Below are 60,948 nucleotides of genomic sequence, written 5' to 3'. Positions count from 1 at the left end.
TATTTATTTATTTGGCTGTCGTGGGTCTCTGCTCCTGCAGGCAGGCTTTCTCTAGTTGTGGAGAGCAGGTGCTACTCTTTGTTGCGTGTCCAGGCTTTTCAGTGTGGTGGCTTCTTTTATTGCCAAGGATGGGCTCTAGGGTACTCAGGTTCAGTAGTTGTGGGACAAGGGCTTAGCTGCTCCCAGGCATGTGGGTTCTTCTTGGACCAGGGATGGAACCTGCCTCTCCTGCATTGGCAGGTGGATATTTATTCACTGGGTCACCAGGGAAGTCCTGGGAAATTCTGATGAAATATTTCTTCCACTACGTACAGATAATAGCGAGCATCCCGGAGGGCGTTTATGACCAGCCGATCCCTGTTGTAAGTTTTCCTTCATTTCCTCTTCACGACTCCCCCGTGGGGTGGGTACTCTTCCCATCCCTGCATTACTGAGGAGACCCCAAAGAGGCTAAGCCCTAGAGAGCCAGAACCAAACCAGGAGCGCGGGCCACACACGGAACCAGCAGAGCGGACCCCCCGGGCGGGGCCGGGGTGGGGGCGGTTCATGCTCCTGGGGGTCACTAGCTCCTCCCTTTCACGGTGCTCCTTATCACTTAGGCGCTGACCCTTCCGGAAAACCTGCTCATCATCACCTTGACTCTGGCCGACCGCCGCCGGGCCATCCGCCAGGGACTCCTTCCTGCGGCCCTCCTCGCTGCTGGAGGCGGGCTTCACCTCGGCCGTGACCCCGCAGCTGCCGGCCCACCTCCTCACGGGACGCGGGACTGTCCCCCGAGCCGGATGCTTCGCCCAGACGGGGCTCGACTTCACCCTGGGCCCCGCGGAGCCCCTGCTGCGGCGGGGATGTCCGCGGACCGCTGCCTGGCCACGCCGCCCGGGTGGTACCCAGCGCCCCATGCGCATGCGCGTCTGCCCGGTCCTCGGACCCAGCGGCTGGGCGGGCGGCCTCCTCTTCCTCACTAGGCCCCTCACCTGGAAGTCCTCTCCCCGTCTGTGGCCCCAGCATCCTGGACCACTCCCTCGGCCACAGCACGCCCTTGCTGGAGCGGGCGTGCGCAGCCACCCGGCCCCTGCCGCTGGCGTCCTTCCTGGTGGCCGTGTGCACCCTGGCAGGCCCCGCGGCAGGGCCCGGCCTGTCCTACAGCGCTGCATCATTGGCACAGGCCTGCACCTGCCTTCCTCGAGGAGCCGCCTTCTCCACCCACTCGTCCCAAGTCCTGGTGGTCTCCCTCACCTCCGCGAGCTGCTCAGCCTCCCCGCCCTCACCCCTTCTCTGTGTACCTGAGCCCCAGGCAGACCATGCGGCTTGAGCTATAACAAGGAGGGACTTCCTGCCGCGCGATCAGGTCGACCCTGGTGAACCCCGTCATCTGCTGCCTGAGGAATGAGCTGGTCCAGAAAGTTAGCAGGAATTTGCTGATCAAGGAGGCTGAGGTTTTCTCCCAAGAAACTCAGAGCCTAAGGCTTCCAGAGGGGCTGCTCGATATTTAATCCATTTCTTTTTCTTTTCCGTGAAGGCCTTGGAGAAAAAGCTTGCTCGTGGGAAAGCTGGCGGTGGTTATTTCTGCATTCTAGTAGAATAGGAGGTGAAATGGACTGCTCCTCTGCTCAGAAAGCACAGTTATTTGGCAGTGACCACGGAGACTGGACATGAGTTTGAGTAAGCTGCAGAAGTTGGTGATGGACAGGGAAGCCTGGCGTGCTGCAGTCCGTGGGGTCTCAAAGATTTGGCCACGACTGAGCCACTGAACTGAACTGATGGAGACCGCTACTCATTCTGCTTATCCAGTCTCCAGGTTAGTAACAGAACTCTTTGAATTTTATCCGGACACATAATGTCCAGTTAGGGACAACATTTCCCATCCTTCCTGCAGCTCCTTTGCTCTCGTGACTGAGTCTTAGAGGATGGGATGTACGTGGAATGATCTGTGTGTTTCATGGACTGTAATTTCATAAGAAAATTGCCTTCTCTCCATGTTTTCCCCCCTCCCATCTTCCTGCTGCCTGGGGAATGTGACCTCTGTGGAAGGACAAGAGGTGGAAGCAACTGTTGAGAGCAGAGACCCCACCGAGCTTCCCAGATGGCTCGATGGTAAAGAATCCAGCTGCCAAAGCAGGAGACATGGGTTCGATGCCTAGGTCGGGAAGATGCCATGGAGGAGAAAATGGCTACCCCCTCCAGTATTCTTACCTGGGAAATCCCACGGACAGAGGAGCCTGGTGGGCCACAGCCCAGAGGATTGCAGAGACGGAAACTATTTAGCCACCGAACACCACACACCGCATCACTCTAGGTCCCTGGATGAGCGTTCGGAACAGCGCCGCCTGCTGGCCTTGCATCAACCTCAGACATCCTCTGTAAGAGAAAAGGAAAGTCTATCTTATCTCAGCACTAGGATTCTTGGTTACATCAGCTTACTATAAACTTCCCTGGTATTATAGCTATAAAAGAAAATTCTCAGAGTAAAACGTGGGCTGGAGAAGCCAAGATAAAGGGGCAGAACCTGGAATTCCCTGGCCGTCCGGTGGTTAGGACTCTGCTTTCACCGCTGGTGGGTGCGGGTTCAACCCCTGGGCGGGGGACTAAGATCCCACAGGCTGCACAGCCAAGGGGGAAAAAAAAAGAAAGGAAGGAAGAAAAAGGTGGGAGAGAGAACTGCTGTGGAAGTAAAAAGGTGTGCACTCTGGGGTGGAGAGGGTGTTCCAGTACAAATCAGTCTGGGCTCCAGGGACCCCACTTGTTCAGGAATCCAGAAACCAGAAAGGAGGTGAGAGTTCTCCTTTGCCTCCCTCCCTGTCCCCTCTCAGGTCTCACCTGTTTCCTCTGCAATAAACTCAGCTTTGTCAGTCTTACAGGTCTGTTCCTGGTGGTCATAGGCTAATTGGGCAAGAGCAATACATATCAGTAGCTGCAAAGCACTCTGTGTGCCCTGAAGGATAAGTCTGAGATCCTAGGAGGGCTTCTAAAGAGAGACATGAGCTGGTCTGTGATATTAAGAACCTGACAAGTTTTCTTTAAGCACCACCCATTTTTGCTCTATGCTAATTTTTCAGATACATTTTATTTTAAAATCTGTTTTTGGCTGTGCTGGGTCTTCATTGCTTTGGGGGCTACCCTCTAGTTGTGGCACGTGGGCTTCTCATTGCAGTAGCTTCTCCTGTTGCAGAGCACGGGCTCTAGGGAGTGCGGGCTTCAGTAGCAACAGGCTGTGGGCTCAGTAGTTGCAACTCCCGGGCTCTCAAGCACAGACTCAGTAGGTGTGGCCCACAGGCGTATGTACTTCTCCACATGTGGGCTCTTCCCAGACCAGGGGTTGAACCCATGTCTCCAACACTGGCAGGCAGATTCCTTACCACTGAGCCACTAGGGAAGCCCCCTCAATGTTCATTTTCAATATCATCTGCAGGCAGTGGTCCTGGGCAGGAACAGCGGGAGCCTCTGGGGCAATGATCTGTTAATATCCGACTGTTCCTCAAACCCAGTGGGGGAGGGCCAGTCAGGCTGGGAGCTTCCTGCCGGGGCCTGCGGTCAGAGAGTGAGGACAAGACTGAGGAAGTCGCACAACCTCGCGGGGCACAGGGGGCGTGACGGGGACCTGTCGACAGCGGGGCCCTGAGCAGTGGGAGCACCGACCCCGTGACAGCTTGGGGAGCCGTGTGATGGTCTGCAGGTCACTTCACTGTTTGGCCTCTTTCAAACTGGAGCAGCAGTCTGCTGGGTTGATAAGTGCCCTTCCAGCTGCTAAGCATTTAAAAGCTTGAACTTTGGAGCCAGACTGACTGAAATTTGGAGGTCCTCTATCTTCTATCCCTGGTGTACGGGTCACACTCTCTGGGCCTCCCTCGGAGCCTCAGTTTCCCCATCTGTAAGCTGGGAGTGATGGTCTCTCTTTTGGGTCAGTTGGTTACGAGCTGGGGATGCTGGTGGTGATGAGCATGTTTGAGGGGGGGTAAAGCTTGATGTTTTCTTTATGTGACAACAAAGGGGGTGACAGAGGGTGATATGGCTGGATGGCATCATTGACTCAATGGACATGAGTTTGAGCAAACTCTGGGAGACAGTGAAGGACAGGGAAGCCTGGCTTGCCACAGTCCACGGGCTCAAAAAGAGTCGGATGTGACTTAGCAACTGAACAAAAAGGGTGTATGTAAGCCACCACTGTGATAGCCCATGGAACAGCCGGGAGTCTCATTCAGTTGCTAAAAACTCAGCATTTTGTCACCTCATGTAAAAGCAAGTCCAGCTTACAACGCATTAGTGAGTAACAGAGATTATACCAATGATGGAGCTGAATGGGGGCAGAGTTTTCATCATACCGCATAGAGTAAGACAATTAAAAATTCCTTTTAATCACTGGGACTTACCTGGTGGTCCAGTGGTTAAGAATCTGCCTTACAATGCAGGGGACATGGGTTCAATCCCTGGGAATTGAAGATCCCACATGCCGAAGAGCAACTAAACCCTCACGCCAAAAATAGCCTGAGTACCACAGATAGTGAGTCCATACATCACAATGAAATGAAGATCCTATGTGCCCCAACTAACTAAGACCCAACACAGCCAAATTAAAAAAAAAAAAAAAAAACTTCTTAAAGAAAAAGCAAGGCTATGTCTTAAAAAACTAGGATATGTCTCCCCTACATGAGGTAATTTAGATTTACAGTCAACATGAAAATCGTGTCTCAGACTTCTGCCAGAGATTCTTCAGCATATTTTATCCTAAGCTGAGCTCAGAAGCTCAGTCCTATCTGACTCTGCAAACCTGTGGACTGTCACTCACCAGGCTCCTCTGCCCGTGGGCTTCTCCAGGCAAGAATACTCGAGTGGGTTGCCATTTCCTCCTCCAGGGGATCTTCCTGACTCCAGGATCAAACCTGTGTCTCCAGCATTGTCAGGCAGATTCTTTACTGCTGAGCCACCTGGGAAGCCCCCAAATTTCTTAACCTCCTTACATTTCTTTCCACTTATTAACACACTAGAATATTTGTAAATAAAGATATGGCATTGCTGTGACTTCCCTGGAGGTTCAGAGGTTAAGACTGAGCTGCTTGGAACACAGGTTCCATGCCTGGACAGGGAACTAAAATCTCACACACCAAAAGAGAGAGAGAGAGACAGAGATGTCATTGTCTACAATCAGAAAATCACATCTTCTTGGTGAGAGGGAAAATTCTCAGGAAGCATTTTATGTGTTTCCTGAATTGGCTTTAAAAAAAAAAAATTGTCCCTCCTTATGTATAGAAGCAGAAGTTTAAGTCATGCATTGGAACGGCTCCTTTCCTGTGTTTCCAGAAACAAGTGCTGAGCCCCAGAAGGCCCCCAAATTGCCAAGTCTCTTCCTTCCCATGAGAAAGAAGTGTTTTCTTGAAAGAGTATTGGGAAACAGGTTAGCGATTCAGCTTCCCTCCCCTCTGAATTCCTAGAACTATGTTTTTCCCTCCTGGGAAGGAAGGGGAAGAGGTAAGGTAGTGAGAGCGTCATCGGGGAAGCCAAGGTCTAACCCTCAGAGGGTGCAGGCTACCACCACCTTCTTTCTCACCCACTGCCTGAGAACTCGTGTGACTCACCCCTGAACTGAACGCATTCCCTGTCCCAGGTCAGAGCCTGCACCACGGCTCCAGGCTGCTCCTTTGGTTCATTGTCCATTATCACCCTGAGATATCTTCCCTGGTGCAGGTCTGACTCCATCCCTCCCATACTCAAAACCATTCCATATCATACGAAGGAATATTGTTGCTGTTTAGTCAACAACTCATATCCGACTCCTTTGCAACCCCATGGACCGCAGTCCACCAGGCTCCTCTGTCCATGGGATTTTTCACCACTGAGTCCCCAGGGAAGTCCCACAAAAGAACATTATTCAGCCATAAAAAGGAATGAAGTGTTAGTCGCTCAGTCATGTCCAACTCTTTGCAATCCCATGGAATGTAGCCCACCAGGTTCCTCTGTCCATGGGATTCTCCAGGCAGGAATACTGGAGTGAGTCGGCATTTCCTTCTCCAAGGGCTCTTCCTGACCCAGGGATCGAAAAGTAAGTAAGTAAGTAATTAAAGTCACTCAGTCGTGTCCGACTCTTTGTGACCCCGTGGACTGCAGCCCACCAGGCTCCTCAGTCCATGGGATTCAAGGTCTCCCACATTGTGGGCAGATTCTTTGCCATCTGAGCCACCAGGGAAGCCCCTCCCCCAAAAAAGGAATGAAGTACTGATATAGACTATTACATGCTGAGCCTTGCGACCCATGGACTGTAGCCCACCAAGCTCTTCCATTCATGGGATTCTCCAGGCAAGAATACTGGAGTGGGTTGCCATTTCCTTCTCCTGAACCTTGAAAACAAATATATAATATTGCCCACGTGTGGAATTTAGGAAAATGGTACAGATGAACTTATTTGCAAAGCAGAAACAGATGCAGAGAACAAACGTACTAATACCAAGGGGAAAGCAGGGATGAACTGGGAAACTGGGACAGACATACATGCACAGTGGAGAACAGTGAGAACCTGCTGTACAGCACGGGGCATGCCGCTCAGTGCTCCGCGGTGATCTACACGGGAAGGGGATCCCAGAAAAGAGGCGATCTGTGTACACGTATGGCTGATTCATTTTGCTGTATAGCAAAAGCTAACACAACACTGAAAAGAAGCTATACTCCAATAAAATTAATAAAAAGACAGAAAGAAATGTAGACCCTCACACCCACTAAAATAGAATTTTTATTTCAATAAGGTCTCCTGGTGATGCACATTAGGGTTTGAGAATCCCTGCCTGGAGACATGATTTTGCAATTGTACCCAGAAATGTTCACTAACCCCAGTTCCATTCCTTAACCGCTAAAAAAATTTTCTGAAGCATTGTTGGTTTACAGTATTGTGTTACTTTCAGGTATACAGCAATGTGATTCAGTCATATCATATATGTATGTACATTATTCTTTTCACTATAGTTTGTTACATGAAAAGCCATATTGTTTGTATATGAATCCAGCTCTATTCTGAGTCCAGAAAACTTGACTGGCCCTCACGAATCCCTCCCCTTTCCGCTAAGCACAGGGGTCCTGTCTTTCCTTCTAGAAGCTCCAGCAGTTGAAGAGGCAGACTTCCAGTGTGGATGGTGGTTGAGGAAAGAGGGAACTGAGAACAGGACGATTAAAGCATGTCACAAGTTAAGTGTCAGAGCCAAACACCTCGTCTCTCATATTCCCAGTTTACATAGACTATGGAAGGACTTACGCTGTGTCCTACTTCTTCATTTCCTCACCAAGCCTATAAAAGTTTAGGGTGAAGCTTAGAAAGCGTTTCCAGGCTCTCACTTGACCAGAAGAGGCCCAGGGCAAGGGGTCGGGGGAGAGGAATGTGAAGGCCGCAGAGGGTATCCACATTGCATCACTGTCCCTAGAAAGACCTAGAAACCAAAGCATTTCCCCCAAACCCCTTCTTCACCTCGTTGCCATGTTCATAACCATTCACTGGCTCCCTGGACATCCTTGGTGGAACAGTGGATAAGGGGCTTCCCAAGTGGTTCTAGTGGTAAAGAACCTGCCTTCTGATGCTGGAGATATAAGAGACATGGGTTCGATCCCCTGGGTTGGGATGATTCCTTGGAAGAGGGCATGGTAAACCCCTCCAGCATCCTTGCCTGGAGAATCCCACGGACAGAGGAGTCTGACGGGCTACAGTCCATAGGGTCACAAAGACTTGACTGAAGTGACTTAGCATGCAGGCATGCACAGTGGATAGGAATCTGCTTGCCAATGCAGGAGACATGGGTTTGATCCCTGGTCAGTGAAGGTTCCTTGTACCATGGAACAGCTAAGCCCATGTGCCACAACTACTGACCATCTCCCTAGAGCCTCTGCTCCACAACGAGAAGCCACCACAATGACAAGCCCGAGAACCACAAGGAAGAATAGTCCCCACTCGCCGCAACTAGAGAAAACCCACATAGAGCAATGAAAAATCAGCACAGCCAAAAATAAATAAATAAATCTTTAAGGAAAAAAAGAATATCCAATTATAAGATCCCTCCTTTCTCCCCATCCAACCTAAATCTTTGCCAGCATAAATACCTGATAGCTATTTGAGCTACATCCTTCTCAGACTGTATCTTCTTCGGGGTGGGGGGTGCACTGCGTGGGGTCTTAATTATGGCAGGCTGGCCCCAGAGTCTGTGGGCTTAGTTCCCCCAGCAGGGATCATACCCACACCCCCAGCCCTGGAAGAGGGATTCTGAACCCCAGGATCACCAGGGAAGTCTTGACTATACCTTTTCATTCATCCGAGGGCAGCTTCCTGGTCTGAAGGAGATGAGATGGCTATCTCTGCCCTTGTTTAGCTGTGTGATGGTGGAGAATCCATGTACCCCTCTAAGCTTCTGTCTCCCTCATCAATACCTGGAAGAAAAATCTGCTCACCTTCACCCACATTTCATGTTCACATTTGCTCCCATGACATTGGTTAATGCAAGCGACACATCCAAGTCCGATATCATCGGAAAGGAGGTCTCATTCTCCCATGAGGAAGCATGCGTTGCTCGGCTGCCTCAGTCCTGTCTGACTCTGTGCAATCCCATGGACTGTAGCCCACCAGGCTCCTCTGTCCATGGGATTCTCCAGACAAGAATACTGGGGCGGGTTGCCATGCCCTCCTCCAGGGGATCTTCCCGACCCAGGGACCGAACCCACCTCTCTTATGTCTCCTGCCCTGGCAGGCAGGCTCTTTACCACTAGCACCACCAGGAAAACATCCCCTCAGCCCAAGGGCAAGAACTATTTTGATAATGATCTACCTCGGACCCAGTGAGGCAAAGACAGTAGTCAGGACAAAGAATGTTTGGTCCAGGGAGCGGGGAAGAAGGAGAGAAGTGAAAGCTTTTTTTCACTACCACTCAAGGCCTCCTGCGATTTCCCAATCTGTCTCCACTTCCTCCTCTTCAAAGTGGACCTGTTGGTGAGGTGAGGGTGTGCTGGGGAGGAGGCACTATTTCAACAGAAGGACTGTCTGGGCGTTCACATCTCTGCCTGTGGTGATCAGAGCTGGGCATGTGTACTCGCTCCTCCCGGGTATAGAAACACCCCTCCAGCCTCTCTCCTGGAGGGCTCACGGAGCCCCCATGTCCCCAGCCCCGCTCAGGAGTGAGCTGGGTCGCCTCTGCACCTACTTGGAGGAACTGGAGGCTGTGGAGCTGAAGAAGTTCAAGTTATACCTGGGGACTGCGACAGAAATGGGGGAGGCCAAGATCCCCTGGGGGCGGATGGAGCCAGCGGGTCCCCTGGAAATGGCCCAGCTGCTGGCGGCTCACTTCGGGCCACGGGAGGCCTGGCTGCTGGCCCTTGGCGTCTTTCAGCGTATCAACAGGAAGGACCTGTGGGAGAGAGGCCACAGAGAGGACCAAGGGAGGGGTAAGGAGGTGGTGACGGTCCGGGCTGAGGCTGCTACCCACCAATTCCCTTCTTTTGTGTTTTTGTTTTGCTGTGTTTTTTGCAAGATTTTTCTGCTGCTTCCTGTTTTAAAAATTAATTAATTAATTTGGCCGCACCTGGTCTTCCTTGTGACATGTGGGGTCCTCATTGTAGCATGCTGGTTTCTCTCTCCAGTTGCCTGGAGGCATGTGAAATCTTAGTTCCCCCAGTGGGGATTGAACTTGTGCCTCTTGCATTGGAAGGCCGGTTCTTAATCACTGGACCACTGGGGAAGATCGCGCCTTCTCCTTCCTGATGATCGCTGGGCTCCCAGGAGCCACCTCTAACCCATCCCCCTGGCCTTTGTTTGAGCTGCCTGGAGTACCTCCCTCTTCTTCACCTGGAAAACTCCTATTCATCTGTCAGAACCCTGAAGGCACTACTTTCTCTGTGATTCCTTTACTCATTTTCTCCCTCTCCCTGTTCAATCACCCTGGCTGGCTTGGAAACCCCACTTTTCATACTAAGTACTTAATAAATATATATTTTGCAGTCCATAAAAGAATAGAAGATGTTCAATAAGTAAGTATCAAATTAAAAAATATGCCAGGTACACATGTATAAAAGACATTTCAAAAATGCTAGTTTCTGGTGTGGGGTTGAAGGGGAGGAGGAATCCAAGCCGACTCAGAACACTCTGGCTGAGGGATTAATCAGATGGATGGAGGTGCCAATCACTATGATCGATACCCGTGGGCAGTGAGTTATTACCATGTAGACAGTTTGATGTAATGGAAGTTACTGTCGTGCAAGGCTAGTCAGATACGTGCCAGCTGATCTGGCAAAATTCCTCTTCCAGACGCTCCACCTGGTGGTCCACCCTCACTGGGCAGCGAGTCAGCATGTTCTCTGGACGTCTTGCCTGCCGCTCCAAGAAAAGGTGAGCCACGAGCCATGTAAGCTGGTGCAGCCAGTATGGAAAACAGCATGGAGGTTCCTCAGAAAACTGAAACTAGAATTACCATACGACCCAGCAATCCCACTCTTGGGCATATACCCGAACAAAACTCGAATTCGAAAAGATACATGCACCCCTTTGCTCACAGCAGCGTTAGTCACAGTAGCCGAGACATGGGAATGACCTAAATGTTCATCGGCAGTTGAATGGATAAAGATAAATATATATATCACATCTTCTTTATCCATTCCAGCCTGAAGAAGCTGGAATGCTATCCAGCCACAAGAAAGAATGAAATCATGCCATTTGCAGCAACACAGATGCAACTAGAGATTGTCGTACTAGGTGAAGTCAGAAAGACAAACACCATATGATATCACTTACGGGTAGAATCTAAAATATGGCGGAAATGAACCTATCCACAAAACAGACTCACAGACCTAGAAAACAGACTGCTAATTGCCAAGGGGGAGGTGGGTGGAGGAGGGAAGGACTAGTTTTGGATTAGCGGATCCAAACTATTCTATATAGGATGGATAAACAACAAGGTCTTACAGTACCACAGTGAAGTATATTCGATATCCTGTGATAAATCATAATGGAAAAGAACAGTCAGAAAAAGAATGTCTATATGTGTATAAGTGAGTCAGTTTGCTGTACAGCAGAGATTGGTACCACATTGTAAAATAAATCAACAATCCCTGCGGGTGTGCTCAGTCATGTGTGATTCTTTTGAGACCCCATGGACTGTAGCCCATCCGGCTCCTCTGTCCATAGTATTTCCCAGGCAAGAATACTGGAGTGGGTTGCCACTTCCTTCTCCAGGGAATCTTCCCAAGCCAGAGACTGAACCTGCATCTCCTGCACTGGCATGCAGATTCTTTATCACTGGGCCACCTATTAACATGAACTGTGAAAATCACTCAGTTGTGTCTGACTCTTCGTGACCCTGTGAACTGTAGCCCACCAGGTTCCTCTGTCCATGGAATTCTCCAGGCCAGAATACTGGAGTGGGTAGCTGTCCCCTTCTCCAGGGGATCTCCCCAACCCAGGGATTGAACCCAGGTCTCTCGAATTGCAGGAATTCACCATCTGAGCCACCTGGGAAGTTAAAAGAAAAACAACAAAAACAGAATAGTTCCCATGTTGATGCTTCTGCTTCCCACAAGGAGGCAAGATCTGTGGTGGTGTACCGAAGCACCAAAGTTCCCAGGCTCCATCTAGAAAAGACTTTCAAGGTCATTGCAAAGCAGATAGTTCACTAGACCACAGTTTGCATTAATGCATGCATTCATTAAAAGCTGCTGACCAATCTATCTTTCACGGTCCTTCATTCCTCTCGGTTAGATTCTCGGGAAACCTACAGAGACTACGTCCGCAGGAAATTCCGGCTAATGGAAGACCGCAACGCGCGCCTGGGGGAGTTCGTCAACCTCAGCCACCGGTACACGCGGCTCCTCCTGGAGAAGGAACACTCCAGCCCCAGATGGGCCCAGCAGAAGCTCTTGGACACGGGCCAGGGAAACTCGGGGACCGCCGGCCAGCCGGCCAGCCTCATCCAGATCGAGGCCCTCTTCGAGCCAGATGAAGAGCGCCCGGAGCCCCCGCGCACCGTCGTCCTGCAGGGCGCGGCGGGCATGGGCAAATCCATGCTGGCCCACAAAGTGATGCTCGACTGGGCCGATGGGAAGCTCTTCCAAGACAGGTTCGACTACGTCTGCTACATCAACTGTCGGGAGATGAACCGGGGCACCGCGGAGCGCAGCGCGCGGGACCTCCTGGCCGGCTGCTGGCCGGAGCCCTGCGCTCCTCTCCAGGAGCTCGTCCGCGTGCCTGAGCGTCTCCTCGTCATCATGGATGGCTTTGACGAACTCAGACCCTCCTTCCACGACCCGCAGGGCCCCTGGTGCCTCTGCTGGGAGAAGAAAGCGCCCGCGGAGGTCCTCCTGGGCAGCCTGATTCGTAAAAAGCTCCTGCCCGAGCTGTCCCTCCTCATCACCACGCGGCCCACTGCTCTGGCCAAGCTCCAGCGCTCGCTGGAGCATCCCAGGCACGTGGCGATCCTGGGCTTCTCCGAGGCAGAGCGCAAGGAGTATTTCCACAGGTATTTCCAAGACAGGGAGCAGGCAAGCCAGGTCTTCAGCTTCGTGAGGGACGACGAGCCCCTCTTCACTCTCTGTTTTGTCCCCATGGTGTGCTGGGTGGTCTGCACCTGCCTCAAGCAGCAGCTGGAGGGCGGGGGGCTCTTAAGACGGAGGTCGAGGACCACGACGGCCGTGTACCTGCTCTACCTCCTGAGTCTGATGCAACCCAAGCCAGGGACCCCCACCCTGCCGTCCCCGCCCAACCGGAGGGGGCTGTGCGCCCTGGCGGCCCACGGCCTCTGGGAACAGAAGATCCTCTTTGCGGAGCGCGACCTCCGGGAGCACGGCCTGGACGCGGCCGACGTCTCTTCCTTCCTCAACATGAACATCTTCCAGAAGGACATCAACTGCGAGACGCTCTACAGTTTCATCCACCTGAGTTTCCAGGAGTTTTTCGCGGCCATGCACTACGTCTTGGATGATGGAGCGAGCGGGTCCGGCCCCGAGCGGGACCTCAGCAGGTTGCTGACCGAGTACGCCTTCTCCGAGAGGAGCTTCTTAGCCCTCACGGTCCGTTTCCTGTTTGGACTCCTGAACGAGGAGACTAGGAGCTACCTGGAGAAGACGCTGGGCTGGAAGGTCTCGCCTGGCGTCAAGACCGAGCTGCTCGAGTGGATCCGCCACAAGGCTCGGAGCGAGGGGTCCACCCTGAAGCAGGGTGCCCTGGAGGTCTTCGGCTGCCTGTACGAGCTCCAGGAGGAGGAATTCATCCAACAAGCCCTCAGCCACTTCCAGGTGGTCGTGGTCAACAACATCACCACCAAGATGGAATACATGGTGTCCTCCTTTTGTGTGAAGAGCTGCAGGAACGCCGAGGTGCTGCAGCTGTTCGGGGCTGCCTACCAAGCCGATGGAGAAGACGGGCTGAGATGGCCCCTGGCAACGTCGTAAGTATTTGCTGGGGCTCGCTCCCCGAGTTCATGCCCTTAGCCAGGTTCATGTTCTCAAAGCGGGTGACTTTTCCCTCCATCCTAGGAGATATTTGGCAATATGTGGAGAAGGATTTCGCTGTCACAGTTAGGGGAGATCAGACAGATGATAGGGGTCTAGTGGGTGGAGGTCAGGGATGCTGCAAAAATATCCTACAGTGCACAGGACAGCCTCCATCCCTAAGAACTATTTGGCTCCAAAGTGTCAACAGTGCCCAGGTCATTTTCTAGTTCTTAAACAAGAACAAAAACACTAATGGTTGCTCAGTTGTGTCCAACTCTTTGAGACCCCATGAACTGTAGCCTGCCAGGCTTCTCTGTCCATGGGATTCTCCAGGCAAGAATACTGGAGTGGGTTGCCATGCCCTGCCCCAGGGGATCCTCCTGACCCAGGGATGGAACCCAGGTCTCATGCATTGGCAGGTGGATTCTTTACCACTGAGCCACCAGGGAAGCTCTAAGCAATACTTATCAGGACTAAATAGTGGCCCATGTCAAGGAGAATGTATCCAGTCAACATATATTATCCAGGGCCTTATATCTGTGGTCTGGGCTATCCCTTTTTCTTCAGGTTGTTTTTTTCCCTTGTCCTTGCCCTGCTGGGCTTAGGAGATCTTAGCTCCCTGACCAGGGATGGAACCTGGGCCCCTGGCAGTGATAGCACACAGTCCTAAGCACTAGACCTCCAGGGAATTCCCAGTGATTTTTCTAAACTTACTATATGGTCTTTTTTTTTTTTTTCCTTAAAAGTTTTTTCACATTGAGGTGTAGTTGACTGACAATGCTGTGTTAGTTTCAGGTGTACAGCAAAGTGACTCAGATATATAATACATATATATAGTTTTTTCAGATTATTTTCCATTATAAGTTATTACAAGATACTGAGTATAGTCCCCTGTGCTATACAGTAAGTAGGTCCTTGTTGCTGGGCAATTTTTTTTTATAGGTTGAAGACAGTATGAATAAGCCACCCAGTAGCCCTAACAGAGCAAACATTCAATGGAGAAAGAAGATAGACAAAGAATAGTAAATAAATCAATAGGCAAATGAAATGAAATTGATTAAGGTAGTTGCAAACAGAGTTATCTATTAGGAAGAAAGTAAAACCGGGTAATATTATATAACAGACTTGGACAGAGACTTGGAGGAGGAAGGGCAACATGAAAGGAGGTGGTCAGTGAAGGAAACTCTGAGCAAGTGACATTCTTTGTGTGTGTGTTTGGCTAGGACTTTGTTTTGGTTTGGGTTCCCTGAGGAATCACCTTAGAAGCAAGGATTTCAACATAAGTGGAGTGGAAAGGAAACATTCTTGTTTCTTCTCTTTTAGGTTGTGAAATTGGGGGCTTATAAATTAGACTTAAAAAGACAGATTCATAAGCTAAAAAAAAAATAGAAGTTTCGTGGCATGTTCGTTCCCACTTACACGTGGATGGACCCAGAAATGAGTACCCCAAAGGGATCCGTAGAATTTGGGGTTATGCATATATATATATGTGGAACCTGGAGAGATGGCACCGATGAACCTATCTGCAGGGCAGCAATGGAGACACAGGCAGACAAAGGGCACAGACTCGTGGGCACAGTGGGGGAAGGAGAGGGCGGGAGGAATTGAGAGAGGAGCGTGGAAACATACATTGCCATATGTAAATTAGACAGCCGGCGGGGAATTTGCTGTCTGACTTGGGGAGCTCAACCTGGTGCTCCGTGACAACCTAGAGGGGTGGGATGGGGCGGGAGATGGGAGGGAGGTTCAAGAGGAAGGGGACATGTGTATACCTGTGGCTGACTCACGTTGGTGTATGGCAGAAAGTAACATAAGGTTGTAAGCAATTATCCTCCAATTAAAAATTTTAAACAAAAAATATTTGGGCTTAGGGACAGTCTTAACAAAAACAATACGTTTTTAGGGCTGTGACAAGACAAAAGAAAAGGGTTTTGAGTTTCCGGGGCAGCACGCTGTGGAAAGGCAAATTTGTGGGGAAACGGATGGAATAATCGTTTGTGCAGCCTCACAATGATTTCATCAGCTTTGGAACTGCGGGGGAAGAAAAATCCTCTTCCTTCTTAGGGTCTCTGGCTGGGCCTAAGAATTAAACTGACATAAGACAGCAAAACGGGGGAAACACCCAAACTTTACTGAGAGAGAATGAAGACCGGAAGAGCAGGTGATGCTGCTGGCCTGGGGACCACACTTGGGAACCACAAGTACAGATGACAGGCTTTAAAGAGCTCTCTGGGGCTTTCCCTGGTGGGCCAGGGGTTAAGACTCCATGCTTCTGCTGCAGGGGGTGCGGGTTTAATCCTTGTTTGGAACTTAGATCCCCCATGCTGCATGCACTGCCAAAATAAATAAATCAATAAATTTAAAGAGCTCCCTGACAGTTACTCAATCAAGGAGCGGAGCTATATAGTTTTCTGCCCTCTCTGAGTTGCTTGCTAATGCTTTTGGGAAAAAAAAAAAGTTACAATGGAATATTTCAAATATACGCAGAGTATATATATAGAGATAGATAGATGAATATATATATTCATCATTTATTTAACCAGTTGCAACATTTTGCCAAATGTCCTTCATCTATTGTTCCCTGTCTTGCTTTTTTTTTTTTTCCTCAAAAAAAATTTTGGGGGGGATTGTTCCTGCTAGGCTTGTGGGATCCTATTTCCCCAACCAGGGATTGAACCTGTGCCCCTTTCCCTCACCATGGCATCATCATTCCTAATAAAATTAACAATTCCTGGGAATTTCCTGGTGGTCCAGTGGTTAGGGGACTTCCCTGGTGGCTCAGACAGTAAAGCGTCTGCCTACAATGCGGGAGACCCAGGTTCAATCCCTGGGTTGTGAAGATCCCCTGGAGAAGGAAACGGCAACCCACTCCAGTACTCTTGCCTGGAAAATCCCATGGATGGAGGAACTTGGTAGGCTACAGTGCATGGGGTCGCAAAGAGTTGGACATGACTGAGCAATTTCATTTTCACTTTCCAGTGGTTAGGGCTTCCCGCTGTCACTGCGAAGGGCCTGGATTCAATACCAGATTGAACCCAGGAATTGATCAGCATAGCAAAAAACAAAAGCAACAACCAAAAGACACAATTCCTTAATATCTTCTAATACTCAGTCCATATTCAAATATAGAGCTTCCCTGGTGTGCGCGTGTGTGCTAGGTTGCTTCAGTTGTGTCCGACTCTTGGCGGCCCCATGGACTGTAACCCACCAGGCTCCTCTGTCCATGGGATTCTCCAGGCAAGAGTACTGGAGTGGGTAGCCATTCCCTCTCCAGGGGATCTTCCTGACCCAGGGATTGAACCTCTGTCTCTTACGTCTCCTGTATTGACAAGCGGGTTCTTTACCACTAGCGCTGCTTGGGACGCCCTCAGGCTCCGTGGCAAGGAACCCACCTGCCAATGCAGGAGACACAGGAGACGTGGGTTCGATCCCTGGGTTGGGAAAATGCCCAGGAGAAGGAAATGCTAACCCACTCCAGTCTTCTTACTGGGAAATTCCACGGACGGAGGAGCCTGGCGGCCAAAGAGTGGGAGACGGCTGAGGGGCTGAGCACACGTGCCAGGGCCAAACATCTCTAAACCGACCATCCTGTGTCCTTCCCGCAGCCCCGAAAGGCACGTTTTACCTGATGTCTACAGCGAACAGCTGGCTGCTGCCCTCAGCACCAACCCCAGCCTGGTGGAGCTGGCTTTGCACAGCAACGCCCTGGGAAGCCGGGGGGTGAAGCTGCTGTGTCAAGGACTCAGGCACCCCAGCTGCAGACTGCAGAACCTGAGGTGAGTCCAGGCTGGTCTGTGAGCTTCTGGGGGACCTACCGTTCCATCCTAAGGGGTTCCATCAGAAAGAGCAGAGGGTGGGACTTCCCTGGTGGTCCAGTGGTTAAGACATCCAGCTTCTACTGCCAGGGGCACAGGTTTAATCCCTGGTTGGGATGCTAAAATCCTGCAAGCCGTGTGGTGTAGCCAAAAAAAAAAAAAAAAAAAAATTCATAGGATGATATTTGCTTGGGCTCCCATAAGAAAGCACCACAGGCCTGATGACTTAAGTGATAGACTTTGATTTTCTCAAAGCTGTGGAGGCTGGGAGTTCTGGCTCAGCGCGTCGGCAGGCTTGGTTTCCTCCGGGGCCCCTCTCCCTGCCTTGCAGATGGCCACCTTCTCCATGTCCTCACGGGTCTTTCCTCTGTGTGTGTCTCTGTGCTAATCTCCTCTCCGCATAAGGACACCAGTCATATGGGACCAGGGTCCACCCTAATGACCTCACTTTAACTTAATTACCTTCTTGTAGTGATGGAGAAAAGAAGAGAGAATGGGGAGAGGAGGAATTAGGGGGTGGAGATTAAAATATACACACTTTGTTGTTGTCCTTTAGTTGCTGAGTCGGGCCCCACTCTTTGTGAGCCCATGGACTGTAGTCTTGGCAAGAATACTACAGGGGGTTGCCATTGCCTTCTCCAGGGGATCTTCCCAACCCAGGGATTGAACCTGCATTTCCTGCATTGGCAGGTGGGTTCTTTACCTCTGAGCCACCAGGAAAGCTCATATAGAAAATAGATAACCAACAAGGATCTACTGTAGAGAACCAGGAACTCTACTCAATATCTTATAATAACCTATAAAGGAAAAGAATCTGATATGTATATTCATATATGTATTCATATAATTTTTATATTTGTATATATTCAGTAAAGCTGAATCACCTTGCCTTGCTATATACCTGAAACTAACACAAGATTGTAAACCAACTATGCATGCTTAATCACTCAGTTGTGTCTGACTCTTTGTGACCCCGTGGACTGCAGCCCACCAGGCTCCTCTGTCCGTGGGATTCTCCAGGCAAGAATACTGGAGTGGTGGCCGTGCCCTCCTCCAGGGGATCTTCCCCACCCAGGGATCGAACCTGGGTCTCTTACATCTCCTGCGTTGGCAGGCGGGTTCTTTACCACTAGTACCCGCCGCCTGGGAAGCCCCTTTACAAAACAACCCCAAACGAAATCACCTGGCTCTTTTCTTCTTTGCGTCCCAGGCTGAAGAGATGCCGAGTTTCCAGCTCCGTCTGCCAGGACCTGATGACCGCACTGATTGCCAATAAGCACTTACTGAGGATGGACCTCAGTGGCAATGCCCTGGGGCTGCTGGGCGTGCAGCTGCTTTGCCAGGGGCTCCGGCACCCCAAGTGCAGGCTGCAGGTGGTGCAGTGAGTGTCCCCCCTCCCCCGCCCAGGAACATGTCCTTCACCTCTGTGACCTCCTGGGACAAGCTGCTTGTGTCCTGGGACTTGAAGCATCTCCCCAGATGCCAATCCCCAAACCCCTACCTCTCATCACAGCGGCCCTTAGACCCGTGACCTGAGATGCCACCCCTCCCAGACTCTGCACTTTGTGTGAATGTGCTGAGTCACTTCAGTCGTGTCTGACTCTTTTGCCACCCCTTGGACTGTAGCCCACCAGGTTCCTCTGTCCATGGGATGCTCCAGGCAAGAATACTGGAGTAGGCTGCCATTTCCTCCTCCAGGGGATCTTCCCGACCCAGGGTTTGAACCCAAATCTCCTGCTTGGCAGGCATATTCTTTACCACTGAGCTCAAATTAGAGCTGCCCTTAGACCCTTGCCCTGAGACTCCCGCTCTGGACTCTTTGCACTTTGGAGAACCTGTTTCTGGCCTCTTCTGACCCCAGTCATTTCCACATGATGAGGAGTCTCTGGGGCCCCTGCCCACCCAGAACCCACACCCTATTTATTGACCACATCCTGAGTACTCAGAACCCCAAAGGTCTCCATGCAAAGATCCTTTTCTTGTGCAACTTCCTGTTTCTTCCGTGCCACTGTTTTCAAAAAATCACCCTGCCTTCCCCCTCTATGTCTTTGTTACTACTACTCATAAGAATGCTCCATTTTTTTCCCATTTTTAAAGACTTTTTTTTGATGTGGACCACTTTTAAACTCTTTATTGAATTAGTTACAATATTGCTTCTGTTTTGTATTTTTGGTTTTTTGGCCACAAGGCATGTGGGATCTTAGTTCCCCGATCAGGGATCAAACCCAGACTGCACCCCCCCACCCCAGTGGGAAGGTAAACTCTTAACCGTTGGACCTCCAGGGAAGGCCCCCAACACTCTACTTCTGATACTTTATGTGTGGAGTTATCCTCACACTAAGGCATGTGATGCCAACTGGGTGTTCTGGAATTTAAATTGGTTCTAACACTATCTGGAGATGGCGTCAGAGTAAGGCTTCATTGCCTGGAACCTGTGTCCCCTGCATTGCAAGGCAGATTTTAACCACTGGACCACCAGGGAAGTCCCATGTTTTTGCTTTTGTTTTATCCCTTAGGAAATTAGAGATTTAGGAACTCTGTGCCGCCAGCAGCCAGAGCAGAGACTTTGTGTGTGTGTGTGTGTGTGTGTGTGTGTGTGTGTATTTTTTTTTTGCTATTATCTCACTGCTCCTCATCTTATTCCTCCAAGTCAACTTCTACTTACCCTTTGAGAACCAGCTCAAGTCCTCCCAGAGAGCCTTCCCTCACCGCACACCATGTGCCAAAGCTGGGTGAGGAGGCGCCTCCTCCAGGATGTTCACAAACAGTGAGTCCCGCTGGTGGAGCGCTGACCATGTGTCAGGCTGGCTCGACCCCACTGCTTCTAATAAATTACGTAATCCTCACAACCACCCTGAGCCGGCGTACTTAGCATCCTTATTGTAGTCAGTGACTTGAGACATGGTGGCACATGTAGCAGAAAGCTGAGACCGGAGGAAAGCTCGCTTGAGGGAATCCCCTGGTGCTTCAGTGGTTAGGACTCTGTCCTCTCGCTGCCAAGGGTCAGGGTTCAATCCCTGGTCTGAGAACTAAGGTCCCACAAGCCACTATGGGATGCAGCTAAACAAACAAACAAAAAAACCCCAAAAACAAAACAAAAATCTCCCTTGAGGTCAAAGTATGGGGGGTGGGGAACAGGTTGTTGAACCCTAGAGACCCTGCTCTGAACTATTACTGTGTACACTGCCTCCATGAGACCACCCGTGTGTGTGTGTGTGTGTGTGTGTGTGTGTGTGTGTTAGTTGCTTAGTTGTGTCCGACTCTGCAACCCCATAGACTGCAGCCGACCAGGCCCCTCCGTCCATGGGATTCTCCAGGCAAGAACAGTGGAGTGGGTTGCCATTTCCTTCTCCAAAAGGAACTATAGAAAGAAGAAAGTGAAGTCGCTTAGTCGTGTCTGATTCTTTGCGACTCCATGGACTATAGCCCGCCAGGTTTCTCTGTCCATGGGATGCTGCAGGCAAGAATACTGGAGTGGACTGCCATTTCCTCCTCCAGGGGTTCTTCCTGACCCAGGGATCGAACCCACGTCTCCTGTATTGGCAGGCAGGTTCTTTTCCATTGAGCCACCAGGGAAGCATGTCGGCTGATTCAATGGGCCAGAGCAGGAACCATCAGGACACGGAAAAGCAAGATGGCACCCTCTTCAACTCTTTTCTTTCCTCCCAAGGTTGAGGAAGTGTCAGCTGGAGGCCGAGGCCTGCCGGGAGCTCGCCTCTGCGCTCAGCACCAGTCGCCATCTGCTGGAGCTGGACCTGACAGGAAATGCGCTGGAAGACTCGGGCCTGAGGCTGCTGTGTCAAGGCTTGAGGCACCCAGTCTGTAGGCTGCGGATTTTGTGGTGAGTTCTACCGGTGTCTCTTTGAATCTGACTCCTCTAGGGACCTCATATGGGCTTCCCTGTGGCTCAGAGGGTAAAGAATCTGCCTGCAATGCACAAGACTTAGGTTCAAACCCTGGGTGGGGAATATCCTCAGAAGAAGGGAATGGCAAGCTACTCCAGTATTCTTGTCTGAGAAATCCCATGGACGAAGGAGCCTGGCAGGCTACAGTTCATGGGTTTGCAAAGAGTCAATCACAATTGAACACACACACACACACAGTTATTTTTAATTTTTTGAGGAAGCACTATTTTCCGTAGCCACTGCACCATTGTACATTTCTACCAACAGTGCAAAGAGGTTCCAGTTTCTCCACATCCTCACTAACACCTGTTGTTCTCTGTTTTTTGGATAATGTCTATCCGAATGGCTATGAGGTGATATCTCATTGTGCTTTTGACTTGCGTTTTCCTAATGATTAATAATGTTGAACACTTTTTTTCACATGATTTGTGGCCATTTATATGTCTTCTTTGGAGAAATGTCTATTTAGGCCTTTGGCCATATTTCAAACAAGTGGTTTATTTGAAAACATTACTTTTAAGATTAGGGGCAGGCATTTGCAGCAACATGGATGGACCTAGAGATGATCATACTAAGCAAAGTCACTCAGAAAGAGAAAGACAAATGATATATCACTTACACATGGAATCTAAAATGATATCACTTATACGTGGCATCTGAAATGTGACACAAATAAACTCATCCATGAAACAAACAGATTCACTATTGCAGAGAACAGACTCGTGGTTGCAAAGGGGAAGGCAGGGTGGAGGAGGGAAGGCCTGGGCGTTTGGGGTTGGCAGATGCTAACTATTGTAAACTGAATGGATAAACAAGGTCCTACTGTAGAGCACAGGGAACTATATCCAATATCCTGTGATAAACCCTAATGGAAAAGGATATGAGTAACCTGAGTCACTTTGCTATTAAAAGAACATTGTATTATATTAAAAGAACATGGTATTAAAAGAACATTGTAAATCAAGTCGACTGTAATAAAATTTTTTAAAAAGATTGGGGGCAGTGAGGATGGCATCAGCATTGTACAGGAAACCCTCCTGAGCACACGCCGAACTGGATTTTGCAGGTTGAAGATCTGCCTTCTCACTGGTGCTGCATGTGAAGACCTGGCGTCCACCCTCTGCGTGAACCAGAGCCTGGTGGAGCTGGACCTAAGCCTGAATGACCTGGGGGACCCCGGGGTGCTGCTGCTGTGTGAGGGCCTCAGGCACCCCCAGTGCAAACTCCAGACCCTCCGGTGAGTCCCGGCTTTCCTCACCATCCTAGGAGTCCAAAGTCATGCTTCCTGCCCTCCTGCCTGGGCTTAGGGGGGCTGTCTCCCTCCCCTCCTCTCCTAACCTCTAACTCCATCGGCCTCCTGTCAAAGGTTTTTCTGCCACAGAGCCTTTGCACAAGCAGTTCCTTCTTCCTGGAAGGCACTCCTTTTTTTTTTTCTTTTAATATTTATTTCATTTATTATTTATTTATTTAGCTGCCCCCAGGGTCTTACTTGCAGCATGCAGGATTTTTAGTTGTGGTATGCAAACTCTTAGTTGTAGTATGTGGGATCTAGTTTCCTGACTAGGGATCAGACCCAGGCCCCCTGCATTGGCAGCCTGGAGTCTTAGCCACTGGACCACCAGGGAAGTCTCCCTGAGATGCACTTCTGCTCTGATTTCTTCTTTTGTTCACCCTGATAATACCTGTTTCGTCTGTTAGGATCCAAAGCAAATGCTTCTTCTTCACGCACACCTTTTTCCAACTCCTAGATAAGACTACTTTTAGGATCCTATTTGACCTTATTTTTCTCCTCAGTGTCACTTATCAAAATGCGTGTGTGTGTTGTTGTTGTATTCCAGAAGTACAGGAACAACACATTGTGGCAACAGCGTGTGCCAGTGACTGGCATAAGATCTGGCTCAGAGATTATATTTTTAAATGGTGCAACAGATGAAAAAGCAAATTAAAAAAAAGAAAATGAATTCCCTGGCTGTCCAGTGGTTAGGACTCTACACTTTCATTGCTGGGGGCTGGGGTTCGATCCCTGGTTGGGGCAAAAAAAAAAAAAGCAGCAGGACTGTCAATTTCATCTTGCCCCTCCCCCATTCCCTCTCCCCACCCCTAAACACTAGTTTGTTCTTATATCTGTGAGTCTGCTCCTTTTGCATAATATTCACTAGTTAATACAGTAGCATTTTCGACCCCATTAAGCTGAAGACTTCTGGGAATTCCCTGTAGTCCAGTGGTTAGGACTCCCTGCTTTCACTGCTGAGGACCGGGGTTCAATCCCTGGTGGAGGAAGTAAGATCCAACCTCTCTTCCCCCAAAAAACTTCAGAAGGAATGAGCCGGCTCTCTCCTGTGCTTAATGTCTTCCCAGGCTCGGCATTTGCCGGCTCAGCTCTGCAGCCTGTGAGGGTCTCTCTGCTGTGCTTGGGGTCAGCTCCCACCTGTGGGAGCTGGACCTGAGCTTTAATGACCTGGGAGACCACGGCATGTCCTTGCTGTGTGAGGGGCTGCGACACCCCACCTGCAGACTCCGGAAACTGTGGTGAGTGGCTGGGAGGCAGGACTGCTGGCTGTGATGCTGGTCCCTGGCAGGGGTGGGAGGGGATCGGTCCTTATCTTTTTTTCTGTTGGACTTATCCTTCCATCCCTCCATCTCTCTGGAAGATACGAGATGCTCAGAGGTGGAAAGAAAAGCTGTGTGAATGAGTCGCTGAGTAATTCATCCTCTGGAATACAAACAGAAGAGGCTAAGTTTTTCCATCCAGTCATTGCCTCTAAACATGTTCTGTAAAACTCCCCTTTTCTCTGGGCATTTACTTGGGCAGATTTATAGCTTTCTGGTAACCTTTCTGTAATAAAAGTTCAATCTGGGACTTCCCAGGTGGTCCAGTGGCTAATAAGGCTCCTCGCTCCCAATGCAGGGGGCCTGAGTTCAATGCCTGGTCAGGGAACTAGATCCTACATGCCTCAACCAAGACCTGATGCAGTCAAATAAATAATAAATAGATAAATATTTTTTTAAAAATTCAGTCTGGTCCAGAATAAACTTCAGTCAAATGTTAATGAACCTTTCTTCCTTCCCCTTTCTCCCAATACCAGCCCATCCCTTCCTCCCAAAACACTTAGAATGAGAGGAGGCTGTGTCTATTTTTTTAATTAATTGTGTTAATTAGTTATTTTTGGCTGTGCTGGGTCTTCACTGCTTTTCTCTAATCACAAAGAGCAAGGGCAAGGGCTTTGTTGTGGGGCAAGGGCTTCTCACTGCCTTGGGTTCTGTTCTTGCAAGTCTATGCTGGTGGCTCAGATGGTCAAGAATCTCTTAGAGGCTCTAGGCAGGCAGGCTTCAGTACCTGTGACTCAGCGCCTCTAGAGCGCTGACTCAGTAGTTGTGGTTGTTCTCTGGCATGTGTGACCTTCCTGGACCAGGGATCGAACCCCTGCTCCCTCCATGGGCAAGCAGATTCTTAACCACAGGACCACCAGGGAAGCCCAGGCTTATCTATTTTTAATTTTCCTCCCTTCGTAAATCTCTAGCTTATCTGGGGCCCTGGGTAACTGGAAACGAAGCTGAGGGCTTAGGGACAGCGTGTCTCCCTTTTGTTATTTATTTTTGCCCACACTTGGGCCTTGGTTGCTGCGAGAGGGCTTTCTCTATCTGACGTACACAGGCTTCTCACTGCGGTGGCTTCTCTTTTTGCGGAGCACAGACTCTACAGCACGGACTCAGTGGTTGTGGCTCATGGGCTTAGCTGCTCCTCAGCATGTGGGGTCTTCCGGGACCAGGAGTCTAACCCACGTCTCTTGCACTGGCAGGTGGATTCTTAACCACTGGACCAAGGAAGCCCCACCCCTCCCTTCATTGGTGCGGCTAGGTTCCCTCTGGGATGTCAGTACCACCCCCTCCCAGTCTGGCAGGTGTCCAAATGATACCTGTCTTGTGGGGATCACTTGTGTGTTCTCATGGGGACCCCAGAGAAGGTGCTCCTGACATGGGATGATCTGGGTCAAGCTCTTTCCACAATCCCCTCCCCAGCTCTCACTGTATGTCCTGCTCCTTACCCTTCTGTGCCTGTGAGGTGGTGATTACACGTCACCCACCTGGGTCTTTCTCGTCCATTTCAAGTCCTGAACTGTTGCCTTATACCTTGTTTGGAGGCACATATTGCCTCGCAGCCTCAGCCAAAGATGAAAACATTTCCATCTAACATCCCAGCTACAACAACATTTCAATGCTACCTGTTTTTACTGTAACAGCATGGAATACAGGAAAGAAACCAATTGGACAGAATAGAAACCAGAGAAAATCAGATGGCATAGTGTTGGGTGGGGCAGGAAGCAGCCCAAATCATGCTGGCTTCTTGAAAAAAAAAAAGATGGGGGAGAGCATTGATCAAGTTGTGTAACTAAAACTGTAGGTTTCAGGTATGGCTTGATCTAGGCATTCAGATACTTGATCTCCATTATCTCCTCTACTTATTGCTGTATTGGCTCCATTATGAGTTAAAGTTAGCCTTGATCCAATACATGGTGGCAAAAAGCCTACAGCTCTATAGATGAGTTCTTTTCAGGTGCAAGTTCTGAAAAAATCTCTAGGGAAAGCATGATTCTGGTTCACTGTTTTGGATGGATCCTGTGCCCAGAGGGAACCACTCGTAGTGGCTGGGGACAAGGAAACCAACCAGCTTAGGCCTGGCCCCTATATCTACTGCTAGAGCTTATAGACATTAATCCCTGAGATGAGGGTTTCAATGAGAAATTGGGATAGAATTACCAGAAGGAGAAATTCTTGGCTGCAGAATCGGGATATCCATTACAGATGGAGCTATGATCTTTTTTCTTTCTTTCTTCTTTTGTTTAAAAAAATTAATTTTGGGGCTTCACTGATGGCTCAGTGATAAAGCGTCTGCTTGCCAATGCAAGAGACACGGGTTCGATCCCTGGTCCAGAAAGTCCTCACATGTCAGGGAGCAGCTAAGCCTGAGTGCCACAGCTACTGATCCTCAGCTCGAGAGCCCGTGAGCCACAACTATTGAGCCCATGAGCTGAACCAGCTGAAACCCAAGCTCTGCAACAAGAGAAGCAACTGGAATGAGAAGCCCGAGCACCACAGCTAAGGAGTGGCCCCGCTCACCACAACCAAAGCCCACACAGCAACGAAGACTCAGCACAACCAAAAATAAATAACAATTAAAATAAATAAAATGAAAAACTTGAATTTTTATCAGAGTATAGTTGCTTTACAACGTTGTGTTAGTTTCTACTGTACAGCAAAGGGGAATGTCTTTAAATGCCTTTATGAAATGCTTTCCCTCACCACATTGGCCTTAACCTGGACTGATCTGATTCTAGTCTACTTCTTTCTTAAACTGATCCCTAAAAACGTCACCCTGATTCCCTATGAAGCAGACACTTTCCAACACGAACTGCCGACGTTGCTTCAGCCACTTCTCACCTTCCACAGGCTCGACAGCTGCAGCCTCACAGGCAAAGCTTGTGAGGACATTTCTTCTGCCCTGGGCATCAACCAGAGCCTCACAGACCTTTATCTGACCAACAACGCCCTGGGGAACACAGGTGTCAGGCTGCTGTGTGAGAGGCTGAGCCACCCGGGCTGCAAACTCCGAGTCCTCTGGTGAGAGATGGTCCCTGCCTCTGGAGGAGACGAGCCCTGGGGCTTGGGGTCAGGAGTCAGTATGCTTAGGCACTCAGTCATGTCCGACTCTTTGTGACCTCATGGACTGCGGCCCGCCAGTCTCCTCTGTCCGTGGGCTTCTCCAGGCAAGAATGCTGGAGTGGGCTGCCATTTCCTCCTCCAGGTATCTTTTCCAGCCAGGGATCAAACCTGAGTCTCCTGCATTGCGGGCAGATTCTTTACTGTTTGAGCTACCAGGGGAAGCCCTTCCGTAAGATGATTACAAATTAAATTTGTTCACACAGGCTAGGGTCTTAAAAATGGGGTATAGCTTAGAGCAAGCTTATCTCCCAATAAGATTTGATTTACAAGGATGAACTACTTAATGGAATTAACATATTGTAACCAAGCAGGATGTATGAGAGATTTGCTGTATGGATGGAATGCCACCATAGTGGCCTGGAATATTTCCATCTTGTGTCCTCAGGTTGTTTGGAATGGACCTGAATAAAATGACCCACCGAAGTTTGGCGGCACTTCGAGTGACAAAACCTTACTTGGACATTGGCTGCTAAGTGGCTGGGCTGCTGATTCTTCTCTTGAAGTCAGGACAGAAGAGGACCACCCCAGGACCCATGAATCGATGATCTCTGTCTCTTTACTTCCTCAAGAGACAAGATCCTCTGCAGGATAATCTTTGCTGCTTGGGGTTTGTGCGATTGCTGGGCAAGAGGGTGGAATTTTAGTTTGGAGAGTTGGTGCCATGGAGAGAGTTCAGGGCAGGGTCCCAGATGATTTTGGAACAGAAGCTCTCAATAGAGGGTGATTTTTGTCAGCCCCCTCCAACCTCCCCCTTCCCAGGACACCCAGCATTGTCAGAGGACAATGGGCTGGGGAGAGTTGTTGGCATCTTGTGAAGTCCTGCTATAAATGTTGTAGAAAGTAAAAATACAGCGACAGTGCCCACGATAAAGTATCAGGGAACTGCTGACCATAACCACCCTCCTCGGCCAGGCCTGCTTGCCTGAGTTTGCTCACAACAGGAGGCCCCGATAAGGAACTTGGTGCTGCTTATTGGTTATCCATCTTAAATAGAGCAGTATATTATCCATCCCAAACTACCCCTTCCCCCATCCTTCCCCTCTGGCAGCCCTAAATTCAAGAGCAATTTGAACTAGGGGTAATCTGCCCCTCTTAAAGCAATCCCTAAACTGTCGTAAGAGCTTCCCAGGTGGCGCTAGTGGTAAACAATCCACCTGCCAATGGAGGAGATGTTAAAGACGCAGGTTTGATCCCTGCCTGGGTCAGGGAGATCCCCTGGATGAGGGCATGGCAACAGTATTCTTGCCCGGAGAATCCCATGGACAGAGGAGCTTGGCAGGTTCCAGCCCATAGGGTCACAAAGAGTGAGACTGAAGGGACTTAGCACATGCACCTGCTGTCATAAAGCTGAAGGCTAAGGAAACTTGCGGGCATAAAAGTTGAGAGTACACCTTAAGGTGAAGGTATGAGTTTTCTGGCTTTGTAGTCAGAACTCCGTCTCCAGCATTGCAGGCGGATTCTTTACTGATGAGCCGCCTTAGTTTAAAACTAGCAACACAGGACTCCAGGATTTAATTACTGGACACTCAAGGTTCCAGGGCTGGAGTGGTTTGGGGAGGACTGCATGGCACAACTGCTAAGAGATGGGATGTCCCGATTATAATGGCCAGGATTTCCCACTACAAATGAGGTATAATGTTTAGAAATTGTGACTCACCATTATTACACACCTGTAACCATTACAACTGAATTTTAGTAGATTTCAGAATTACCCAACTATTAATAAAATTTACATTAAGTTGTATCTCTAAATTCAATTCTAAGCACAAGAGTCCTGGCAATTGACTTTCCACATTTACCCATCCCCTGGAGAAGGAAATGGCAACCCACTCCAGTACTATTGCCTGGAAAATCCCATGGACAGAGGAGCCTGGTAGGCTACAGTCCATGGGGTCGCAGAGTCGGACACGACTGAGCGACTTCACTTTAAGCACCTTGGTAAACTGCTAGCCCATTGATTATAAGATCACAGTTCAGCCGCTTGAACTTCTGAACAAATTCTAAACTTAGCCGCTTTAACTTCTGAACAAATTCTAAACTTAATTAACACTGAGTGTTAAATAACCAGACTGTTTAGTTGCTAAGTCGTGTCTGGCTCTTTTGGGACCCCATGGACTGTAGCCAGCCAGATGCCTCTGTCCGTTTTCCAGGGAAGATTACTGGAGTGTTACCATTCCTTTCTCCAGGGGACCTTCTTGACCTCTAGGGACTAAGCTCAAATCTTTTATGTCTCCTGCATTAGCAGTCGGGTCCTTTTACCTGGGCCACCTGGGAAGCCACATCAGATACAAGCTGCTACTGTAGGCAAATTCTTTACCCCTCTGAGCACCAGTAAGTAAAGTCACTCAGTCGTGTCCGACTCTTTGTGACCCCGTGGACTGCAGCCCACCAGGCTCCTCAGTCCATGGGATTCTCCAGGCAATATTGGAGCGGGTTGCCATTTCGTTCTCCAGGGGATCTTCCCGACTCAGGTATCGAACGCGGGTCTCCCGCATTGGAGGCAGACGCTTTAACCTGAGCCACCAGGAAAGCCCTGCCTGAGGCCCACGGAAGCCCTAAATGAACAACACTTCTGCGCTTGTCTCGGGGAAGGCAATGGCAACCCACTCCAATACTCTTGCCTGGAAAATCCCATGGACGGAGGAGCCTGGTAGGCTGCAGTCCATGATGTCGCGAAGAGTCGGACACGACTGAACACGTTCACGCATTGGAGAAGGAAATAGCAACCCACCCCAGTGCTCTTGCCTGGGGAATCCCAGGGACGGGGCAGCCTGGTGGCCTTCCGTCTATTGCAGTCGAACACGACTGAAGCAGCCACAGCATGCACTTGCTTAACACTGCCAATCTGTGTGGAGCTTGTCAGAAAGCTCCCTTTTTAACCTTGACGGTTACTTTATATCCCAGGTGCTACTAGGCAAAACTTGGAAAAAATAAAATGTTGAGACCACGGCAGCCACCCCTAAAACACTATAGAGATGCTCCACCCCAGCTGCAGAGGGATGGAGGGTCACACAGGAGGTGAGAAGCAAATAACTTTATCCGCGGCTCACCATTTCTGATTCACATGAACCATGTCCCCATCCCCATGGTAACTGTCTCCCACATAACTAGCCCAAAGTTTCTGGCCAAGACTTGTGACTTTAGTCCCCAACCCAGGGAGTGAGATTGCTAGAACCCTAGAAACCCACCTCCAGGGCTTAATGCTGAGCAACATGCAGATCTTCGTTTTCCACACTAGGGATCGAAGCTACATAGAATGGCCTTAACCCAGTTCCTACAAGGCGCCCACGGAGATAGACCCACTTTCCAGCAAACCCCCAGAAACTCCCCATAGCGTTCCCAAGGACCAACTATGGAAATGACCAGAAAAATAAACAGCACACAATACAGGCATACTGTTTTTATTAATATTTAAACCAATTTTATAATTGAAATAGAATTTTAATAGGCAGAGCTTTTAAGATTAAAAGCAGATGATTGTTGACATACAATTATAATAGGCGGAGCTTTTAATGGAGCAACAGATTACAGATTAGCCGTGGAGCTGGAAGTAAAACCCACCATTGACTGCGTGGGAAGTCCTTGGTTACTGACAGAATCTCCGACTTGAGTCAGTAATGAAGTGCAGGATCGGTAAACGCGAGCAGACATCGCAGATTCCAACCGTTAGATGGCTTTCCCGAACAGGGACGCTCGAAATGGGAGCACTTTCCAGTCACAAATCGGCAAGCACCCCCATTTTGAGCATCCCGGTCTGGGTTTGGTGGAACCTGTTCTGACCCTGATCCTAGGAAAGAATTAAGTTTAGTGATCTCTGGAAAAGTCATTGGTGTAAGGAGACAACGTTAAGGAAACTTTATAGACAACTTCCCCACTCATACCAGGCGCCCAGTTAATGTTTTCACCAAGTGGAAGCTACTCTCTCAACCGGTAACACTCAAAACATGGCGGCACTTCCCTTCGTAAAACGGAAGTGCCCCCACAGTTTGAGTACCACAGGCTGAGAAGCTGCGGGCCAGGATCACCAAGTGAAGGATTTAGAAGACTGGACGCTTCAAAGGATTAGCACTAACCCCACCTTAACCCCAAACCGCAAGGCCAAGAGGGAAAAGCCAACAGGGAAGCCCGGTTATGAAGCTCGGGGTCGCCCCCGCCCCTCCACTATTGTAGGAGTAAAACTTCGGTTAAGGACAGTTAAATACATGCAGGTGAGAAGTCACTGCATGCTGAGGTTATTCGATTTCTGACTTTGCCTTGGACTTCCCAACCAAGTCCTCTGCATTTGAAGCACGGAGGCGGGAAAGATTTAGTCCCTGGTTGGGAAGTAGGACCCCTCTTGCCACGTCGTGCGGGTAGAAGGGAAAACCTCAAGACTGCCTCAGTTTACGCTGAAATGAAGCAAGAAAACTCCCGTCCCTACATGTCGCTGGCCAAACACTAGAGCAACTCTGGGGACACAAAAGCTCAGGCACCAGAGCAGTACACACTGGTTGGGCGAGTTGAGGGTGGGATTCTCGGTTATTACGCCTCAGTACTTTCGATGCAGGAAACGTGGGTTCGATCCCAAGTTGGGGAATATCCTGCATGCCTCCTGGCTGAAAAAGAATAATGAAAAAACCTATTAGAATTCACAAGGGCAGTTTAAATGAGAAAAGGTAGCTTCGGGTTAAGCCAAGAGGTAGCAACCCTGTGCAATTTCAGAAGGCAAAGCAATAAAACTTACTGAAAGCAGAGCAGCTGGAAAGAGAAAAGGATGAACAGTTTAAGGAAAAGAATGTGCAGGTGATACTCACAAGACACAGAATCTCATTGCTTCTCTCGCCAGGCAGTCAGGCTTCAGACCTGCCGACCTCTTATATAAGCCAAAGACCCAGCCTTTGCGGAGAAGACCACTCCCCTCCACAGGTCTCCACCCAGACCCACCCAGACGCACCCTGCCCCATCCTCCAATATATGTATTTTTTAAGCCGTCGACTCCTTCATTGTTTATACCATCAGAAAAAAAACAAATTATAAACAAACTAGGAAAATGCATAGAAGTGCTTTTAGCCACCGCCATTTTGGACTCCTTTTCCCCGTTCTAGCTACCTAACAGAAGTACCCCCAAAGAATATAACTGTACCTTCCGGGGACTCGGTTATTCATTCAACTACTATTTACTATTTAGCAATTATTTGTTGAGCACATAAGACACGCCAAGGCATGCTTGCTAGTGTCTGGGGGGGTTGGGGTGAATAAAACCATGGATTTTATAGTCTAGGATAGTGGTTTTCGATTGAGGGTGTTTTTTTTTCCCTCCCCAGGGGACATCTGGCAAATTTTGGAGACACATTTGGTTGTCACAACTGGGGAAGGCAATGGAGTACCTTGAACTTTTTGTGGATAATGCCAGGGGTCTTGGCAAACATTCTAAACTATGGACAGCGCTTTACAATGTGAATGGCGTGGAAGCTGAAAGACTGAAACCTAGAGGAAGGGTGATGGACGGAAAAAAAACAAGCAAGGACACATCTAATTCTGTTCATATTATCTCTGAATCTCTGCATATTCATACAAAGCATTGATGTAGGGATCACTTCTGAGTTCTTTAAATCCAAAACCCCATTAAAAGGTATTTTAAATGTTTCTTTTTAACAACTATATTACAATTTCTCAAAATAGTTTCAGGATCTTTTTAAAATGTGCTGTTTTACTAAATTTATGCATATTATTGAGATCTGAGTATTCTCCCTGTAAGAAATTCTGGACAAAGAGTAACAAGTCCATGGAATTTGCTAAAGATTGTTGGATGAAGTTCAGAAAATATATAAATAATATGGTAAAAACAATAAATAATGTGCCTTAATGATTAAGGGCAAATTTCATTAAGCCCCTGTTAGACATTGTCAATTTTTGCAAATTTAGGATAATTTATTAATAGTGCTATAATAATCATTTTTAATTAATATTTTTATTTAAAAATTTTATTGGCAAATAGTTGATTTGCAATGTTGTGTTAGAATGAGCATCTTTAAATATTTCCTTTTCTATTTTTTCTTTAAAGAAAAAAATTTTTTTTACAATGAGCTTTTTTTTTTTTTGGCCACCCTGAGAGGCTTGTGGGATCTTAGTTTCACAACTAGGTATCAAACCTGGGCCTGTGGCAATGAAAGCATTGAGCCCTAACCATTGGAACATCAGGGAATTCCCTAAAATGTGGATTTTTGAGAGCAGCTTTGGTAAAAATGGAGACATTGGTTTCCACCCAGATCTAACCTCGCCACTCCTCTCCACCTGGACCCTCTGCTCTGTCCCCAAACCCACATCACCTTATTTTCTCAGCGACTGACAGTTTTTTCTTCGTGCCCTTCACCCTCATGGAGCACGTTCAGGGCTGACCCCTATGTGTCTCTCACATTTCAAGGGCTTAGAATTTCTCTTTGTCTAATCACTAGCCGCCAGTTCAATTACTTGTCACAGTCGTCCTTTGAGCTCAGCTCCCTGGGGACAGTGGTTTGTCTTATTCACCCATATCCCCCCATCCCCAAATCAGCCCTCGGGCCCGCACTTAGTAAAAATGCAAAAAGCATTTGTTCTTAACGGTGAAAAACTCTATTAGCGCAATTGACTTTAAGAAAGGTGAAACAAAGACTTCCATTCAAAGTTGATTTTAGGTAAATCCCACGGAGAAGGAAATGGCAACCCACTCTTGTATTCTAGCCTGGGAAATGCCATGGACAGAGGAACCCGGTTACAAGAATCAGACATGACTTAAGCAATTAAACCACCACCAATGTGCCCATTAAAATCTCAAGTTAATATGTTCATTAGCTGGTTTTTTCCAATTTCCCCCCAGCTTTATTGATGTACAATTGATTTCTTAGCTATTAAAGTTTTATTGATGTATACTTGATTTATTAACTATTAATGAATCTTAAGTCTCAAGTTAATATCTTTCCTCTTTGAAGGTATTAGTCACTCAGTCCAGTCCAACACTGCAACCCCATGGAATGTAGCCTGCCAGACTTTGCTGTCCATGGGGATTCTCCAGGCAAGAATACTGGAGTGGATTCCCATTTCCTTTTCCAGGGATTCGTCCCAAACCAGGGGTTGAACCTGGGTCTCCTACATTGCAGGAACATTCTTTACCTTTCCTCTTCACTGAGCCACTTTTTTTTCTTTTTTTGGATTCAAAAATTCCAAAGATTTAAGAAATGAGATTTGATAGCCTGGGGTGGCTGGGGGAGAATAGGACTAAATGGGAAAAGTTTGCTAAATCAAACATTCTTCCTGCAGAATTGAAAGCTCTTCATTTGCAAATCACTAGACTTTGTTGTCATTACAATCACCTGGTCTCCCTACCGTCCCCGCCCAATTCGTACCTTTATCTGGCTGGTCTGCATACCAGTAAGAATAGCTTTTTTAAAAGAAAGAAAAAAAAAGATTCTCAACAGTTTTTGAAATCCTTTTGTGTACAGAGTTCTTTGCTCAACAATGAGGTACAGCCTGGAGGTGAATGGGTGATAATCGTGTTTATTAAAAGAATTCCTACAATTTAATGTAAAGTTACTGCTTAGTGCTGAAGTTGAGAAGAAAAAGTGGGGAAAGTGAGGACTATTTCCAGACTAGATGAAACACTTTAGAAGACCTTACCTGTGTGTTCGACAGCTGAGACTTATTAGACATCACTTAACATATCTGGGCTTCGCTGGTGGCTCAAAGGTAAAGAATCTGCCTGCCAGTGCAGGAGACCTGGATTTGATGCCTGAGTCAGGGAGATCCCCTAGAGAAGGAAAAGGCACCCCACTCCAGGATTCTTGCCTGGAGAATCCCATGGACAGAGAAGCTTGGTGGGTACACTGTGTCCAAAAGGTCACACAGAGAGTTGGACACCACTGAGTAAGGGGATACTCATTATGGCCTTCAAAAATCAATCAAGTAAGCAGTTATGTTAGAACATCTCGTGACTGCTAAATCCCTTCAGTCGTGTCCAACTCTGCGACACTTGGGACACAGGTAGCCCACCAGGCTTCTCTATGCATGTGATTCTCCATACAAGAATACTGGAGTGGGATGCCATGCCCTCCTCCAGGGGCTCTTCCTGACCCAGGGATTGAACCTGTGTCTTCTGCGACTCCCATGTTGCAGGCCACCAGGCCCCATGTTGGGCCACCAGGGAAGCCCTAGAATATCACAGGCTATGGGAAAGAAATAGAGCAAAGTTTTGAAAGTTGTAATGATACAGACACGAAACATAGTAGGTCTACTTGTCCAGAATTTTCCAGTTCTTTTAATTGCTTTCTTTCCTGATTTCATTGAATCATGCCTCCTCAAGGATACTTCCTCCAACCAGCTTTTCTAAAATAGCAATTCCATGGAACTTCCCTGATGGTCCAGTGGTTAAGACTCCACACTTCCAATGCAGGGGGCATGAGTTTTATCATTGGTCAGGAAACCAAGATCCCACATGCCATGTGATGAGGCCAAAAGAAATATATGGAATAAATAAAATGGTACAGTTATGACTGATTCACGTTGTTGTATGGCAGAAACCGATATAATGTTATAAAACAATTTTCATCCAATCAAAAAATAAATAAATAAATGAGCATGAACACATGAATATATTTCAGAAATTGTCAAAGTTAGTGCACATTTGAAAAAAAATTGTAATTTTTGACATTCACCTCCATGCTGTATCTGGATTACTTGGTATGCATAATTAGCTGATATTAAAAACTCATTTGCTTATTTCTTTGTTATCTGTTTCAAAAACGAGAATGCAAGCTTGATGAAGGAAGGATGTTTTCTATTTTGTTCAGAACTGTGTCCCCAGTGCTTGGTCCATCACAGACTTTTGAAAATATTCACTGAATAAATGAATCTGCCAACTGGAAAAAAAAAAAAGAGAGAGAGTCTGGGAGAACACTTTAGAAAATGTGAGAATCCCTGTGAATGTGAATCTGTGTAATGATAATTTTACTTTTAGTAACACCCACTGAGAACCAAGGGAGACGGCTATGGCACCCCACTCCAGTGCTCTTCCTGGACAATCCCATGGACGGAGGAGCCTGGAAGGCTGCAGTCCATGGGGTCTCTAAGAGTCTGACACGACTGAGCGTCTTCACTTTTACTTTTCACTTTCATGCATTGGAGAAGGAAATGGCAACCCACTCCAGTGTCCTTGCCTGGAGAATCCCAGGGATGGGGGAACCTCCTAGGCTGCCATCTATGGGGTCGCACAGAGTTGGACACAACTGAAGCGACTTAGCAGCAGCAGCAGAGAACCAAGAGGAAACCTTAGGGAGGTGTTTCAAATGTTGATCACAGTTACTTAGGATGGGATGTGCTTGGAGTCACATAGCCCTCATTGAGAATATTTGTCAGGCATCTTAAGAATTCTGTCCTGGTTTTCACCTTGATTATTTTGCATTTCCTTCAGGGTTCTCTACATTGTATGGAAAAGAAATTCATTTAAAGAGTATAGTTTGCCTATTTTAACCATCTATATTCAAGCTTTGTGAGGATGAAAGTGTTAGTCTCTCAGTCATGTCTGTCTCTTTGCAACCTCATGGACTGTAGCCCACCAGGCTCCTGTCCTTGGGATTCTCCAGGCAAGAATACTGGAGTGGGTTGCCATGCCCTTCTCCAGGGGATCTTCCTGACCTGGGGATTGAACCCGGGTCTGCCTCATTGCAGGCAGATTCTTTACCATCTTGAGCCACCAGGCAAGCCTGTGAGGACGGCCATTCTAACATTGGTGATGGAAACGCATGTAATGATAAAAGAGAGGAAGGTATGAGAGTCATGAGCTCTCGTGACTGTCAGAGGTGTTCGAATGTGTCTGATACTGTTGTTGATTAACACTGAGAAGACATGGGTTTGCCTCAGCTTTAGATGGAAGCAAAGTCACGAGTTTTAAGGTTTTTTTTCTTTTTTGGCCACCCATGTGGCATTCAGGATCTTAGTTCCTAACCAGGGATGGAACCCTTGCCCAGAGCAGTGGAAGTATGGAGTCTTAAACACTGGACCACCACCAGGGAAGTCCCAGGAGTTTTAATTCAGGGGATTCTGAAGGCAAATCTTGTGAGATCTTGCAAACCCCTTCACTAATCAATTTATCCAATAGACATGCAGCTACATAGTTTGGGGTGGCCTGTTCTGAACTCTTTCAGGGTAAAAATTTTCTCAACAGGGGAAATGGATTGACAGAATATCTGATTCCATGTTCAGTTTCTAAGTCGTGTTTTTGTGACCCCACGGACTGCAGCACCCCAGGCTTCCCTGTCCTTCACTATCTTCTGGAGTTTGCTCAAATTTATGTCCATTAAGTCGATGATGCTGTCTAACCCTCTCATCCTCAGTCGTCCCTTTCTCCTTTGGCCTTCAGTCTTTCCCAGCATCAGGGTCTTTCTCAAGGTGGAATGGGGATTTGCAGCCAGAATGTTGAGTGAGGGTGTCAGTGGATGCAAAATCCTTGAGAAGATATACCAAAGTGAGGAGGGGTCTTACTAAGTGAGTCTAATAGGATTCTCATTAAGGCAGGTCAAGGACTCAGAGGTTAAATGGAGGGAGAGGAACTTGATTTGGCATGAGAGGTGATTAGCTCTCAAGGGTCAGGGAAAAGATTTTGCAGGATTCTTTGCTAAGACCTGGAAGGCAGGCTCAGGGTCAAGGACAAGCTCATGATTCCCTCAATTACAAATTCTACCTGTGGGGCAGATGGACAGATTTTGTGGGGCCAGGCTGCGGAAACTGATGCAAAAGCTGATGGCAATGCATGGGGGTGGGAATCTGAAAGGGAAAAGGGGACTTGAGGGCAGAAATTCCTTCCTTCTCCTCAGGAAAGAGATTCAGACCCTCATTCAGCACAAAGAATGAGATTTGATAGCTGTTTCAGAGAGTATTTTGAATATCACCAGCACACAAAGAGTAGGCAAACATCTGTTTAATAATGGCAAATTTACTATGAAAGCCCCCTAGGGGTGGGGACTGGGTGGGACTTAACTCTCATTCTTTGGATTTCTAAGAAATGACTGAGCCAGAACAGTTTTTTAATTTATGGCTTTTTCTCCCCTTAAAAAAAAAAGAAACTTAAATAAAATAAAATAATGAAACTTTTCCTTTTGGAACAAGTTTAGATTTACAACGTGTAGAGTTTCCACTATGCCTACCCCTAGTTTCCCCTATACATGAATACGTTATTACTCCAACAAGGACTGAGAATCCCTTGCAGCCAAAGGCAGAAGTGGAGCCTAAGAAAACAGGACAACTATGTGTAATGCGATGTCCTGAGTGGGATGCTGGAACAGAAAATGACATTAGGTTAAGGTTAAAAAAAAAAAAATCCTAGGGAAAGCTGAATTAACCGTGGACTGCAGCTAATAATAATAATATTGGCTTTTTAAATGTAACAAACAGCACAGAGAACTAGGTACTCTATAATAACCTAAATGGTAAAAGAATTTGAAAAGTAATTGATACCTATAAAAATAAATTTTAAAATACATCATTAGTATATTGGTAGAACACATTTGTTACAGTGAATAAACCAATATTGTTACTGTTATTAGCTGCAGTCCATAGTTAATTTATATTTCCTTAGTTTTGCTATTAGAACATTAGTACAACAAACTTGTTATATTTAATAGGCCAATATTATTATTAGCTGCAATCCATGGTTAATTCAGTTTTCTTAGGTATTTTTTGGGGGGGTTATACTTGGCTGGGAGGGTTTCTCAAGCTTTTCTTATTTGGGGACAGTTTTGAGGCCTTCTGCTCAGGTCTTATAGAATGTGCTTCAACTGGGATTATGTGCTCAGTTGCCCAGTTGTGTCTGTCTCTTGGGGACCCCAGGGACCCTAATCTGCCAGCCTCCTCTGTTGGGATTGGTCATTTGTTTTTCTCATTAGATTAGGAGCCTGGTGGGCTGCAGTCCATGGGGTCCCAAAAGACAGACAATGCCTTAAGTGAACTGCCTTAAGAGTTTACATAGAGAGCCTGGGGACTCCCCTGGTAGTCCAGTGGTTAAGTGGAGAAGGAAATGGCAACCCACTCCAGTATTCTTGCCTAGAGAATCCCATGGACAGAGGAGCCTGGTGGGCTGGTGTCCATAGGGTCGCACAGAGCCGGACTGAACTGAAGCAACTTAGCGTGCACGCATGCTTTGGAGAAGGAAATGGCAACCCACTCCAGTATTCTTGCCTGGAGAATCCCAGGGACGGAGGAGCCTGGTGGGCCACCGTCTATGGGGTCGTACAGAGTCAGACACGACTGAAGTGACTTAGCAGCAGCAGCCAGTGGCTAAGACTCTGAGCTTCCAATGCAGGGGGGCACAGATTCGATCCCACATCCCACAAGGTGCTGCCAAAAATTTAAGAAATTTACACATTAAAAGAAAAGAGAGAGAGAACCTGTTCTCAGAATAAACCTACCACCAGTGATGTCTACAAAGACTACGTGGCAAGTGTGTGTGTCGAGATGGGGGAGAACCTGGAGGCCTGGAGATCAGACCCCCCTCTGAGTTCCATTGTCCCAGCCCGGCCCAAGCAAATGTTTGTTTACCAAACATTTGCTTTCATCTCCATGTGAATTGCCCTTCTCTCAAGTCCCATTCCACCAGCCTCAGCACCTTCTTTTGTCTTAGCTGAAGGTGGCTTGTAAGGCAAAGGTTTGGGCCACCCTGGCTATTTGCTCTGTTTTCCTCAGGCTCCCTCATGTATATTGCTATTCTGTTGCTCAGTCGCATCCCAGTCTTCCCCCTGCAGGGGCACCACGGGTCCCAGTCACTGGTCCACCAGGGAATACTTGGTCTCATGTCAATTTAGAACAAGAGAACCTAGAAGAGGAGAGGCACATTTCTTCCTTCTGGACAACACTGACCAAGACTCTGTCTTTGACTTAAGCCTGATTGAGTCAGGCTCCCCTGTAGCCTCTTAACTGAGGCACCTTGACCTTGACCTGCCCGTGGCCCTCCCAGTCCAATCTTCCCAAAAAAATCTGTCTCCACCCCACCCTTGATAACTGATAACTTCTGATCTCTGATCAAGTTCCTCATCCAACACCCCCTGATGTCTAAGCCCTTGGCTCGCTTTCAGCAAAAATCCTGTTAAGCGAATTAGTAAGTATACCCCCACCATGAGGTCTCCTGGTAATTTTCCAGCCACTCACTCACATTTGCTCTGCTGTTCAGGCTCTGACTCCCTGAATTTGAGCCCAATCTCAATCCCCCTGGGCTTCCTTAAGTTAAGTTAGTTAAGTTAAAGTCACTCAGTCGTGTCCGACTCTTTGTGACCCCGTGGACTGCAGCCCACCAGGCTCCTCAGTCCATGGGATTCTCCAGGCAAGAATACTGGAGTGGGTTGCCATTTCCTTCTGGCTCATATGGTAAAGAATCTGCCTGCAATACAGGAGACCCAGGTTCAATTCCTGGGTTGGGAAGAAACCCTTGGAGGAGGAAATGCCAACTCACTCCAGGATTCTCCTCATGGACAGAGGAGCTTGGTGGGCTCTAGTCTCTGGGCTCACAAAGTGTCAGACTCAACTGGTCACAGCACATATTCTTTTTCAAATTCTTTTCCAATTTAGATTATCATAGAATTTTGAGTAGAGGTCCTTGTGCCATACAGCAGGTCCTTGTTGGTTACCTGTTTTAGAATAGCAGTGTGTACGTGTCCATCCTAAACTCCCAGTCTGTCTTTCCCCCTTTCCCCCCTTGGAAATCGTAAGTTCCTTCTCTAAATCTGCTAGTCTGTTTCTGTTAAGTCTTGTCGACTTAAAAAAGAAAGAAAGAAAAAGCGCTATGTGAGAGCTGCGAGCTAAGTTTTCTTTGGGACAAAATGAGGACTGCAGTCTAGAGACAGACCTCAGATAGCTCTGACAAACGGCTCCAGAGAGGCAGGGGGAAGGTCAGTCTGTACATGATTTTGGGCAAGAGAAGTTATGCAATCAAGCACTTCTCTTTTCTTTCCTGCAGAAGGTTTCTGCTAATCACGAGGAGCAGATATCGCCAAGAAGGATTTTATTGCTTTCCTAGATATGAGGAGATACAAGAATGGGGCTCATAAAATCAGTTCCTGAAAATATCTAAATTTCTAAAGACCTGTCCTGCCAGTTTTTCCACTGAGCACAGCGTGCCTCCTTTCTGTGAGCTCCTTTCAGGCCGTGGTGAAGGGCAACAGCTGCCGCAGCTCATGATTTAACCCTCGGAGAGTCAAGTGCCAATCTGCAGTTGATAGTCTGTGCCCCTTTTTGGCTGCACGGTGCCACTTGTGGGGTCTTAGTTCCCTGACCAGGAATTGAACCTGGGCCCTCGGCACAAAGTGTTACCGAAAGCATGTGTGGGGTCTGGCTGCCTGCCACTCTAAAGCGAATAATCAGGCCAGTTTGGTGGAAAGGAAAGTTTGCTTTATTTCAGATGCTGGCAACTGGGGTGGGGGAGGGTGGTGGACACCGATCCAAAAGCCAACTCCACCCCACTCCAAGAAGGGGGTGAGAGTGTTTATAGACACGGGGAAGGGGGCTACAGGCAGAAACAGCACAGTCCTCTCCAACAGTCATCTTCAAATTGGTCATCAGTGGTCTGAGCAGCATCAACTTGATTGTGTTACGTACAGTTAATCTTCAGTTTCAGGGTCCATTTGTTCCCATTTCTTTCCAGTCAATTAATTCTCTGAATTGTGGCAGCTCATGTCCAGGGTGCAGTCCGGTCGCCCTGTAGTTAACTTCTCCACCTGCTGCTTTGTTATTTATAAGACAGCTCACAGATGTGGCTCGGAATATTGTCCATCGCTCTTGAGAGGAGACTAAAGGTCCTTGCCTATGTTGAATGACTACATTATTATTTAGTCTCCTTTGATTGTTTTCCTTTGTTTCAGCATTTCTCCCTTCTCTGATCAAACTTATTCTTTGACTAAAGTGTTCCACGGCAAAAGGCAGGCAGAAGATACGGTGTGGGGGGCAAGGACCAAAGCATGGAGTCCTAATCACTGGACCACCTGAGAATTCCCAAGTCTTCACCAAGTTTTAACAAGTGTCCAGTGGATTTTTTTCCTTTAATACTTGTTCCAGAACCTGCACTGTTAAACACTCAGAACCATACCATTTATTCTAGGATTCTACACTCAGATGGGTTTTACTGATGATGTACTTTAAGAAAAAAAGAGAGAGAGAGAACATGCTACAGTGATGAAGCTTTGGAGATAAGGGAGGGAAGGGATGGGCCATGAGGGACCTCTCTGCTCAGCCCTGGGAATCATCTCAATAATTAGGTCCTATTATCTGCCCTCTGGACTCATTTTTACCATCAACTCTGTGTTTCCAACACAATAACCATTAGCCATGTGTAGCTGTTTAAAATTTAATTAAGAATTCAGCTCGTCACAAGGTCCTACTGAATACCACAGGGAACTGTACTCAGTATCCTGAGATAAACCGTAATGGAAAATAATATTTTAAAATTATATATATATGTATAATTTAGTCATTTTTTTTTTTTTTTGTACAGCAGAAATTAACACAACATTGTAAATCAACTTTATTTCAATTAACAAAAACAAACAGGCGGGGAAAAAATTCAGCTCCTCAGTCTGGAGTTGCCAGGCAAAATACAGGATGAACAGTTAAATCTGAAGCTGAGGAAATTCCCCAGTGGTCCAATGGCTATGACTACACGCCCACTGCGAGGGGCATGGGTTTGATTCCTGGTCGGGGACTAAGATCCTGCAAGTCTTGCAAGCAAGGCAAACAAAACAACAAAAAAAGAGGATTCCTTCGAGATCTTGTAAGGGGTCACAGGAGCCACCAAGGTTAGTCTTGTACGTGTGTATGAGTTGCTTCTGTCGTGTCCAGCTCTTTGCCAGGCTCCTCTGTCCATGGGATCTCCCAGGCAAGAATACTGGAGTGGGTTCCTATTTCCTTCTCCAGGGGATCTTCCGAACCCAAGGATCAAAGTTGGGTCTCCTGCATTGCAGGGGCATTCTTTATTTTCTGAGCCCCGCTGATCCTCAAATTCAGCTGAAATAAAGTTTCCCATTTTTTCCTCTTGGATTGACTGATTTTTCATTGACAGGGTAGAGGTCTAGAAAATATTCCAAGGCATTACAGCTTCTGGAAAAGAGATTTCAGATGTCCAACTCACTTCAAAGAACTGAGTCTCCTGAGCTAGATGCAAAAATATATTTTTAACACAAAGAACAAAGATAGCTCACTTAGCAGGGAATTCCTCTTGGATGACTCTAGAATCCTGAAGAGCTCTGGGGGTGGGGCTTAATCTCATTTTCTTTTTCATCTGTTTAGGATTTACTAGGACACTTTTTTAGTTTCCAAATCCAATTTCACTGAATACTCCCGAAGATTTCTTTTGAGAAATTTCTTTGTTCATTAGGTATTAGTTGAAATCTATTTTCCGGGTCCTAATTCACTGGTAAGAAAGGGAGATATAATCCCTTAGTACTTGGGGTCCATGCTCAAGGGCTCAGAACCTGAGCTATGGCCACTGGGTGGGGGGACAGTATAGGGGTGACTCTGGTTTGAGATCTTATGAAAGACATTCTAAAGAAAGCTTTGGGAGGAAAAGCTTTTTCTCTTCCAAATCAGGTCTAGTAGCTGAAGGCCAGAAAACTAACAGTAGCAAGATTAACAGGAGAAAAGAAGCTTATTAACAAGTGCATAAAGGACCTCCCAGTATTGAGAAACTAGAGAAACTTACAAAAGGCTTCCCTGATGGCTCAGATGGTGTAGAATCCGCCTGCAACGCAGGAGACCTGGGTTTGACCTCTGGGTTTGACCCCTGTGTTGGGAAATCCCCTGGAGGAGGGCATGGCTAATCCACTCTAGTATCCTTGCCTGGAGAAGCCCATGGACAGAGGAGCCTGGCGGGCTACAGTCCACTGTGTTGCAAAGAGCAATTAACACTTTTAACTGAAGGGGTGCGCATAAGGGCTTCAGTGGGAGGGTATGGAAAGTTCTATGGGGCTTTCTGATGCTAGGGCTATGGGCCTTCTGCCTTGGCAATTGAATTTACAGGAAACACCCCTTGGAGGAAGTGGTTGAGGGCAGCTGTTTTTTGGGGAGGCAGATGAAGTTTATCTAAGATTTCTTTCTGCATCTTCAGGAGCTGAATTGTTTTTATTTTGGGATAAATATAATTTGGGGACAAAAGGAATGTCCCTGGTGGTCCAGTGATTAAGACTGCTTCCACTGCAGGGGGGTGAGGGTTAAAATCCCTAGTTGGGGAACTCAGATCAGATTTGTCTCACAGTACAGTCAAAACAAACAAACAACACACACAGGAATAGGGATAATTTGTGGACTAAAAATTATTTTATCTGAACTCTGGGAATCCATGCGGGCCCCGATTTCAAAGGGAAGTAAGATAGGCAAGCATAGTAGGGTGGGGGGTATGTAAAGCTGTTGTAAAAACTCACATTCACAGGATAAAAAGTTTAATCTGAAAAGCTTTGTTCTGGAGCCAAGGCCTGTGGCTTCTCGCACCCTGGGCAGTGAAAGCCAGAGTCCTTACTACTGGACCGCCAGGAAATTTCCTCTTAAAATTCTTCCAGATTTTATGAGGCTGGAATGGTGGGGCTGGTGAGTAAAGCTGAAATTGCATAGTCAGGAACCTGATTTCTGAAATAGAAGCTCCATGAGAGTGGAAGAAGGGGGTGACAGAGGATGAGATGGTTGGATGGCATCACTGACTCAATGGACATAAGTTTGTGCAAACTCAGGGGGATGGTGAAGGACAGGGAAGCCTAGTGTGCTGCAATCCATGGGATCACAAAGGGTCGGACATGACTGCAAGTGACTTAGCATGTAGCAGATACCCATTTCACAGATGGGCACACTGAGACCCCAGCAAAGTGTGGTCCCAGCTGACTGAACAGGAAAGCAAATTTGGGGTGGTGAACGTGGAGAAAGAAGAGGGGCTGAGTAGACTAGAAACAAATTTTGAGGAAGAGGTGTAACCCCCCAGGAAGACACATGTCTGCAATTATCCCAGGACTTTATTTTGGGGTGAAAACTTCTTTTTAGTGAGTGAAATCTGTGACTCAACATGCTTCAGCTACAAACTGGCACTTGCCATCCACCTCTACAAGGATTAAATCCGATGCTACTGCAGCTGCTGACCTTCAACACCCCCTGAAAGGAGCTCAGGGTGGAGAGCAGAAACTGTTGCAGAGAGGAGGCCAATTCTGACTCCATGTTGGAAACTGTTTCTTTGGCTTGCCTTTATTATTATAATCATACTTAATGGTTTGCCTGGAGGACCCTGCCGTTCTGCTTGTCTGTAAACTAAAGTGCCTTTGTTCAGCTCACAGAGAGATAATGTGTTCCTCCTCACCTGTGAACAGAACAGATGAACACACCCCTTCTGAAGGCTGGACCTCCGCTTGGAGATGTTTTGCAGGACTGAAGACCCTTCCACTGCTTCCTCACTGCCTCTCCCTCTCTCTTGCACCTTTAGACTTCAGTTCCTCATTGCTTCTTTCTCTCTGATCTGGAAAAGAACCTGGTATCCAGACCCCAATACGATGGTGATCTTGAGGCGCCAGCCTGCCCTCTTCTCGGTCTGCCGGCCCCCGATTAAACTCTCTTCCGTGCCTCAACACCTCGCCTCTCGGATTCACTGGCCTATTATTGTGCGGCAAGCAGAGCAGCTTGGACTCAGTAACAAAATGAGGTAGTTTGTGCTCCAGGAAAAACTGGCAGGACAGGTCTTCAGAAAGATATTTCCAGGAGCTGATTTTATGAGCCCAGGTCTTGTATCTCCCCATATCTAAGAAACCACTAAAATCCTACATGGTGACGTCTGCTCCTCGTGACGAGTAGAAACCTGCAGGAAAAAAAAAAAAAGAAGCTTGATTGCATACACTTGTCTTCCCCAAAATCACATACATAGTTTACCTTCCCCCTGCCTCTTTGGAGCAGTTTCTCAGAGTTGCCTGAGGTGCTGTCTCTCCAGCTGCGGTCCTCATTTTGCCCCCAAATAAACTTACTTGGGGGCTTCCATGGTGGCTCAGTGGGTAAAGGATCTGCCTGTAATGCGGGAGACCTGGGTTCGATCCCTGGGTGGGGAAGACCCGCTGGAGGAGGGCATGGCAATCTACTCCAGTATTCTTGACTGGAGAATCCCTATGGACAGAGCAGCCTGGCGGGCTACAGTCCGTGGGGTTGCAAAGAGTCGGACACGACTGTGCGACAATCACAAGCACACAAACGTCCTTGGCTCCCAACTCTCACTACGTGTGTTTTTTTAAATCAACACAAGCAATCCATTGTTTGTGCCATCTGGGCTGTGACTGTCTTCTCCATCAGAGTGGGAGCACCTCAAAGCCAAGAACAAGACAGACATGTCTCTGGATTCAGCGTGGGCGCTGGTCTGCAGAAAGCTTGCTGAGTGGGTGACATGGGCCACTGAGTAATTTCACTGAGCCCTGGTTCAGACGATCTGGTGGAGGAGCCACTAGCAAGTAGCTCAGATTATGGCTCTATTTAGCAAATCCGCATTCCCAGTGCGTAAAGAGCATATGCTTTCATTTATTTATCCTGGACATTGCTAAAGCAGTTCTCATAGTGACTTCAGGACTCAGAGATGTCAAGCCCCTTGCTTAAAAATCTAGAAGCTCCTATAAGCCAGGAGTTACACGCTGAGACTCCAGATCTAATTTGTGTTATTAGCCCCACCTACTGGAAGCTTCTGGTATATTTTTTTTTTTTGGCCTCTGGTTGTTATTGTCGTTCAGTCACTAAGTCCTGTCTGACTCTTTGCGACCCTATAGACTGCTGCTCGCCAAGCTTCTCTGTCCTTCACGATCTCCCTAAGTTTGCTCAAACTCATGTCCATTGAGTCCGTGATGCTATCTAACCGTCTCATCTCCTGCCGCCTTCTTCTCTTTTGCCTTCAATCTTTCCCAGCATCAGGGTCTTTTCCAAAGAGTCCACTCCGCATCAGGTGGCCAAAGCATTGCTTCCCAACTAATGAGATCAGATTATCACAAGTAAGCCATGATGTCAGTCACTTTACATAGATGTCACACTATGCCCAATCTCATTTTTTTCAATGATGATATTGAAAATTGCATTTTCTTTTTGTAAGGTATATAAATTAGGATTTAGGATTAACATATGCACACTACTGTATATAAAATAATCAAGGACCTACTGTAGAGCACAGGGAATTTTATTCAATACTCTGTAAGAACCTATATGGGAAAAGAATCTGAAAAAGAATAGATACATGTATAACTGAATCAGTTTGCTGTACACCTGAAACTAACACAACATTGTAGATCAACTATACTCCAATAAAAAGTAATTTTTTAAAAAATTGGGCAGGGGGGGAGCATGGGGAAAGGAATGGAATTCTCTGCTGGTCCTGTGGTTAAGACTTTGCTTCCACTATCAAGGCAGGGTTAGCTCCCTGGTTGGAGACCTCAGATCCAGCATTCCACACAGCATAACAGAAAAAAGAAATTCCAATTTTATGGTGTTATAGTCAGGGTGAGTGAGAGTGGTATAAAATAAGGGAATGCTAGATCATTCAGATCAGCCTCGTGTAAACAGAGAGGACCGGGCTACATCCCAAAACAAATCATCAAATATCTTTGGAAATCTGTGTCCCCAAGTGGGCAAAAGATATGAACAAATAGTCCATGGAAGTGAAACTCGTTCTGCTGAAAAGAAACCAGTGAGAAACCGAACTGCTGAAACATTGAGGCTGTACTTCAAAGTGGAAAATCCTATGGCAACAATTACATCCAGAAAGCATTTGCTGGCTTCCCTGGTGACTCTGAACTGTGGTGCTGGAGAAGACTCTTGAGAGCCCCTTGGACTGCAAGGAGATCAAGTTAGTCAATCGTAAAGGAAAGCAACCCTGAAGATTCATTGGAAGCACTGATGCTGAAGCTGAAGCTCCAATACTTTGGCCACCTGATGCAAAGAACTGACTTATTGGAAAAGACCCTGATGCTGGGAAAGATGGAAGGTGGGAGGGGAAGGGGACAACAGAGGACGAGATGGTTGGATAGCATCACCAACTCAATGGACATGAATTTGAGCAAACTCTGGGAGATGGTGATGGACAGAGAAGCCTGACGTGCTGCAGTCCAGGGGGTCGCAAAGAGTCAAACACAGCTTGGCAACTGAGCACACACAGCGATGTGTGCAGGTCACTGTGGATAAAGGTCAAATTCGGCCTGTTGATCTGCATCCATAGCCTGTTGCGTACACTCCCCTTCCTTTCATACACACTCCCAGTCCGCAGACTTAAAGGCCTTGACTCCAGCTGCTGAAGGATCCGCCCCGCAAACAAGCCCCTTCCTCCCACTGCGTCCCACTGGCCAGCAGCATCTCACCCGGAGGAGGACGCTCTGTGAGCATCCCTTTTTGCACTTGCCCTACTTCCACTCTGGCCTCTCCAGGGTTTGCTCTGGAGCTAGACCACAATGTTCTTTTCAAAACGCACATAATTATCCTGACCTAAACCCAGCTCAAAAAAAAAAACCGTTAATGGAACCAAAGTCCTTGTAAAGGCAAATTCTTACCAGCCCTTACAGGGACTTAACTAACTGTATCCCTGTGAGCTCTGCATCGTCATTACCCTCTCATCTTGTTAGATGTCAACCCCCCTCATGTGCATTATTGCTTTGCTGAAGAGGGCTGTCAGCCTGATCCACTCTGCCTGGAATGCTTTTAGCTAGCTAATCACCACCCTGTGTATCCTTTTAAAGGTGAATGCCATTTCCTCAGAAAATATGTTCCTGACAAGCAAAGTACCCTCTCTTTTTCTTTGCAAAACAGATCACTTTTTTTTTTGGGGGGGGGGGGGCAGGGTGTGGTGGGTCATACTCAGAAGCTTCTATTGTCATGATTTTTTTTTAAGATGGGAACTTTTTTAAAAAATGAAATAAAATGTTACAAAATGAACAGGAAGCATACTAGGCATAACCATCTGAACCAATTCCAGATCTTACTGTCAACTGGCAGGAAATAAAGACCAAGGATCATTGCACCAGGAAGATTTGGCCAGAAAAATCCAGACTATGGGACACCCTTACAGGTCAAATCACTCAGGTTCTATAATATAGACCAGAACAAAGGGAATATAATTTATGGGGAAGGAGCTGGGTGATGGGAAAGCAGCTAAAAAGAGAAGATTGTTCATCGATCTCCATTTTATTTCATGATGTGATTTTCTCTGCTCTGCTAGGACCATAAGTTCCTTGAGAACAGATGTCATTCTTGAGTTCACCCATCCCAACAGCAGTTTGATATAGCTTCTTGCCCCCAAACATGTTTCTCAATCAGAAATGATGTCTTCCCACGTGGGACTTAGAGCCGTCTGGCCACATCAACAAAGGGGCAGAGATGGTTCTGTGAGGCAAATGCACTCACAGACCTCTGGGTGGCAGAAGAGGTGACCAGATAAAATACAGGATGTTAAAAAAAAAAAAAAACAGGCTGCTCAAGACTTCCCTGGTGGTTCGGTGGCTCAGACCCTGCTCTCCCAATGCGAGGGGCCAGGTTTCAATTCCTGGTCAGGGAACTAGATCCCACATGCTGCAACTAAGACCTGGTGCCGCCACATAAATAAAAATAAATAGCAAAAAAAATACAGGATGCTCAGTAACATTTGGATTTCGAGTAAACAATGAATCGTCTGCTATTCAAAGAAGTATTCTCATATGTTACAGGCTTAAATAACAGATAATTTCCTCACTTCAATAGCAACTCATTTTTTTTTCCTATAAGAATGTCCCAAATGAGGGCTTCCCTGGTGGCTCAGATGGTAAAGAATCCGCCTGCAATGCAGGAGACCCAGGTTCAATCCCTGGGTCAGGAAGATCCCCTGGAGAAGGGAATGGTAACCCACTCCAGTATTCTTGCCTGGGAAATCTTATGGAAGAGGAGCCTGGCTGGCAGGCTATACCGTCCATAGGGTCGCAGAGAGTTGGACACAACTGAGCTAACACTTTCAAACATTTTCACGTGTCCCAAATATTCAATATATGGGACATTTATATTAACACATCATCCATTGTTTATCTGAATTTCAAATTGTACCGGATATCCTATAGTTCACCTGTTCAATCCAGCATGCTATCAGGGTAAGCTCGTCTGGGGAATTCAGTGAGGCATCTCTCCAGAAGGTTTGTATTTTCAGCAAGAACTTGGAATGTGGAAATCTCACCGAAGGGATTGGATCGTCATGGCTCTTCATCACTTTCAGAACACTGCCAGATCCATGAATTCTCCCCAAGGTCTAAAATATGGGCAGGAAGGATGGTTGGATGGGAGGGACTGGCTGGGTTTGGGCAGGTAGTCTGTCCGGAGTGTGCATCCTGCTGGGCTTCTGACCTCCTGTACCAAACTTCTTCATCCACCTCCCCCCACCCCACCCCATGTCAATCTCTTTCATCCCCAGCCTCCTTACCATCATTGTTGTTATTGTTCAGCCGCTCAGTTGCATCCGACTCTTAGCGACCCCATGGACTGCAGCACGCCAGGCTTCCCTGCCATCACCAACTCCTGGAGCTTGCTCAAACTCGTGTCCATCGAGTTGGTGATGCCATCCAACCATCTCATCCTCTGCCGCCGCCGTTCTCTTCCTGCTCTCAATCTTTCTTAGCATCAGGGTCTTTTCCAATGAGTTGGCTCTTAGCATCAGGTGGCCAAAGTATTGGAGCTTCGGCTTCAACATCAGTCCTTCCAATGAATCTTCAGGTATTTCCTTACCACGCTTACACGTCTTACTTTGTCAAGGGCTCAGCTCCAACGCTGATGGGACATCTGGACCAACCCCGCCAGGACAGCTGCTCCCACACGCATCCCAGTTTCCTCTGTGCCTGGGTGAATTTTCACGGTACTCATCACCAGACAAACCATTTATACCTGACTACATGCTCATGGGAGCTACCCAGGTGGTACTGGTGATAAAGAACCTGCCTGACAATGCAGGAGATGTAAGAGACCTGGGTTCGACCCCTGGGATGGGAAGATCCCCTGGAGGAGGAAATGGCACCCCACTCCAGTATTCTTGCCTGGAGAATCCCATGGACAGAGAAGCCTGGCGGGCTACAGTCCATGGGGTGGCAGAGAGTCAGACACGACTGAGCATGCACACACATGCTAATGAGCTGCACAAGAACTGGGAGCTCTTTCGTTTACTGCTGTAAATGAGTAAAACAAAAATGGACCCAACTTTTTTAGGGTTGGTGATTCATAGCATAAGGGTTTGAAAAGACTTGATGATAGCCGTGCTGCAGAAGAAACGTGTCTATTTTAAGATATGGTCTAGAATACCGGCCAAAAGGAAAAGGAAATCAATGAATCTTCAAGCGGAACACAATTTTACTAACAGTGTGTTAGTGTAAATGGAAATTTTCATGGAATAAGTATGACCCTTATAGAGGAGTTTAAAAAAATTCATTTGTTTTATTTGGCTGCACCAGGTCCTAGCTGTGACATGCAGGACCTGCACTTGTGACATGTGGCATCTGGTTCCCCAACCAGAGACTGAACCCAGGCCCTCCACATTGGGAACATGGAGTCTTAGCCACTGGACCACCAGGGAAATCCCTAAAGGGAATATTTTACCTCCTTTGGTTCCCAGGATGAGCAGTTCTTGGAATGTAACTCCAGATTCCAATAATGTTGTTAACTGAAGGGCAATTCTGCTTTATTTTTTGGCTCAGAAAAAAATGCAATGTATTAGACATGCATGGTTTGTACCCAACAATTAGGCTAGATTTAACAATCTCTATGGAGATAGACCGGAGAAGGCAATGGCACCCCCACTCTAGTACTCTTGCCTGGAGAATCCCAGGGACAGGGGAGCCTGGTGGGCTGCAGTCCATGGGGTCGTGAAGAGTCGGAGACGACTAAGCAACTTCACTTTCACTTTTCACTTTCATGCATTGGAGAAGGCAATGGCAACCCACTCCAGTGTTCTTGCCTGGAGAATCCCAGGGACGGGGGAGCCTGGTGGGCTGCCGTTTGTGGGGTCACACAAAGTCGAACACGACTGAAGTGACTTAGCAGCAGCAGCATGATGGAGATAGACATAGAGTTAAGTGATTACTCAGCTTAAGTGTATCATTTATAGCCCAGGTGAGATCATCCATAATAGAATCTGCGATGTTTCAGGGGCTTCGCTGGTGGCTCATTGATAAAGAATCTGCCTGCAATACAAGAGGCCCAGGTCTGACCCTTGGTTGGGAAGATCCCTGGAAGAAAGGAATGGCTACCCTACCTACTCCAGTATTCTTGCCTGGAGATTCCCATGGACAGAGGAGCCTGGTGGGCTACAGTCCATGGGGTCACATGCTGCAGGATGTGGCCACAAAAAGAAAAGAAGAAAAAGAATTAAGTAGTTTAAGAATGCTTGATTCTCTGCCCCTAGCTTCCTCTTGGTAAATTTGCAAGTGGACCACAAGGGCAAGAGAACCTCCAGCTGCAGGTGAGTCACTTGAGCAAGACAGTGTCCCAGGGAAGACAGAGGGAAGTCAGCAGGCTTGTGGCAATGGAAAAATGACAGAGAATCTGACCTCCCGCCTTAATGATTAACTGAGACTGTTTCCCTTTAAAGATTGTTTTGGCTGAGGGGAACTGTCATGGACAAGTCCACGTTCTCCCCAGACTGCTGGCTTTTCTAAATAAAGCATCTTTCTTCTCTATGGAAGCCTGTCCCTTGATTTATTGTCTGTCGAGTGGTAAGTGGCCAAACCTGCCATCAGTTACAGATCTAAGCGCTGGGTTAGGATAGCCAGTGAGTCAATGCTGGCCACCTTGCCTCTGAGTTAATATACCCAGGGTGAGTTCTCTCTCCTCATGCATGAAGATTAAACATGGTAATTTATAGTTAGGATGGCCTACTGCTGGCGCCTGGGCTAATGCAGATTTTAAAGCGTTGATAGCCTTTTCTGTTTATTCATTCAGCTGGGTCTGGTTGGGTAGAGCTTAGTAATGCATAGCGAGGCTGGGCAACGCAGGAACATCTAGGCACCTAATTCTCACGATGTCTGGTTAGACTTAGAAATGCCCTGAGATATCGGGAACTGAGAAAGCCAGGATTCCCTTAATTCTTTCAGAATCAATCAACATTCTTCCTTAGATATGAAACGACTTAAATATTTCACAACTGGTGAGCAGAATTGCAGCTTGTCTGTGGAGGCATTATGCCACTTACAGGCTAATTCCTATAACAGATGGATAGTGTCTAAACTCTCCATGACAGCTTAAAGTGAAAGTGATAAAACTCAGGGCGCCCACATTGTAGGCAGAATCTTTACCCTCTGAGCCACCAGGGAATCCCCCACTTTGTGTGGTTGCCTTTAAAAAAAATTTACAATATTGTAAGTCAACGATACTTCAATTAAAAAAAAAAAGTTAATATAAGAGTCAACTATTACACTTTAAGTCCTGTTTTGATGGATCATGTCCAGGGTCTTAACTTATGGGTCACCTGATGGATTTCAGAGTCTAGTCAACCCTTCACCAGGACCCCCACCCTCTTCACTATTCCACTTCCTGCTGCCAAGTTTTCCTTCCTGAAAACCAGAGCTCTTTGTCTCTTATCTCCTGTTTTCCTTCCCTGCCTGTGCACTCAGCCCTCCCAGCAAACAGAGCTCCTTGAAGAAGAGGACCAAGTCACATCTCCTTTGCCCTCTTCCATCCCTTTGTGCAAAGCTGGATGCAGGCACAAGGCTCGTTAAATGCTTTTGTTGCTTGAATTAATATCAGAGATCTTAAGCTCCCCTTCTCCTGGCTGGGGTCCAGCTGGCCTTGGGGTGCACCCACACTGAAGCGTCTCAGGTCAAGTGCAGACTGTGGGGAGCTGAGAAGTGTAAGAGGACTGAGAGGGAGCAGGGCCACTTTTACACCCCTTCTGCCATCTGTGAATTCAAGTGTCCAAAGAAATAATCAATAAACCATCTATAATGGGAATATGGAAGGGTTTTGTTTGAACCAAACTGAGGACTGTACTGTGGGAGACAGATGCTCAGATAGTTCTGAGAAACTGCTTCACTGAAGCAAGAGTTTTCAGCACAGTCTTATACTTTATCCAAACAAAGAACATACATCAAACATGACAGGGTGTATTCCTTCAAGGCTTCAAAAGAAGACTTAGTACATAGTGAGACAGCAGGACCCTGGTGTCAGGGAAGGGAACTTTATCGTCCAGGGAGTGTTAACGTGGATGCCACGAGAACAGAGCTGTTCATCCTTATCTTCAGAGCAGATTTTCTTTACCTTGGTTAAAGCAGATGTGCTGTGAGGGTTGGGCAGGCTGTCTTAGTTCACACAAAGTTCAAGCTGAATCGTGTATAAGACAGGTAGACGTCTCCATTTCTCAATATGTGAACATCTTCTCCATCACAAGCAGCTAAAAATCTTAGAACCATATGATCCAGCAATTCTACCTCTGAGGATATACCCAGAAGAGTTGAAGCCACACTCGGGAAGAGACATGTGTACACTCAATGTTCACAGCACCATTATTCACAGTAACTAAAACATTAAAGCAACCTAAGTGCCCATTGACCAAAGGGTGGTTAAGCCAATGTGGTAGGTACCAGTAATAGAGTATATTCGGCATTTAAAGAGAAGGGGATATACACACATTACAACATGGATGAACCTAGTGGATATTGAAGGTGAAGGTGAAGTCGCTCAGTCGTGTCTGACTCTTTGCGACCCCATGGACTGTAGCCTACCAGGCTCCTCTGTCCATGGGATTCTCCAGGCAAGAATACTGGAGTGGGGTGCCATTTCCTTCTCCAGGGGATCTTCCCAACCCAGGATCGAACCCAGGTCTCCTGCATTGGAGGCAGACGCTTTAACCTCTGAGCCACCAGGGAAGCTTAGTGGATATTATACTCAGTAAAATAAACCTGATAGTAAAGGACAAATATTCGGTGAGTCCACCGAAATGAAGAACCTGGAGTAGTCAGATTCATTGAGACAGAAAATAGAAAGGTGACTGCCAAGAACTGGGAAAGGATAACGGGGGATTTTTGTTGTTGTTGTGGAATGTGTAGTTTCTGTGTGTCAGAGGAAAAATGTCCCGGAGTTTGGTTGCATAAAATGTGAATGTACTTAACATAGAAACGGACTAGGACTCTAGGGTCCTTGACCTCCATGTCCTCTGCCTGCCTTCTGTCTGTGGGAAAAACTTAGCCAAAGAATAAGTTTAATCCAAGAAGTGAAATCATGCAGAAACAAAGGACAACAGTCAGAGGAGAAGAAATAATAATCATGCGGTGACTAAGCATAGTCACGGACCTTTCGTTCCTTCTCAAGGGCTAGAGACAATATTCTGAGAGTGTGCAGAGACGGACACCTCCACCAGGTGCGAGAGTACAGAGCTGAGAGTGTAGTCATGACAACAGCTGCCCCAATTCTGAGAACCGCCTCAAGGAAATGGGGACAAATGGCCTCAAGGAAATGGGAACAAACCGACCTTGTGACTGAAGAGTAAGTGTACCTAAAACAATCAAGATGCTGCTGGTCCAGCCGTCCATGACCAATTGCAAGAGGACTGTCAGAGCTGACCGTGCTGTTTCTCCATGTAGCCCCCTCCCTCCGTCTATAAACCTCCTACCCGCTGCCTGTTGGGGTGGGAGGTGAGTCGACCTTTGGCAGGAGTGTAACCCCCTCCCCCCACTGCTGGTATCCAAAGTAAAGCAAACTTTCCTTCCACCAACCTGGCCTCCTGAATGGCTTTTGAGCAGCCAGCAGCCAGACTTCGCTTTCGCTTACAAAATGACTGAACTGAATACTTAAAGACAGTTAAAATTTCCTGTTATGTGTATGTTACCTCAGCTAAAAACATCTTAGAAAATCTCGCAAGGGTAACCACAGAGGGCTGTGGTTAAGGACTGACAAATTTTGAAGGCTTCCGGTCCTCTCAGCCCCATCCCCGCCCCAATTACCCAGGGTTAAGGGTTGTCTTCTGTGCTCAGGGGCTCCCCTCTTTGGATTTTAGACAAACATCAGCTCCAGCCCCGCGCGTCTTACCCTCAGCCTCCCTGACTGACCCAGTGATCCAGGCTCTGCTCCAAGGATCCAGTAAGTCTCGGGTCACCCTTTTCTGTGGGAGACTGGGCGCTGAGTTCACATCCTCCCACAGAGACCTCTGCAACCCCAGGGTGCAGGGGTCAGCCCAGCTCCAGCCTGAGGGTGGAGAGATCCGTTTTACAGATGAAAGTAGAAGGAGCTGGGGACTGTCTGTTTGTGTGAGGAGAGGAGGGGCTGGGAGAGATTGGATCAATGTCCAGGGGCTCTTGGACTGGTTTTAATCTGGTGCTCACACAACCCTAAGATGACCCTCACATAGAGTGTGTGATGCGGGTACCACTGCCTTCAGTCGCCTGTCTCCTTTCTGCTCTCCACGTCTGCTGATGCCTCCTCTAGGAGCTGAGCATTCTGCTGAGGACAACTCAGTGGTGTTGTGTGTTGAGTTAATTACCTTGGAGTTTTGTACATTCAGCAACTCTGTGAAGCTGGCTCTCCCGTTTATCCTCGGCATAAAATTTTAAAAGCTGTGGTGAAATACACATAAATTTGCCATCTTCACCATTTTTAAATGAACCTTCAGCAATACTGGGTAAATTTACACAGCTGTGTAACCAGTTTGCAGAATTCTTTTTGTCTTGTAAACTGAAACCGTGTCTGCATTTAACAATGACTTCCCATTTTCCCCCTCACCCAGCACCTAGCAAACCAGCATTCTACTTTCTGTCTTTGTAAATTTGACTGTATTAGCTATTTCATAGAAGGGGGATCATACAGTATTTGTCTTATGGTGACTGGCTTGTATCACTTAGGATATTGTCCTCAAGTTTCCTCCATGTTATAGCATGGGTCAGAATTTCCCATATTTTTAAGGCTGAATAATATTCCACTGTAGGTATAGAGCACATTGTATTTATCCATTTTTTGCGGTTGGCCATTTGGGTTGCTTTCATCTCTCAGCTAATCCGAATAATACCACCATGGGTGTACAAACGTCTCCTGTGACCTCACTTTCAGTTCTTTTGGGTGTACACTCAGAAGTGGGACTGCTCAACCATGATGGTAATTTCACTTTCGGTTTTTTGGAGGAACCACCATACTTTACCCACAGCAACTGTACCATTTTATGTTCCTAAAGACAGGGCTCAAAAGTTCATCAGCAGCATTTGAACAAGAAGGAAACACAGGTCCAGGGAAGTATATGACTTGCTCAAGGGCAGAGAGGTGGGGCCAAGATCCTAATCATAGCTTCCTAACTCTGAATGCTTGCCCTCAATCATAATGCTCAACTCGGACCTTAGAGTCACATGGATAGAAGCCCCCTGCCCTGAACTCATGTTCTCTGAGTCAGCCTGGCCCTGAAGAGCAGTGCAATGGGGAGACATTCTATGTCCCAAAGGATAGAAAACGGAGTCTCTCATTTCTGATTCAGAATGAGGATTAGTCCTCCCTCACTCCAGGCACTTGGGAGGCTGGTCTGGTTATCCTTTTTTTTTTTCGATATTCAATAATAATTAATTAGAAACTTTTTTTTTTTTTGCTTTTTCATTGAAGAATAATTGCTTTACAATGTTGTGTTGGTTTCTGCTATATGATGAAGTGAATCAGTCCTAATTATAAATATACTTTCCCCCTGGTGAGCCTCCCACTCCCTTCCCATCACATGTGTCTGCATCCTCAGAGAGAGCCAGGCTGAGCCCCCTGAGCTGTGCAGAGGCTTCCCACTAACTCCATTTTTCACGTGTAGCACACATAGGTCAATGCTACTCTGTCAACTCATCCCACCCTCTCCTTCCCCCGCTGTGTCCACAAGTCCAATCTCTGACTCCATCTCAATTCTAGCCCTGCAAATAGGTTCATCTGTACCATTTTTCTAGGGTGCATATATATATATACATTAATATACAATATTTGTTTTTCTCTTTCTGACTTACTTCACTCTGTAAAACAGGTTCTAGGTTCATCCCCCTCACTACAACTGACTCGAATTCCTTCCTTTTTATGGCTGAGCAATTTCACTGTGTATACGTACCACAGCTTCTCTATCCATGTATCTGTCTAAGGACATCCAGGTTGCTTCCATGTCCTGCCTGTTGTAAACAGGGCTGCAAAGAACTTTCGCATACATGTGTCTTTGTGGTTTGGTTTGATTTGACTTTGGTTTTCTCAGGGTTTATGCCCAGTAGTGGATTGCCGGGTCATATGGTAGTTTTATTCCTAGACTGTTAAGGAATGTCCATCCTGGTCTCCATAGTGGCTGTGTCAGTTTACTTTCCCACCAACAGTGCAGAAGAGTTCCCTTCTCTCCGCATCCTTTCCAGCATTTATTGATTGTAGATTTTCCAATGCTGACCATTCTGACTTCTGTGAGGTGATAGCTCACTGACATGTGGATCCAGTCGGGGAAGGAGAGGATTGAACAAACTGGGGGATGAGGATTGACATGTATACACGACATGTGCAAAACAGAAAGCTAATAGGAACCTGCATAAAGCACAGGCACCTCAGCTTGCAGCTCTGTGATGCCCTAGAGGGTTGGAATGGGGGACGGGGTGGGAGGGAGGCCCAGCAGGGAGGAGACATATGTATACATATAGCTATTCACTGGGCTTCCTTCCCTTGTGGCTCAGTGGTAAAGAATTGGCCTGCCAGTGCAGGAGACACAATTTTGATCCTTGGATCAGGAAGATCCCCATGATTAGGAAATGACAACCCACTCCAGTATTCTTGCCTGGAGAATCCCGTAGACAGAGGAGCTGGCGGGCAACAGCCCACGGTGTGGCACAGAGTCAGACACAGAGTCAGAGCGGCTTAACAACAACAACAAAGCTGATTCACTTCTTTATGTCACAGAAACTAACACAACATTGTAAAAGAGTTATATGCCAATAAAAAATCAAAAAGAGAACACTCATATAAGTAAAATCAGAAATGAAAGAGGAGGTATTATAAATGGTACCTCAAATATACACAGACTTATACACACTTCTTATACTATGAAAAAGTATACGCCAACAAATTGGATAACCTGGAAGGAAAAAATAAACCATCTGAATAAACCAATAACAAGAAAGGAAGTTGAGTCAGTGATAAGAAACCTCTCAACACAGCAAAGATAGTTTCATCAGTGAATTCCACAAAACATTTGATTAAAAAAAATTTTTTTAAACAATTTTGGCTGCACTCGGTTTTTGTTGCTGCGGGAGGACCTTCTCTCCAGTTGCTGTGATCTGGGGCTACTCTATTTTGGGATGCATGCTTCTCCTTGCAGTTGCTGCTGTTTTGGTTCAGTCCCTCAGTCTTGTCTGGCTCTTTGTAACCCCATGGACGGTAGCATGCCAGATTCCCCTGTCTTTCACTGTATCCCGGAGTTTGTTCAAAGTCATGTCCATTGAATCATTGATGCGATCCAACCATCTCATGCTCTGTCGCCCCCTTCTCCTCCTGCCCTCAATCTTTCCCAGCACCAGGGTCTTTTCCAATGAGTCAGCTCTTCACATCAGGTGGCTAAAGAATTGGAGCTTCAGCACCAGCATCAGCAGGTAGATTCTCATCACTTACACCACCAGGGAAGTCCAAAAACTAAGAATTGTAACAATCACAAAAGACTACATTTATTTCTAGACTCCTTCCTTTTATAAGATAATGGAGAAAACCTGAGTTGTCAGTGTGTATTCTTTCGAGGGTCCCCTCATAACGGAAGAACCTTCCACGATACCGTGATTGGGAATGTTTTCCTTCTCGTCCAGTGTCGCCCCTTTCACCTCCCCTCCGACTTAGTTTCCGTTCTGTCAGGGCTAGCCTGGCTTAGAGATTTGGATGGTTTCCAAATGCAACCAAGGCAGGAAATCTACCGGTCCAAAGCACAGGGATGAATTCATGTCAAAACAGGATGTATGGGGGGAGGGGGCAGAAGGCAAGAGAGAGAGAGATGAAGGGTTTCTATCTGAGATAGAAAAGAGGCAGGAAGTGAAGTCAAGTCAAGTCGCTCGGTGGTGTCTGACTCTTTGAGACCCTGTGGACTGTAGCTAACCAGGCTCTTCCTTCCACTGGATTTTCCAAGCAAGAGTACTGGAGTGGGTCGCCGTTTCCTTCTCCAGGGGATCTTCCTGACCCAGGGATCGAACCCAGCTCTCCCGCATTGTAGGCAGACGCTTAACTGTCTGAGCCACTAGGGAAGTCCAAAACAAGCAAGAGGAGGAGGCAAAGACAGAAGGATTAAGATACTGAAGACTGGCGGTGAGGGGGAAGGAGCAGATTATCAATAGTGAATTACAGGTCACCATGACTGCAACATCAATTTAAAATATTCATATATAATGTATATGCAAAGCACACAAACTCAGCAATGGTTATAGAATTGAGAAATAATTTCAGATACTTCAGGAAGTACATGAAAAAGAAAAGGTGTTAATATTTGAGAGATAGAGGTCAGAAGGCTGGGAAATTTAGGGGACGGGTGATGATCAGGACACTCACCTTGAAATACAGGGTGGCTGTTCAAGGAGAAAGGAAAAGGAATGTGAGCATATCTGTGATATCTCAGTCTCCGTGAGATGAATTAAAAACATGGGAAATTATGTTGGAAAGATGAGAGGGTGGGGAGAAAGCAGCAGAGGTGGATCTCAGGGACCGTCTCATGAGTCATAACAGGAAGACAGTGCCTGTCAGTTGGGGTCGTCTACTGGGCTTCCCTGGTGGCTTGGTGCCAGTGCAGGCGGTAAGAAGCCAATTGGTCTCCTGCCAATGCAGGAGACACGGGCTTGATCCCTGAATTAGGAAGATCCCCTAAAGGAGAAAATGGCAACCCACTCTAGTATTCTTGGCTGGGGAATCCCATGGGCAGAGGAGCCTGGCAGGCTACAGTCCACGAGGTCGCAAAGATTGAGACACGACTGAGCAACAAAAACAGCAACAAAAGCAACAAAATCCTGTACGATGCTATTTCAGACATGCTGTTCTCAAGGCTTAAGTGTCTGTCCTCACATTGTTTTAAACTCTGTATGTTTTCTCCTATTATAGTATAGCTGTTTGAAAAGTCAGACTCTTACAAAAATGATGTGGAATTTGTTTCA

The 60,948-nt window shown here is 47.2% G+C and overlaps 1 protein-coding gene across 1 annotated transcript; it reads left to right on the top strand.

Annotated features, from left to right (window-relative positions):
- Positions 1-9,113: 9,113 nt before the first annotated feature.
- Positions 9,114-27,351, top strand: NLRP12 (NLR family pyrin domain containing 12). Its single transcript, XM_068993289.1, has 10 exons — positions 9,114-9,402; positions 10,262-10,342; positions 11,708-13,391; positions 17,043-17,213; positions 18,463-18,633; positions 20,923-21,093; positions 22,224-22,394; positions 23,516-23,683; positions 26,606-26,776; positions 27,264-27,351. The coding sequence occupies exons 1-10, from the start codon at positions 9,114-9,116 to the stop codon at positions 27,349-27,351; spliced, it is 3,165 nt and encodes a 1,054-aa protein (XP_068849390.1).
- Positions 27,352-60,948: the final 33,597 nt, after the last annotated feature.

The sequence above is a fragment of the Capricornis sumatraensis genome, chromosome 20 (assembly GCF_032405125.1).
Source record: "Capricornis sumatraensis isolate serow.1 chromosome 20, serow.2, whole genome shotgun sequence".
NCBI classification, from domain to species: domain Eukaryota; kingdom Metazoa; phylum Chordata; class Mammalia; order Artiodactyla; family Bovidae; genus Capricornis; species Capricornis sumatraensis.
This window is presented reverse-complemented; position numbering and strand designations above follow the sequence as displayed.

Bases quoted from the DNA above. Each gene is read 5' to 3' on its own strand.
- NLRP12 (XM_068993289.1), top strand. From the start codon at position 9,114: ATGTCCCCAGCCCCGCTCAGGAGTGAGCTGGGTCGCCTCTGCACCTAC. The intron at 13,392-17,042 runs GTAAGTATTTGC...TCCTTCCCGCAG, and splicing joins AGATGGCCCCTGGCAACGTC to CCCCGAAAGGCACGTTTTAC. The intron at 22,395-23,515 runs GTGAGTCCCGGC...ATGTCTTCCCAG, and splicing joins TGCAAACTCCAGACCCTCCG to GCTCGGCATTTGCCGGCTCA.